We start from the raw sequence: 59,724 nt of genomic DNA on the forward strand, positions 1-59,724 counted from the left end.
CCTCTTTGATGCTCCCCAGGGAACTCTCAGCTGTTTGCTAATGGTGAAAATCAATCCTGGAAGGTTCCAAGGAATGCGGCCCCCAACCTCCCCATGGCCCCTGCGTAACCCCTCCTCCCCCCATCCCCAGATACCACCCCCACGCCAAGTGCCAATATGATGCACGAAGGGGATTAGCTGTGAGGAGCTCAGAAGAGCTAATCTGGGGGCAGCCTCTGAAGCAGAACTCACGCGGCTGCCGAGGGGATTAAACAGGTCTTTCCCCCTTCACTGAACATTGTTTTCAATTGTACCAATTGTAGATTAAACTGGATTAAGAGCGTGCAAAAATGTTCATGCCTATTTGCTGTCTTTCCTGGCATTGCCCTCACGTCAACCCTGACAGGTAGAGATTGCTACCATCCCCATTTTATAGACAAGGAAACTGAGGCATGCGGCAATTAATGAACTGCTCAAGGTCAAGCAGTAGTAAGGGGCATTGCTGGATCTGTCTGTGTTTTTTTTTGTTTTGTTTTTTGTTTTTTGTTTTTTTTAAAGGCACTGTCCTGCAAGGGTCTCTGAAAGGATTAAACATTCAAATTCCTACCACAGTCCCTGCACTGGGGCATGGCGTTCTCTTTTCCCTGTTACTTCTTAAAACATCTTCTACTACATTATTCAAGTTGCAATGTCACACACATCATTGTAACTAGTCAGATACCTCCAACATCAATCACCTCCTGAGGTGAATGATATTAACGGGTTTGTGAGTTATTTTCCCGGGGAGATACAAACTTGCAAAAATGCATATAGGGATTCCCCGCCTCCACTTACAATATTTAAATCAAAAGCGAAAATCAGGGACACCTGCCAGGCTCAGTTGGTTAAGTGTCTGACTTCGGCTCCGGTCGTGATCTCCCAGTTCCTGAGTCCGAGCCCCGCATGGGGCTCTGCACTCATAGTGTGGAGCCTGCTTGGGATTCTCCCTCTCCCCCTCTCTCTGCCCCTGCCCTCCTAGCACTGTCTCAGTCTTTCTCAAAATAAATAAATACACTTAATTTAAAACAATTTTTTTAGTAATCTCTACACCCAACATGGGGCTCGAACTCACAACCCTGAGATCAAAAGTCGCATGCTCTACCCACTGAGCCCAATGGGGCGCCCCACCCCCACCCCTCTGGCACTTCCTTTAAACCCTTCAAGAAAGCCAGTCTGCTTGGGCGGCTGGTATTGGGGGCACGTGCGGGGCACAGATCTCGGAGCAGGCCGTGTCGGACGGCACTGGTCCTGCAGGTGGCTGGCTTTGTGGGAGGTCCTGGCCCAGCTGTAACACAGGTGGTGGGGTCAGGTCGTACGTTGTCTCTGACCACAGAAATGGCTGGGCTCCTTTTCTGGAACAGCCGTGGCGAAGTACCACAACCTTAACAGAAATACGCTACGTTACTATCTGGGGGCCGGAAGTTTGAGGTGAAGGTGTCAGCAGGATGGTTTTTTTCTGAGGGCCGTGAGGGAGCGTCTCGGCCGTGCCTCTTTGGGTGATTTGCTGGCAATCCTGAGAACTCCTTGCCTCATAGACACCGTCGTCTCGTGTGGCGTTCTCCCCGTGTGGGTGTTTGCGTCCAAAATTCCTTCTTTTCATAGGACACCGTCACGCTGGATTAGGAATGAGGAAGCATTTACATCAAACAGAAACTGTGAAATTCCGAGACAGGTCCGGCTGCTGATTTGGTAGCAATTTAGAATTTTCTTCACCTCTTCTTCCTGCGAACTCGTCCTTTAATAGGATTATAAATGTATGTGAGCAGATAGCTTTGTTATCAAATACACTAAAGACTAACCTTAGGCCTTTTCAAGTTGAATCCCTTCCTGAACCACACCAAAGCCCAGACAAGAAGCCCTCGGCCTAAGGCAGGTCCAGCACCCCCCCCCCCCCCCCCCCAAGAAAGGAGTTCGGCCACAGGGCTCCCACCTCTCTGAGCCCTGGTCTGGGGACCGGCTTGAGTAATCTAGCTGAATAACAGTATGGGCAAGTCAGTTTCCATCCTGTTGCCTGAGAACCTAGCCTCCATTTATGGTATTGTTCCCATGGGAAAATGCATTCCAAATTCCAAGCAACTGATTTGCACATGAACTTTCACTCCGGAGGTTAGGGACTGCCAGAATGTGTTCTCTTGTGGCCCTGTCTCCCGACAGCTTCCCATGAGTCCGTTCCCCTGTCCCCCTCCTCGTCTCCCACCTCTCCTGTGTACACATTCAACCCTCATATGGTCGAGCCCTCTTCTGCAAAGTCTCCATCACATCTCTCTCCCTCCCTTGAGTCCCTGGATCTTCGGGCCTGGGCTGCATTGCTTACTGTGCTCTGTCTGAGTCTGAGGAATGTGCAAAAGGGTCCTGGCCTCTTACAGGATCTTCAGATCCTTGAGGATGAAACTGTATTTTCTTCATCTTGTATCTTTCCAAGGAAGAGCACGAGAGCTCTTATGAATGAGCATTTATGAAGCACCTACTGTATGCCAGGCTCCAACACAATGCTTTCTTGCATTCTTTCTTTTACTTATCCCCCAGTGCCTAGCCTAGGACTTGGCACATCACAGATGCTCAGTAGGTAACCCTGAAATGGATTGAAAATCCCCCCCCCAGCCTCCTTTCCCTCAGTCTTCTCCTGGCCACTGCAGCATGCTCCCCCAAGCTCCCTGACTCACGAGGCTCAGGGAACTGGGCAAGTGGCAGGATTAACTCCCTGGGGAACTGTCATCTGGTGTCTCAGGGAAAGCTAACCCCTCCTCTCCACCTCCTACCCCAGCAGATGGGACCCAGTGAATTTTCTGGGAACAGGAACAGATTGGATCCCCAGGACTCACATGTAATAACAGGTGTGCCGGGTAGCAATCTCAGAGAACTCAGGTGCACGTGAGATTGAACTTCGTTTTTCATAAATCAACTATTCGGCCGAATGGGGGGGAAACTGAATTCCGGTTCTTCTTGGGGATGAGTTTCCTACTTCCTAGCCCCCGTGCTGTTGTGCACTCCAGCCCCCAAATCTTAGACTGGGCCAAGACATCTCGTTGGACGAATGTCACATGGTTACTGCTGAGATGCCCATAGTCCCTGCCCTCTGGTCCCTATGTCCCCAAACTCTGAAAATTCCACCTAAACTGGCTCCCCCACCCGGACACACTCTCTTGCCATCCTTCCCTGCGGTTGCACATGAAGCTTCTGAGTCCTGGCAGGGAGCCAGGCCAGGTCTGTGCTGCTCCTGGGACCCGTGACCTCTCCCTCCACCCAGGCCTAGCGTCCGAGGGGAGGGGACACCCAGCTGCCTTCACCTTTCTCCAAGACGTTTTGTCTGCCCCTGGAAACCTTCTCAACCTTGAGGACTTAGATAGACCTATGGAAACAGTCCAGAAAGGGAGCTGGTATTTAGTGGGTGATTTTGTTTTCTGTCCTGCAATAGCCCTGCCCAGAGACAATGAGCTCACTGCCTGTACATTTGGAGGGATGGCAAAAATCACAGTGCAAGGAAGAGGGGAAAAAAAAACTCATCAATAAATATATTGAAATATTTCTCCCAACCTCGTAGATTGCCCCTGACCTCAACTCTTTCACCGAGAGCAAACACGCCTTGATTTAGGGTGCCAGGAATAGCCCAGGCAGGGTGGACTGTCTCCTTCTCAGGGACTCCAGGTCCTACCGCTATTTGTCCACAGCTGTGTCACTCGCTGTTTCCTGGCCACCCTGATGATGTTGGAAAGAGCCCTGACTTGCATCCCAATGGTCAGCACAGACACAAAAGCAGATCATGGCAAGCCCCGGAATGAGAGTGGGAAAACCAACGAGTCTAGGCAAGTTAAGAAGGAAGGGATACATTTCCAGGAGGGGAGCAAGCAGGAAGTCTGCATGGAGGAGGTGGCATTCAGTGTAAGGATTTAGGTGTATGCTGTGGAGGAAATGAGCAATAAAACTAAAAGGCGACCTACGAATGGAAGAAGATATTTGCAAACGATAGATCTGATAAAGGGCTAGTCTCCAAAATATACAAAGAACTGATACAACTCAACACCCCAAAAATGAATAATCCAACCAAAATGGGCAGAAAATATGAATGGACATTTTCCTAAAGAAGACATGCAGATGGGGGCGCCTGGGTGGCTCAGTTGATTAAGCAACCGACTTCAGCTCAGGGCATGATCTTGTGGTTCGTGAGTTCGAGCCCCGCCTTGGGCTCTGTGCTGACAGCTCGGAGCCTGGAGCCTGCTTCGGATTCTGTGTCTCCCTCTCTCTCTGTCCCTCCCCCACTCATGCTCTCTCCTTCTCTATCAAAACAAATAAATACACTTAAAAAAATAATAAAGTAGGTGTGCAGATGAGTTAATACCTGTAAGGGGCTTAGACTGGTACCTGGCACAGTTATGCCTCAGTGTTGTCAACAATGTTGGTGATGATGATGATGATGGGCTCCCCGCCCAATCAAACATCCTAGGGGACCCCTCCTAGCCCCACCCCCAGCTGTGTCTCTGATTCCAGATAGGGGAAGATGCTTGTGCCCTTCCAGGTCTCAGGTCCCTTATGCTGTGACCACCTCACTGCCACCAACCTCTGTCTCTGCTTGTCCGCCCCTTACGGAGGGTCTGGGGGAGGCGAGCCCTGTTGATGGAGGCAGGGTGTCATGCATGGTCAGCGGAGCAGGCCGAGGGCAGAGTCGCTTCCCCAGCGGGCACTGGCCCCTGCCCCGGCTCCACCCCGCATGCCTCAGCGTTCTGCTTGGTGACCTCTTTTCTCCTTAGTGACGTCTACCCAGAAGCCTCTTTTCTCCTTAGCGACATCTACCCAGAAGCCCTGACAGAGGCACGGGCTTGACCCAGATCTCACAGCCAATCAACGGCCGAGGCTGGATTCACACGCAGGTAGCCTGACCTTTAACTTTCTGCACTAGAAGCCACTGCATGAGGCCCAGGTACCAAGGGAGTTCCAGGAGTCTTGAAGTCTTAAGTGGTCCTGCCAGGTCAATGCTGTTGAGCCTAAACAGAATTACCATAAGTATATAATCAATAAATCATAATAAAGCAGAATTCAAGCCCAAACTCAGAAAAGTCAATTCTTTCTGTGCCCTTGCAAACCACTCTAAAACGTTGTTGGCTTAAAATCACAAAATTCCCATTTGCTTACGGCAGGGACAGCTCCTCTCTGCTCCACGTGGCATCATTTGGGGCCGCTCCACGGAGGCCGCAGGATGCAGTCCCAGGAGGCTCACTCACTGGGCTGGAAACCGATGCTGGCTGTCGGCTGGGGGCTCAGCTGGGGCCGTCAGCCCAGGCGCCCTCCTCTGCGGCCTCCCCGTGCAGCTAAGTCAAACGTCTGCAGCCTGACAACTGGGTTCCAAGAGGGAGCACCCCAAGAGGACAAGCCCAGGGTGCAAACACCTTTCATGCCTCTTCTGGCCTCTTCTTGCTAACGCCCCATTGGCCAAAGCTGGTCTCTTGGCCAAGCCCAGAGTCAGGGTAGGGGGACCACACACAGGCATGGACACCGGGAGCCAGCAAAGTGGTAGTCGACCTCCGCTCAGTTTTTCTGAGTTTCACCCCTTGTGCTCTTGACGCGCTCCCCGCCAGCCCCCCCTCCAGCCCCCACCAAATCCTTGCTCCAACCAATTGCCTCTCTCTCCCCTGAGCCATTCTCTCTCTCTTCACTGAATTGTCCCCCCCTTTTTTAAAAAAATATTTTAATGTTTATTTATTTTGGGGAGGGGGGGAGAGGGAGAGAGAGGGAAAGTAGGGGAGGGGTGGAGAGAGAGGGAAAGTAGGGGAGGGGTGGAGAGAGAGGGAGACACAGAATCCGAAGCAGCTTCCAGGCTCAAGCTGTCAGCACAGAGCCGGACGTGGGGCTCGAACCCATGAACCACGAGATCATGACCGGAGCCAAAGTCGGACACTCAACCGACTGAGCCACCCAGGTGCCCCTGAATTGTCACTTTTATCCAATAATCCACTTGCATCACAGCTGTCCCCAACAGCTTCCTCAGCCTTGCTTTCCCCTCAAGCTACTGCCCTTCTTCTCCCTCCATGCCTTCCCTTCCGAAATGCTTCAAAGAGCGACTGATGCTGGAAACAGAAAGGTCAGTTTGTTAAATTTACTGAATAGTCTGATTTGCTCACTTAAAATTTTTCTTTAATTTTTTTAATGTTTATTTATTTTGAGAGAGAGAGAGAGAGAGAGAGAGACAGAAAGAGAATCCCAAGCAGGCTCTGTGCTAACAGCGTGGAGCCCGACACGGGGCTTGATCTCATCAACTGTGAGATCATGACCTGAGCCAAAATCAAGAGTCTGATACCTAACCTACTAAGCTACCCAGGTGCCCCTCTTTAGTATTTTCAATGAATATGAATATACGCTTCTTATGAATGTATTAATAAATGTATCCAATAATACACTCTTCATGAATATAAGTAAAAGAAAAATATATTCTAAGAGGCCTAAACTACCCTGTAACGCTTAATTTTCAGCAAATTGAGGTTTCAGAAAAAATATACTCATGTCTTGTTGAGAAAAACTTTCTTTAAAATTATTTTTTTTTATAAATTTGCCAAAATTAGCACGAATCCCTTAAGTGAAAAATTCTATCCACCCATCCACCCGTCCATCCATCCACCCAACTATCTATCCGACCATCCAACAGATATTTAATATCATTGCATGCCCAACCCTGGGGATAAATGTGGTCAGACACAGACCGGGCCCTCGTAGAGTTTACAGTCTAGTAGCAGAGACAATTGTGACTCAAACGATCGTTTGAAAGAAACAGTGAACCTGCAAATATGACCAATGCTACCAATAGAGGCGCCCGGTGTCCTGACAGCCCGTATTATGGGGTTTGACCCGGCCAGCCGAGGGTCAGGGGCTCTGCTCTCCCTACAAAGGGCTGTGGGAGGCTAGATGCATAAGTAGGGGTTAACTAGGTGAGGAGAAGGAAGTGGAACTTCCAAGCAGAGGAGAAAGGTCTTGAGGGGGAAAGAAGCATGACAAGAACGAGGCTCAAGGTCTTCTTCAGTCTTCAGTAGGATCTCTACCTTCAATATCCCTTAAGAGGGGTCCCTCAGACACTGTTCGCTGGCTAGACCAACAGAGGTTCCCACTTATTTCTTGCCTGCTGTTTCCACTACAGAGGTAGTTGAAGGTGACCACGTGACAGATTTCTGACATATGAGACATATACAGAAATGTCTGCTGAAGGCTCACGGGAAAGCTTCTGCTTTCTTCTTTCTCACCTTGAACATGGTTGTGATATCTGGAGCCACAGCAGCTGTTGTGTGACCATGAAGAAAGAAGCATGAGGGAAAGCCAAGAAGATTATGGAGATCCTTGCTGGCATCCCTGGGAGACTTCAACTAACCCTCCAAACTGTTTATTATGTAAGAAAAGTAAACCCCTGTTTGTTTAAGCCAGTGAAAGGTTTTCTGTTGCCTGCAGCTGAATACATTTGATACATTCAGGCTTCTCTATCCTTGGCCTTTTTGTTATTCAATAGACTCTCACGAGGCATTCTCATGGCTTCACATCCACCTGTACATCCAGACACCCAATTTTTAGACCAAATTTTTAGACCCGTCTCTTGAGCTCTGCATGTGTGTATCCACATCACTTTAGGCTTATGCCACAGGCCATGTCTGGTATTCTGTCTGCATCTTTGCTGCATAACTAATTGGCTGTAGGGCAATTTTGCCATAAAACATCAAGTTACAAAAAATAAAAGAGATATTCATTAAAAAGGACATAATGAAATGTGAAAAATGAACAACAAATGAAACATTAAAAATAAACAAAATCAAAAAGACAATTGGGAAATACAAAATATTTGAATACATTCCAAATGTATAGCGTAGATTCATGGCAATACTATGCAAATAACTGATTTGTGTGTGTGTGTGTGTGTGTGTGTGTGTGTGTGTGTGTGTGTGTATTGCACCTAAGCACTTTTCTTCAAAGTCTCTCCTGCACAGTATTATTTTTTTTCCTTTGGCTTGTTGATTTGTCTTCCTCATTCAGCATCACGCTTTTTCTTTAGTCACTAAAAATATTTCCTTTATTAGAGAGGTATCAGTTTCCAAATACTAGGATGCATCCTTGTAACTGAGCTTTGTGTTATGTTGGGAAAGCCTTCCACACTGTCGTTTGTCCTTGGCATATTGTCAAATGTCCATTGATAGACATTTCAAAGTTCTATGGGAAATGTTGGTTCCATGCTCTGCACCACTGCATAGACCATTATGAGGGCTAAGATTTATATAATATAAAAATGGGGACCAGCTTTTCGTTTGCTTGAGAAAACATTTCTTCAAAATTATTTTTTTAATAAATTTGCCAAAATTAGCACAAATCCCTTAAATGAAAATTTCTATCCATCCATCCATATATCTACCCATCCATCTAACAGATACTTACTGAATGTCATTACGTGCCCAACATTAGGGATAAATGTGGTCAAACACAGACTGGGCCCAGGCCCTCATAGAGTTTACAGTCTAGTAGGCGAGACAATTGTGACTGAAATGATTGTTTGAAATAGTGACACTGTGCAAATTTCAGTCAATGGAGCATTCCACCCTTGATCTCAGGGTTGTGAGTTCAAGCCCCATAATGGGTGGAGAGATTACTTTTATTTTTTTTAATTAAAAAAATGATTTATTTATCCAGAGAGAGAGCGAGCGAGAGCACACACACAAGCATGAGCAGGGGAGGGGTGGGGAGAATCCCTAGCAGGCTCTGCACTGTCAGGGGCTCGAGCAGGGGCTCAAACCCACCAATCGTGAGGGCATGACGTGAGCCAAAACCAAGAATCAGACACTTAGCCAACTGAGCCACCCAGGTGCCTCTAAGAGATTACTTTTAAAAAATGGGAATACTGAGTCAATGGAGAAGTGAAAGCAAACTGTTAACCAATTGATGAAACCAACAGTTATTTCTTTATCTTTTATGGCAAAATTGCCTTATGGCTGATCGTGTTGCAAAAATCTTGCGGCAAAGATAAGCACATTGAAATTACCTAGAACTGTCACAGGCAACTCCAACCCAATATAGCCCAATATGAATTTATATTTTTCTCCCAAACCTCCTTCTTTTTCTGGGTCCCCAACTGAACTGACGATCTCACTTACTATTCACTCCAGTGTCCGAACGACACATCTGAGAGTTGTGCTAAAGCCTTCCCCACTCCTTACCAGCAGCTCGTTTCCTCATAAATTGCTTTTGAACTTAATTCAAAACCATCTTTTTCCTCTCAGTGCCCTGTTCCTTCCACCTCTTTTTCGGTTCTTGGATTTGAAAGGCAGAATCCAGCTGCTGTAACCAAGATCTCCAAGTAACAGGGACTAAAACAAGATAAGAGTTTATTTCCCTGTCACATAACCATAACCATCCGGGAATACAGGCCGGTCTGGAAGCTTCATGGTGGCAGGACCTATCCTCCTTACATCTCATTGTTCTGCCATCACTAAGCTGTCCTCCTCAGCTTGGTCCCAGATGGCTTGCCATCACATGTAGATTACAGCTGGCAGGGAGAATTTACAGGTGGTCCTTTAATGAGACCACCAAGAAATTTAGTACATTACTTCTGCTTCCATCCCATTGACTAGAACTTGATCACATGGCCACGACTTGCTGCAAGGGAGGCTGGGAAATGTAGTCTTTGTTCTGGATAGCCAGCAAACATTTGGAGATGCTATTTCTCTTCAAGAAGGGAAGAACGGATTTTGGAGACAAATGCCAGTCTCTGCCACTTTCCCTATCATCTGAGCTGGGCATTTCTAGTAGCTTCCTCACCACTCTCTCCGGTCTTTCTCTCCTCAGTCTACCCTTCATGCCACAACCAGAGGGATCTCTCTAAAGCTCAGATCTGAGCACTTCTGTACCCGATTTAGAAAATCTTTGGGATGCCTGGCTGGCTCAGTTGGTAGAGTGTGTGACTCTTGATCCCAGGGTTGTGAGTTCAAGCCCCACGTTAGATGTGGAGCTCACTAAAAATAAATAAAAACGATAAAAATTAAAAAAATAAAAATTCACTGGAACTCAGTGCCTACTGGTTAAAATCCACTTAGAATAACATTCAAAAGCATTTAGATATTCACAGGCTCCAACTTGCTTTTCCAAAATTTCCCTATTTATTCTTCCTCCTCCTTCACCACCTCCACACTCACCCTCGTCTTTTTCAGCTCCTACCATGCCCTTTGGCATTTACCCCTTTGATGTTTTGATCATACACCCCCTTTATTTGCAGTGCCCTCCTCCTGCTTTCTCTGCCTCTATGCACCACTTATATTTCAAGACTCCAATTGATAGCCCTTACTCTGAGTTCTAGCCTGGCTCTAATCCCTAGGAAGGATTAATTTCTCCCTTACTTATGCTCTAGCAGCATTTGGTATAAATTTGTAGTAGAGAACACATCAAACCAAAATCTATTATGTGTTTGTATCTTTTCCGTTAGATTGCAAGCTTAACAGGGTCAGGAATTCTGTCTTCAGACCCTTGCTCTTAGTAGGTGTGAAATAAATGTTTGTTTACACAGGGGGCCATCTTTGACACGGAAAAATTCCCCTCGGCACCCATTAGGGGGCAGACATCCCCATGTATTTTTAAATTCTCTCCTGTCCTTTTAAAGACTTAAAGTCTGTCCCACAATATAGATGTTAAAAATAAGCTTGAGGGAAAAACAATACACTAATATATTTGCTTTCCTATGCCCAAGGTATCTCTGGAAATACCCACAAGAATCTATCATATTTCATCAAATCTAAAGTGCCATCAATTGTAAGATGTTTTGCTGTTTCGTATATAACAAAGACATAGAAAAGACTGCCAAATGGAGAGGCAAAGACCCAGAATAGCCCACACGATATGGAAGAGAAGAATAAAGTCGGAGAGCTGACACTTTAAGACTTACTATAAAGCCGTGGTGATGGAGACCATACAGTAGTAGTGGAAGAACGGACAAGTAGATCAGTGGATCAGAACACAGAGCCCAGAAACGGATTCTCATAAATACAGTCAACTTAGCTTCGATAAAGGAGCAAAGGCAATACAATGAAGGAAAGATCATCTTTTCAACAAACGGTTCTGGAGCAACCAGAAAACATGCAAAAAATTGAATCTTGACACAGACAAACTCTTCAGAAAAACTCACTCCAAATGGATCATAGACCTGAGTGTAAAATGCAAACCTATAAAACCCTAGAAAATGCCACAGGAGAAAATCTAGATGACCTTGGGCATGGTGACGATTTTTTAAATATAACTCCGAAAGTACAATACGTTAAAGAAATCATCGATAGCTTCGATTTCATTAGATGTAAACGCTTCTACTCTGTGAAAGACACTGCTGAGGGGAAGAGACGACAAGGCACAGGCTGGAAGAAAATATTTACAGAAGGCAGTTCTGATAAAGGGCCATTATCCAAAATGTACAAAGAACTCTTAAAACTCAACAATCCAAAAACAAACAGCCTGACTTGAAAATGGGCAAAAGATTTGAAAAGACGTCTCCCCAAAGATCTACAGATGGCAAATAAACATATGAAAAGATGCTTCACATCACATGTCATGAGTGAATTGCATTTTAAAACATCAACGAGGGGCACCTGGCTGGTTCATATGGGGGATCGTGTGACTCTGGATTTCGGGGTTGTGAGTTCAAGGCTCATGTTGGGTGTAGAGAGGACTTAAATATATAAAACTTAATATATATGTACATATATATAAATAAATTATATATGTGCATATATAAAAATTATATATGTGTATATATATACATATATATTTTTTATTTTTGAGAGACACAGATACAGTGTGAGAGCAGGGGAGGGACAGAGAGAGAGGGAGACACGGAATGCGAAGCAGGCTCCAGGCTCCGGGCTGTCAGCACAGAGCCCAACATGGGGCTCGAACCCACGAACTGTGAGATCATGACCTGAGCCAAAGTCGGAAGCCCAACAGAGCCACCCAGGCACCCCTTTAAGAAAATATTTTTTAAAAAGCGCCACACAACGAGATACTATTTGAATGGCCCAAATCTGGGACACTGACAGCATCACATGCTGATGAGTATGTGGGGCAACAGAGACTCTGATTCATGGCTGGTGGGAATGCAAAATGGTACAGCCACTCTGGAAGGCAGTTTGGCAGTTTCTCGCAAAACTAAACATACCCTAACCATACGATCCAGTAATTGTGCTTCTTGGTATGTACTCAGATGAACTGACAATTTCTGTCCACCCAAAACGCCGCACAAAGATGTTTATAGTAGCTTTATTCATAATCGCCAAAACTCGGAAGTAATTAAGATGCTCTTCAATAGGTTGGCTTTTTGGAAGGCTGCATCATACACTGATAGTTCATTTTGGGGTAATAATAGTAAATAATAGTAAAACAAACAAACAAATGAAAACAAACCCTCTAAAACTTTTAAGCTTTGGGGTGCCTGGCTGACTCAGTCAGTAGAGCATGGCACTCTTGACCTCAGGGTGTGAGTTGGAGTCCCATCTTGGGCATGGAGCCTGCTAAGGTAGGTAGATAGATAGATAATAAAATTTCTAAACCTTTTTTTACAAGGGCTATGAAATTATTTATGTCCCTTGTTTATAATTTTTTTTTCTTTTTTGGGTGTGGACGAATGGGTGGAGTGAGGGAGGAGATTTACATTTATTCTTGTTGAGTAGGATGCTGTTGGTGTTGGCCCATTGGTCTAAAACTTTGGTTTCAAACTCTCGTGGGCACCAGAGCCACCCGAAGGGCTTATTCAGACACAGATTGCTGGGGTGCCTGGGTGGCTCAGTCAGTTGAGTGTCCCATTCTCGATTTCGGCTCTGGTCGTGATCCCAGGGTTGTGGGGTCAAGCCCCATGTCGGGCTCCATGCTGAGTGTGGAGCCTGCTTAAGATTTTCTCTCTCCCCCACTTGCTCTCTTTCTCTAAAATAAAACAAACACAAAAAAGCGAACAAAAGAAGAAACAAAACCCCCACAGATTTCTGGGCCGCATTCCTAGAATTGCTTCATTAAGTCAGGAATTTGCATTTCTAGCAAGTTCCCAGGTGATACTGATGGTGCTAGTCTGAGGACCACACTTCCGCCATTGGTCTAGCTAGCCTGTGGAGATCCTTGGAAGCATGATGCCATCCCCCAGATCTTAGCTTCCCTCCTAGTGTGATCTGTATCTTCATCTAGGTCACTGACACGAGGTTGAATGGGGTGAGACTGAGGACCCAGCTTTGCAGCAAGAGGCTCCAGGCTGGCCTGGGTCCACTCGTTGGCCCTTGTAGGATAGAATGAATTTCTGTCAACGAGGAAGCCAATAGCCGTTCTTCTCAGCCAATGCATTTACCCTGTTTTCTAATTTTTGCCCTTCTGATGGGAATGTGAGGAATGTGTAGTCTTGTTTTAATTTTCTATGTCTTCAATTACTAATATGTTTGAACATTTCTTTTAATGTTTGCTAATTTCTGAGAAAGATCTATTTACAACTTTTGTTCATTTTTCCTTTCAAGTTCTCAGAGGATTTTTTTTTTTTTTGCCTGATTAGAAGGAATTTTTATATATTTAAGGTTAACCTTTTGGCCTTTGAGATTGGATGTGGTTTACCAGTCTGAGATATGTCTGTTAACTTTCTTCACGATGTCTCTCGTTGAATCAAAATCCTTAATTTCATATGATCAAATCTGTCCATATTTTTGCCTATGGATATGCCTTTAGAGTTTTACAAATTCCCCCCAACCCCTGAATTCCCCTATATTATCATTTTTATGCTTTATTATTTCCATTTCAAATTTAGGTATCAAACCCATTGGATTTCCAGCTTTATATGTAGTGTTAGGGAACAATGCAATCTTATTTTCCTCTATATAGGGAGTCCGTTTTCCCAGCAAAATTCATTAAATACTCTGTTCTTTCTGCATTGATATGTGGTGATTACTTACTATATATTGAGTTCTTATACATATGTGGGTTTATTTTCATTTTTATTTTTTTAAGATTTTATTTTTAAGTAATCTCTATGCCCAATGTGGGGCTCGAACCCACAACCCCGAGATCAAGAGTTGTATCCTTTAATTTTTTAAAAATGTTTTATTTATTTTTGAGAGAGAGAGAGAGAGAGAGAGAGAGAGAGAGAACGAGTGCGGGAGGGGCAGAGAGAGAGGGAGAAGGGTGACACAGAATCTGAAGCAGGCTCCAGGCTCGAACCCGTCAGCTGTCAGCACAGAGCCTGATGCGGGGCTCAAACCCACAAACTGGGAGATCATGACCTGAGCTAAAGTCAGACGCTTACCAGCTGAGCCACCCAGGCACCCCAAGAGTCGTATTCTTAATGTTCTACAAACTGAACCTCCCAGGCGCCCCTGGGCTTATTTTTAAAAGCATATCTATGGTGCCTGCCTGTAGCTGTTTATTTATTTGTATCTTTTCTCTTGATAAGCTCATAGGTCTCTCTTACTAATACATTTGACCCTTGAACAATGTAGGGATTAGGGGATGCCAACCCCCCGAGCAGTGGAAATCCAAGAACAATTTTTGACTTGCCCAAAACTTAACTACAAATAGCCTACTGTTGGCTGGAAGGCTTCCTGATAACCCAAACAGTCGATTAACACATTTTTTTGTATGTTACATGTATTATATACTATATCCTTACAATAAAATAAGCTGGGCAAAAAGAAAATGTTCCTAAGAAAATCATAAGGAAAATACACTTACAGTATTGTATTTACAAAAAAAAATCTGCATTTAAGTGGACCCACACGTTTCAATTCTGTGCTGTTCAAGTGTTAATTGTACATATTTTCAAAGAACCAAATTTTGCTTTCACTGATTCTCTGTATTTCTTTCGTCATCTATTTCATGAAAAGTTTTACGCTTATTTTGGGGCACCTGGCTGACTCAGTCAGTGGAGCGTGCAACTTTTGATCTTGGGGTCCTGTTCAAGCCCCACAGTGGGTACGGAGACTACTTAAAAATACAATCTTGACAAAAATTTTACTTTTATTTCTTGTTTCTTTAGGTCTGCTCAATTGCTGGCTCTCCGACTTCTTGAGCTAAATGTTTACTCATTTATTTTAAAGTCTATTTATTCAGAGAGAGAGAGAGAGAGAGAGAGAGAGAGAGAGAGAGAGATTGATTGATGTGGGAGGACCAGAGAGGGAGAGAGAGAGAGAATCCCAAGCAAGCTCCACACCGTCAGCACAGAGCCCGACTAGGGGCTCTGTCCCATTAACTGTGAGATCATGACCTGAGCTGAAACCATGAGTTGGATGCTTAACTGACTAAGCCACCCAGGCACCCCTGTTTACTCATTTAAATCTTTCTTGTCCTGTGGTAAATGTAAGTAAAGCTATATATTTATGTCTCCAACCACTGTTTCAACAATGCCGTTCAGAGTTTGACATGTAATGCTTTCATTGTCATTTAGTTCTAAATATTATAATTTCATACATACATATATATGTATGTGTGTGTGTGTGTATATATATATATATATATATATATATATATATATATATATATATATATATAACCCAAGAGTGTTAAAATAGTAGGTTATTGTTTCCAAACATATGAGATTTTTAATCATTTTGTGATTTTTTTTTTTTTGTTTTTTTACAAGTTTCTCCCTGGTCTTTGCACATAACCCTGTCTATCTCAGAACCAGCACAGGGCATCAAATCCTTGCTGCCAGGTCTTTGATGCAGCCAGGAAAGGTACTCTGTTTTTTAAAAAAGTATGTATGTATTTATTTCATTCATGGTGGGGGAGGGGCAGAGAGAGAGAGAGGGAGACAAAATCCTGAGCAGGCTCCACACCGTCAGCGCAGAGCCCGACTCAGGGCTCGAACCCACGAACCATGAGATGGTGACCTGAGCCAAAATCAAGAGTTGGACGCTTTACCCACTGAGCCACCCAGGCCCCTTAAGGTACTCTATTTTTAAAGGCATGTTTTGTTTTTATTTTTGTTCTGTAAATAGGTTAGACAAAAGGAGGATTGGAAAGGTGTAGAGGTACCTCACATAGTCAAACTCTAAGAAGGTCAAAGGGGCAGCTGGGACTTAGAATAACTGCAACCAAGGATTTGAAAAACCACCCGAACTCTCACCATCCTTTTCTCTGCTTCTGTCTGATTATGAATTTCATTCTCTTTCACTGCATGTGCACCCTAGAAAGACCAGCTCTGCTTGCTCTGAAATTCAAAAACTCCTGGGAAAGGTGCTGATTGGCTGGCCATCTGGGTCAGTTCCCACCCCAGACCAATCAACTGTGGCCAGAAGGATGGGGTCCATAAAAGTCTGGCACCTTCCATGACATCACATTGTTGGAATGTGATAAAAGAGATGTCTTTCCTTCCTTCCTTCCTTCCTTCCTTCCTTCCTTCCTTCCTTCCTCCTCCCCTCCCGTTCTCTCTCCCTTTCTTTCTTTTTCTTCCTTCCTTCCTTTCCTCTTTCTCTTTCTCCTCTCTCATTCTTTTTTTCCTTCCTTCTTTCCTTCCCTTCTTTCTTTGAATTCAATTTATCTAAAAACAAAACCAAAACAGTTCCCCCATTCCACCCCCCCCCCCCATTATAATTGTTATTGCTCAGAGAACATAGTCTGTGTGAATCTTATTCTCTGGTGTTTATTAAAGTTTCCTTCCTTGGCTTCGTACACAGGAAACATTTTGTAAACATCCCACACGTGCTCGAAAGTGCCTATGTGCCCATATGTGTGTACCCTCTGATTTGGGTTGTAGAGTTCTCTATAATCCAAGCTTTCTAATTTTGCGTTTTCAATCTTCTAGAACTCTGCCTTTTTGTCATAGTTGCTTCTGCGGGTCAGAAATCTAGGAGCAGCTTGGCTGGGTGGTTCTGGCTCATAATCTCTCATCAGGTTGCAGTCAAAGACGTTAGCCAGGGCTACAGTATCTGAAGACCTGACTGGGGGTGAGGGATCTGTTTCCAAGATTGTCCATTCAGTGGCCAATGGCGGGAGGCCTCAGTTTTTTCCTGGCTGCTGTTAAGGAGGGCTGAGTTCCTCACTACATGGACCTTGCCATGGGGCTCCTTGAGTGTCCGCATGACGTGACAGATGCCTTTTCCTAGAACAAGTGGTTCAAGAGTGTGAGAGAAAGGAAGAACCCATGGTGCCTTTATGACCCAGTCCTGAAGTCACACATCATCCCTTCCATTACAGTCTATTTATAAGCAGTGAGTCAGTACATTCAGCCCACGCTCAAGGAAAGAATTAATCACCTTTTCAAAAGAGGCTTATCAAAGAATTTATGTACATATTTTATAACCACCCCATGTACTAAGATTCTCTCCTAATGTTATGAAGATGGTTGCTTTAAATTCTTTTCTTTTTAGGTTTATTTTTGAGAGAGAATGCATGAGCAGGGGAGGGGCAGAGAGAGAGAGAGGGAGACAGAGGATCCAAAGCAGGCTCTGGGCTGACAGTAGTGAGCCCACTGGAGGGCTTGAACTCATAAACCGTGAGATCATGACCTGAGCTGAAATCAGATGCTCAACTGACTGAGCCACCCAGGTGCCCCTGTTATTTTACATTCTTGTTCATTTTGCTTCATGTGATATAAATTTGGTATCATTTTCTGGATGTGTGCGTTCCTTTACAATTTTTTTTTAATGTTTATTTATTTTTTGAGAGAGAGAGAGAGATGGAGCATGAGCAGGGGAGGAGCAGAGAGAGAGAGACACACACACAGAATCTGAAGCAGTCTCCAGGCTCTGAGCACAGAGCCCGACGCGGGGCTCGAACTCACGAACCGTAAGATCATGACCTGAGCCGAAGTCGGATGCTCGACCGACTGAGCCACCCAGGCGCCCCCACTGTGTGTCCCTTTTTATTTTTTTAATTTTTTTTAAACGTTTATTTATTTTTGAGACAGAGAGAGACAGAGCATAAACGGGGGAGGGTCAGAGAGAGGGGGAGACACAGAATCTGAAACAGGCTCCAGGCTCTGAGCCATCAGCACAGAGCCTGACGCGGGGCTTGAACTCACGAACCACGAGATCATGACCTGAGCCGAAGTTGGACGCTTAACCCACTGAGCCACCCAGGCGCCCGTGTGTCCCTTTTTAAATGGAAGATGTACCCCTCCAGTATCTGGTATTTTGGTCCATGCACCCTTGTAACCTTGTTCTCTTGTCTTTGGGGACGTCCGTGCCTTTTGGGGATGTCGCACCTCTCTGTGACTTACGGAGAGAGGCTTGGATAAAGCCAGGCGTAGAGCCCCAGGCACCACACAGTCACCACTGATCCCTGTCCTCTCTTCCCGGTTTGTTGCTGGGCCACCCAGCAAAGCCTCCAGCCAAGGATTCACCCTTGACTCTTAGAAGCAGAGCTGCAGGAGGGAAGGTGCCCGGTGGGACGCTACCCCCCCTGGTGGCCAGAGGAAGAAATGGGGAGAAGTGAGCATCTGAAGGAACCTGGTCAGTGTGCACCTGTTTTCAATATTTCACACCTGTTTTCATTATCGGGGCGCTGCTGGGGTGCCCTGATGTTACCCCACCAACACCCGCAACCCCAACTATTGCTCCCAGCTTCTGTCACACAGAGGCGGTGGGGTGTCAATGACCGTCCCAATCGATGTGGAGAAGAAGCAAGAGAAAGACTTAAAAGGGGCACGTGGGTGACACAGTCGGTTGAGGGAGTGACGTCAGCTCAGGTCATGATCTCGCAGTTCACGGGTTCGAGCCCCGCATCGGGTTCTGTGCTGACAACTCAGACCCTGGAGCCTGCTCCGGATTCCGTGTCTCCCTCTCTCTGCGCCCCTCCCCTGCTTGTGCTCTCTGTCTCAAAAAGAAACATTAAAATAATAATAAAATAAAAATTAAAACATCTCTTTCATTCTATCCTCCCACTGCTGTATCAATCAGGTCGTTTTATCCCCAGGCTGGTCCCAAATCCCCCAAACAACCACCCTACACACCCTAGCTGGTCTTCCTTGGAACTCTCAAGGTTTCGAGGTGTGTTTCTCAAATCCAAGCTGCTCTCTGCTTCTATAGCTTCTCTGGCGTTTACCTGGTGGACAGGGGCCCATGCTAGATTGCCTTTTCCTGGGGAATCAGGGATTCTTCCACCCCCCTTCTTTCCCCCAAGTCTCTATAAAAGAATGTCGGTAGATTAGATCATACCCTCAAATGCCCTCTGGAGTAGATAGACTGGCTGGCTAAGGGTGAGTGAAGCTGGCTAAGGGTGAGGCAATGAGAGAAGGAGACACAGACTCCGAAGCAGGCTTCAGGCTCTGAGCTGTCAGCACAGAGCTCGACACGGGGCTCGAACCCATGAACCGTGAGGTCATGAACTGAGCTGAAGCCGGATGCTTCACCGACTGAGCCACCCGGGCACCCCTGCCACCCCCTGGCTTTTTAAATCCAAAAGGTTCTTTTCAGATTTAACACGCCAGGAGTCCTGGAGTCTAGAGTATTCCCCTAAGTGACCTGCCAGGGTGAGAACTTCCTCAAAAATGGAAACGAGGCTTGTCTGGCATAACCTGTTCTTAACAAGCCCACACTGGAGCCTTGTCCAGTTTGCCAGCCTGCACTTCTTAGAATATGCTTGTTCCTCTTTTGGAAAGTCAGAACAACATTTGCCCAGTCAGGTGGGGCCTCACCCGTTCTTAAAAATTCCTCAAAGATTACAAACACTGGGAGGCCTTGGAACTTAACCAGAGAGGCCCTTGTTGATTTTAGAGGTTTTTTTTGAATTCTATTTTTTAAAAATAAGCCTCACCTCATTGTATAGTTTCTCCCAAACCCTCTTGTTACGGTACTCCATCATCATTTAAACAACGTTTGTTCGGACTCTAACATTCAGACCGGGTGTGGACCTCTTCTTCTCTCATATCCCCTTCCTCAACCCACACCAAATCCACACGAAATCCTACCATAGTTGCGTGATCTTAGGCAAATCACCCAAACTCTCCGCACCTCAGTATTCCCTCCTACAAAATGGGACAGTTGAACTGAGTGGTCACTAGGTTTACTTCTATAGCTCAGACTTTAGGTTAGGGATCTCTTTGGCAATTGGCTAAAAACTGTAGACCCTTGTAACACCTGACTGGTTCAGCCGGTAAGGCATAGAACTCTGGATCTCAGGATTGTGAGTTTGAGACCCACGTTCGGGATAGAGATTATTTAAAAAAAATTTTTTTTAACATTTATTTATTTTTGAGACAGGGAGAAACAGAGCATGAACGGGGGAGGGTCAGAGAGAGAGGGAGACACAGAATCTGAAACAGGCTCCAGGCTCCGAGCCATCAGCACAGAGCCCGACGCGGGGCTCGAACTCACGGATCGCGAGATCATGACCTGAGCCGAAGTCGGCCGCTTAACTGACTGAGCCACCCAGGCGCCCCAAGCTAGAGATTATTTAAAAAACAAAACTGTGGACTCTTATTTCGGAAAAAAAATGATCACATGACTTACACTGGTTTTACCTTGGTGTGTTTCCCAAGACCACCATTCCATTTTCTTTCAGGAGACATTTCTCCCCACTCCAACTATTTGGTTCTAGATGGGCTACCAATAAAATTACCCCCTCCCCCAACTCTGTGCAGAAAAGTGGGCACATGAAGTCCTTTCCTGTTTTTTGTTTCTCTTCTTTCAAATGAAACCAGATAGGAAGAATTCTTTTCCTCTTTGGTAGAAAGTCAAAGGTAAGAGTCCAGATCTGCCTGGGGCCATTTTCCTGCTGGGCAGAGAAAGCCCTTCTCTGTGGGCCATGGAGAGAGAGAGTCTCAGAGGTTGGGGGGATTTGGGAGAAGGGGAGAGAGCGATTTCCTGGCATTTCAGTCCTGGATCGAGTTGTTCCTGAAGCCCATTCCTACCTATTCCATCATTGGGTTCAGTGAGTTTGAGTTGACTCACCAGAATTTACAGCAAAATGAGTCCAGGTTAGTATAGATACAACCTTATCCTCTTTTATACCATTGACCCTTATTTTTTCAATACTGTCCCATTCCTTGTCCTCATTGTCCTGACAAAAGTCTAACTTCTTTAATTTTTTAAACTTTTTTTTTTTTTAAGTTTACTTATTTAATTTTGAGAGAGAGAGTGCAGAGAGGGCAGAGAGATGGTGGGGGCGGGGGGGGGGGAAGAGAGAGAATCCCAAGTAGGCTCCCCACTGTCAGCCCAGAGCCCGACAGGGGGCTGGAACTCGAGAACCATGAGATCATGGCCTGCGCTGAAATCAAGAGTCCCACGCTTCATCGACGGAGCCACCAGGCGCCCCAAGCCTAACTTCTTTTAAAGCACCTTGACAACGCATCGTACAACTCCTCACACAAGTGCTCGACTGGTTTTGCTGGAATTAAACAGAATTTTAGTTATTTTCTTACATGTACTCCTGTTATCACCCTCCTTCCCGTAAGACTATATGTTTTGGAGAACAAGGACCCTGATTTCCATTTTTTTAAAGTTCTGAAAAGCCCTCTGCCCACAGTAGGCACTCACAACACGCTGGAGATTGCGAGGACAGTCGTGGCCCCATCGTGAGAGGAACCCGCTGACCTGACGCACCGGAACGTCCTTCAACTCGCCAGAATGGCTGACAGACTGAGTCACGCAGGCGACCTGGTCACATGGCAACAGAGACCCTTCCGCCCAGAGTCCTAGGGGTCCGGCCTGGAAGCAGCGCGTACACGGGACGCCCCACAGCATCCCCGTTCCCTTGGGAATTTCAGCCAGCCACGGCTGAAGAGGACAGCAGCTTCTGGAACTTTCCCGGTGAAACGGAACACCTGCCTGAAGAGCCTACATCCTGACAGCAGGGGCTGAGGCCACTGTCTGTTCGGTCACACAGGAGTCCCCGACCCGAGGCCCCGGGAAGCTCCCGGGATTACACCAGGGAGCTGAGCACACACAGCACACCCAGACGTACAGCAGGGGCCTCGTCGGAGGGCAAGCAGCATCTTACTGATTTACTCACCCGCTTACCTAAGTGCAATTTTTCAAAAGCACTTCCTCAAGCAATGGCTACTCAAAGCACATGTACTGTCGTGGGTGTATGCGGGGAGCTGGGGACGGATGTGCGAGGGCGGGCTACCACCGGGGAAGCGTTTGGACTCCTGCAAGGAAGGGTCCCTGACGTCCTGGAACCCGGGGAGGGGAGGGGAGGGGAGGGGAGAAAGCAGCGGGGCTGCGTGGCCGCTAGGGGGCGCCGGGGAAGACGGGACGCCTCCACTTCGGGCGACGCGTTTTCCTCGCCGCCTCTCCCTGGGCAGAGGGGGGGGCCACCTCCTCGGGGACCAAGGCGCCGGGCCCGTGGGGACGGAGGCGGAACGGACCCGCACCGCCCAGTCTCGTGCTGTGGGCATTTCCGCCACCAGGAAAGGCCGGGGAGGCTCTGTCCCTGCGGGTGAGCTCCGGCAGCCCCGGGGACGTCTGGGCTTCATTACGATTCTCAGCTGGGCCTCTGTCCTGGCCGGTTCTCCAGTCCCCCGGCCAGCTCTGTGTCCCGGCTCTGGCACCGAGGGGATCGGGTGCGAGTGGGGAAGGAGGGGTGGGGAAGGAGGGGTGGGGAAGGACCCACTTCCCCCTGCAATGAGCGTGTTGTCTCCGCTACAGGCAGCGGGAGACGCGCTTATGGTCAGGAGCCACCTCAGTTTTTCCAGGTGAGTGGGTGTCCAGGAAGTGCCCCCGGAGTCGCCTCCAGCAGAGTGAGTCACTTACTGGGAAAACGGCAAAAGAATCTATTCACCGAGACCGCAGAGACATTTTGCCCAGCACTTGGAAGCATGTCTTTTTCCGACGCCGCCTCGGTGTCGTCCGTCACTGGCAAGGGGACCCACCGCAGGGGCCAAGGAGAGGATTCCTGGCCGTCAAAGAGCCCTTTGGGCAGCAGAGCGTGGCTGGGATGGTGTCCCCCCCCCCCCCAGGGGGACTCCCCTGCACTTAGGCCAGTGGAGACGCAATCCCTCATTAAATCCTCAACTCCACCCCGCCTTCTACATCAGTAGAACCCATCGCCTTCTTTTTTTCCTCTACACCCAACATGGGGCTCGAACTCACAACCCCGAGATCCACAAACGCATGCTTCACCAACAGAACCAGACAGGCACCCACCCCCATTGCTTTTTTTTTTTTTTTTTTTTTTTTTTACTGTTTATTTTTGAGAGAGAAGGAGACGCAGGGTATGATCAGGGAAGAGAGAGAATGGGGGAGATAGAGAGAGAGAGAGAATCCGAAGCAGGCTCCAGCCTCTGAGCTGTCAGCACAGAGCCCAACACAGGGCTGGAATCCATGAACCATGAGATCATGACCTGAGCCGAAGTCGGAAGTTTAACTGACCGAGCCACCCAGGGGCCCATCCCATTACCTCCTCTGCTGGGTACAGAGCCTCTGCTGGGTCACCCCAAAAAGAATCCCTGTACCCAGGAGCAGCACTCTGTTCCCGCCTCCTTTCAGCTCCTGGAAACTATTAATCTATTTTCTGTTTCCATGGGTTTCTGATTCTGGACATTTCATACGAGTGGAACCATACAATATGTGGCCTTTTGGGGCTGGCTTCTTTCATTTATTTTCAAGGCTTGTGCGTGTCGTAGCACATATTATTACTTTATTTCTTTTTGTTGGTGAATAGTATTCCATTGTGTGGATATACTACTTTGTTTATCCATTCATTAGTCAAGGGACATCTGGGTCGTTTCCATTTTTTTGGCTATTAGGAGTAATGCTGTCGTGCACATCAGTATGCACGTTTTTGTATGAACGTATGTTTTCATTTCTCTTGGGTATGACCTTAGGAGTAGGTTTGCTGGGTCATATAATAACTCTATGCTCAAGCTTTTGGGGAACTTCCAGACTGTTTTCCAAAGTGGTTGCACCATTTTATTTGCCCACATCCAATGTCTTGAGAGTTCCAATTTCTTCACATCCTCACTAACACTTTCTATTGTCCGTCTTTTTGGTGATAGCCACCCTAGTTGGTGCAAAGTGGCATCTCACTGCAGTCTTGGTTTGTAGTTCTCCAATGGCTGATGATGTTGAACATCTTTTCGTGTGCCTGTTGGCCATTTGGAGGTCTTCTTTGGAGAAATATCAATTGATTCAAATCCTTTGCCCATATGCCAGTTGGGTTGTCTTTTTGTTGTTGAGTTATGAGCGTTCTTTATATTCTGGGGCATCTGGGTGGCTCAGTCGGTTGAGCATCCCCCCCCCTAATGTTTACTTATTTATTTTTGAGAGAGAGAAAGAGCACAAGTGGGGGAGGGGCAGAGAGAGAGAGGGAGACACAGAATCCCAAGCAGGCTCCAGGCTCTGAGCTGTCAGCACAGAGCCCGACGCTCAAACCCATGAACTGAGAGATCGTGACCTGAGTCAAAGTTGGACGCTTAACCGGCTGAGCCACCCAGGTGCCCCTGAGCCTCCTACTCTGTCTCAGCTCAGGTCTTGATCTCAGGGTTGTGAATTTGAGCCCTGCGTTGGGCTCCATGATGGGCTTGGAGCCTACTTAAAAAAAAAAAAAAAGAAAGAAAGAAAGAAAAAAAAGAGTTCTTTATATTCTGGATATTAGACTGCTATCAGGCATGCGATTTGCAAGTATTTTCTCCCATTCAGTGAGGTTTTTCACTTTAAGAACTATTTTATTTTTAATTAATTACCACACTCAATGTGGGGCTCAAACTCACAACCTCGAGATCAAGAGTCACACGCTCCACCAGCTGAGCCAGCCAGGCGTCACTTTTTTGTTAGTGTCTTTCGAAGTACATAAGTTTCTGGTTTTGATAAAGCCCAATTTCTGTTTTTTCTTTTGTTGCTTGTGCTTTGTCATACATGAGAAACCATCGTTTAATCCAAGTTCACAAAAATTTACTACTGTTTTCTTCTAAAGAGTTTTATCATTTTAGCTCTTAGGTTTAGATTTTGATCCATTTTTAATTTTTTTTAAGTTTATTTATTTTGAGAGAAAGAGCGTGAGCTCAAGCAGGGGAGGGGCAGAGAGAGAGAGGGAGGAAGAATGTCAAGCAGGCTCCATGCTGTCGGTGCAGAGCCTGATGCAGGGCTCGAACTCACAAACTGTGAGATCATGACCTGATCCCAAACCAAGAGTCAGATGCCCAACTGACTGAGCCACCTGGACGCCTCACGGATGTCCTTTTTTTCCCTTATGGCTGAATAATATTCCATTGTGTATACACAACACACCTTTATCCATTCATCCGTTGACAAACGTTTAGGTTGTTTCCACGTCTTGGCTATTGTGAATAATGCTGCAGTGACCGTGGGGGTGTGGGTATCTCTTTGAGATACTGATTTCATTTCCTTTGGGTAAATACTCAGAAATGGAATTGCTGGATCATAGGGTAGCTCTATTTTAAAATTGTCGAGACTCCTCCCCACTGGTTTTCACAGTGGCTGCACAATTTACATTCTCATCAATAGTGCACTGGTGTCTTCTCCTCTCATAAGGGATCAATCCTGTCGAATTAGAGTCCTACCCTTAGAACCTCATTCAACCTAGTTACTTCCTAGAGGCCCCATTTCCAAGCTATACTGAGGGTTGAAGCTTCAACATGGGAATTTTGGGAGACACCAGCATTCAGTCCCTAATATCCCCTCTTTCTTTTTACTTTTGTAATGTGGCCACTGGAACATTTAAAGTTACATACACTGTTCACATTTTATTTCTAATGGCAACACCAGTCCAGATGTTGGCTTTAAAAATCGAAAACCAGGGGTGCCTGGGTGGCTCCGTCGGTTAAGCATTCGACTCCACATTTCGGCTCAGGTCATGATCTCACAGTTTGTGAGTTCGACCCTGTGTTAGGCTCTGTGCTGATGGCATGGAGACTGCTTGGGATGCTGTCTCTTCTTCTCTCTGCGCTTCCCCTGCTTGTCCTCTCTCTCTCTCTCTCTCAAAATAAATAAATAAACTTAAAAAAAAAAATGAGAACCCATTATAGCAGGCTGAATGGTGGCCCTCCCCCCAAATATATTCATGTGTGAAACCTGTAAATGTGACCTTATTTGGAAAAAGGATCTTTAGAGATATAATTAAGCTAAGGATCTTGAGATGAGATCATCCTGGATTTTCTGGACGAGCACTATTTCTAGTGACAGGTGTCCTTATAAGGACCCACAGAGCAGACACAGAGGAGGAGGAGAAAGCAACATGGCCATGGAGACGGAGATTGGAGGCACACAGCCACATGCACTTTGCCTGAATGCGTGGCTTTGACTCTTAGCTCGTCTCTCTTGGCTTTTCCACTGTCTCAGATGAGCAACCTGGTGGCCTCCCAGGTGATGACTTATGCCGAATGATGCCTGAAGGCACCAGAAGCTGGAAGAGGCAAAGAAAGATGGGTCTTTGGAGGAAGCATGGCCTTGCCAACACCTTGATTTCAGATTTCTGGCCTCCAGGACTGGGAGAGAAGAAATTTCTCTTAAGCCACCAAGCTTATGGCAATTTTGTTATAGCAACTCCAGGAAATAAATACCAGAAGTATCATTTATAATTTTAGGACAAAGAATTGTTATCGGATCCCTCAAGAAGTCCATGGACTTCTTTCCACTACACTTGTGTTGCTTGAAAGAGATGTCCTAAGAATCAAGATCAAATGGACTCTTGTTTGTGATGCTCTGTCCAGTTCTCGGTATTAGCTTGTGTTGAATCAGTGGTTGCTTTTGGGTGGAGAGGCTCCACGGGGAGGAGACACGAGGGAATTTCCTCGGGTGATAGAAATGTTTCTCCTCTCGATGGCGGTGTAAGTGAATGACGTTAACTAAGCGTTCACATTTGTCAAAACCAACTAAGTTGCCCTCGTAAGGTCTGAGCATTTTCCTTCACGTACGTTATACCTTAATTTAAAAAGTAAAAAGTCTGGGGCACCTGGATGGCTCAATTGGAGGAGCATGCAGCTCTTGATCTCAGGGTTGTGAGTTCAGGCCCCATGTCGAACATAGATCTTACATACATACATACATAGAGGGGCCCCTGGGTGGCTCAGTTAAGTGTCTGACTCTCGACTTTGGATCAGGTCACGATCTAACGGTTTGTGGAATCGAGCCCCACGTGTTGGGCTCTGTGTTGAGGTCGAGGAGTCTGCTTGGAATTTTCATTCTCTCTTCCCCCCCCTTCCCTCCCTTCCCTCCCCCCAACCCCACTTCCTGTGCATGTGCGCACGTGTGCTCTCTCTCTCTCAAAATAAACTTAAGGAAAAAAGGTAGCTTGCTTCATATGTGGGTCCTGACTTCCTTTTGTTTTTCCTAGAGTTTTTCTTTCATTGGTCCCCCTTTTCTTATTGAGGTGGACAATGAAGATCATACTCTGATTAAAACTCACCGTTGATTTGAATCCACTTTCTCCCTGAAAGCAGTCTTCATGTGACTCTTTGACTTCCTGCTCCAGTTGAACCACTAACTTACAGGTCTCTGGACAGCTGCCACTCTGGGATCCCCGCTCCCCCCCCCCCCCCCCCCATATTGTGTTCCTCCATTGATTTCAGTTTCCTTCTCCTAAATTCCCCTTTCATTTTGCTACAGTATGTCCCTGGATTTTTTTTTTTCCCCAGAAAAATCACGTGTGGAGTCAATGTTGGGTTCTTCTGCATCTGAAAAATTTTTTATTCGATCTTTCGGCTGGGCGTACAATTCCAGGGTCGAAACAACATTTCCTGAGACTTTAGACGGCATTGTTTCAATTATATTCTAGAATCCGATACTGCCGATGAGAAGTTTAAGCCTAGTTGGATATTTATCTTGCAGGTGACCTGATTTTCTCTCTCCAGAAACTTTTAGCATGTTTTTCTCTATCCTTAGAGAGCTATAATATCATCAGGCTGTGTCTAGGGGTTTTACTGGGTTTGGGGTTTGTTTCAGTCTGAAGATTCAGGCCTTTCTTCAGCTTATGGATATTTTCTTCTATTTTTTCCATTCTGTTTCCTTTCTTCTCCTTCCCTGGAACTTCCACATGGGCCGCCTCTCCTGACCCTTATTTTTCCTCTTTCCTGGTACCTCTTAATTTGCTGGTCTTCTCAGTGCCCGGAATGTCCCCAGCAGCCAGCCCCAAGGCCTCCTGTCACTCAAGAGACTTCTTCTCTGGCCGATCACATCCACCCCCACAGCTATACCTCTCCCTCCCTGTCCTGTATTTTGTGTCCACACATACCTTCTGCACAACTCTCCTGAGCTTCAGCCCCAGGTTTCCTTGCACCTGCTCTGTTCACACAGGTGTCTCACGGTTAACTTAAAATCTTTTTTTTATTAAATTTTTTTTTTCAACGTTTTTTATTTATTTTTGGGACAGAGAGAGACAGAGCATGAACGGGGGAGGGGCAGAGAGAGAGGGAGACACAGAATCGGAAACAGGCTCCAGGCTCCGAGCCATCAGCCCAGAGCCTGACGCGGGGCTCGAACTCACGGACCGCGAGATCGTGACCTGGCTGAAGTCGGACGCTTAACCGACTGCGCCACCCAGGCGCCCCTTAAAATCTTTTTTTTAATGTTTTGTATTATTATTATCTTTAAAAAGTTTATTTATTTATTTTGAGAGAAAGAGAGCAGGAGCAAGGCAGAGGCAGGGAGGGAGGGAGGGAGGGAGGGAGGGAGAGGGAGAGGGAGAGGGAGAGGGAGGGAGGGAGGGAGAGAGAGAGAGAGAGAGAGAGAGAGAGAGAGAGAGAATCCCAAGCAGGCTCCACAATGTCAGCACAGAGCCCCATGCAGGGCTGGAACTCACGAACCATGAGATCATGCCCTGAGCCTAAACCAAGAGTTGGATGCTTAACCGACTGAGGCACCCAGGCGCCCCAGACACCTTAAAATCTTAACCACAATCGGGGCACCTGGCTGGCTCAGTCGGTACAGCAGGCGACTTTTGATCTCGAGGTTGGGAGTTTGAGCCCAACTTTGGGCATAGAGATCACTATCAATCGATAAATTAAAAAGGAAAAAAAAGGGGCGCCTGGGTGGCGCAGTCGGTTAAGCGTCCGACTTCAGCCAGGTCACGATCTCGCGGTCCGTGAGTTCGAGCCCCGCGTCAGGCTCTGGGCTGATGGCTCGGAGCCTGGAGCCTGTTTCCGATTCTGTGTCTCCCTCTCTCTCTGCCCCTCCCCCGTTCATGCTATGTCTCTCTCTGTCCCAAAAATAAATGAAAAAACGTTGAAAAAAAAATTAAAAAAAAAAAAAAAAAGGAAAAAAAAATCTTAACTGCAATCACTTTCTCCACCTGTAAGGAAAAAAAACACTCTTGTGTGACTCCTCTGGTGTCACTACTCCACCATTAACTCCAGACACTTTTGGTCACCCGATATGTGTGTGTTGGTGGGGGTGGGGAGACCCCACCCTGAACAATTCTGCGACACCAGCCGGATATCCCACAATTAACTCAGTTCCGACACTGTCTAACCAGAGATGGCATCCGATCCCAAAGGTTAGGGACTCAGTCCCAAGAGACTGGCCGTTCCCCAAACACCAATCGCCGGTCCCAGGTCCAGATTGTTACCCGTGATTCTGACCCTTCGGTTTATTTTTATTTAAAAAAAAATTTTTTTTTTTAACATTTATTTTTTTTATTTTATTTATTTATTTTTTTAACGTTTATTTATTTTTGAGACAGAGAGAGACAGAGCATGAACGGGGGAGGGGCAGAGAGAGAGGGAGACACAGAATCGGAAGCAGGCTCCAGGCTCTGAGCCATCAGCCCAGAGCCCGACGCGGGGCTCGAACCCGCGGGGCTCGAACCCACGGACCGTGAGATCGTGACCTGAGCTGAAGTCGGACGCTTAACCGACCGAGCCACCCAGGCGTCCCCTGACCCTTCGGTTTAAATCGGAGGTTCCCAAGACCTCTTCCTAGTGTGGCTCACAGAACTCAGGGAAACAGCGTATTTGCTGGATCACCGGTTTATCACGAAGGATAAAGGAACAGCCAGCTGCAGAGATACACAGGTGAGGTGTCTGGGTGTCTGTCCCTGTGGAGTTCGGACCTCACCCCCCTCCTGTCTCTTGGATACGTTCTTGTTCCCTAACCCATCCTTTTGGAGGGTCTTTGTGGAGGCTTCGTTACATAGTCCCTCTTGATTAAATCGTTGGCCGTCGGTGACTCAACTCAGTCACCATCCCTTCTCCCTTCCCCAGAGGTGGGCAAGTGGGGCTCAAAGTTTGAACTCTCTCCTTCTTTAGGTTTGAACTTGGCTACCAGCCTTCCGATCCCTAGGGGCTTTCCGTAAGTCACTCATTAACATAAACTTGCGTGATGGAAAGCCTCTTGCCATGAATAACAAAGGGAAACTTGATTGCTCTCATTTCTTAGGAAATCACAAGGGTTTTAGGAGCTAGATGCCATAACCCGTGAGAACCAAACGTGTACTCTTATCAGAAACCACTGTGCCACACGACCCCTTCACCAGCTCTCTTCGTATCCTTTGTCTCCTGTGTCAGTAAATGGCTTCACCAGCCGACCAGGCTCTCAGACACTGCCAGGCCCCGGGTTCTGTCCACTGGGTCTCTGGAGTGTCTCCTACACTTGTGCCTGTCCCTGTCCTTCCAAGCCATGGGGCTGGCTTGGTTCCTGCCTTTGTTCTGTTTTCTTTTCTTTTCTTTTTTTTTTTTTTTTTAACGTTCATTTATTTTTGAGACAGAGAGAGACAGAGTATGAACGGGGGAGGGTCAGAGAGAGAGGGAGACCCAGAATCTGAAACAGGCTCCAGGCTCTGAGCTGTCCGTACAGAGCCCGACGCGGGGCTCAAACTCAGACTGCGAGATCATGACCTGAGCCGAAGTCAGACACTTAACCGACTGAGCTACCCAGGTGCTCCCCTTTTTTTTTTTTTAATGTGTATTCATTTTTGAGAGACAGAGAGAGAGCACGAGTGGGGGAGGGGCAGAGAGCGAGGGAGACACAGACAAACCCCGAGCTCATGACCTGAGCCGAAGTCAGATGCTTAACCGACTGAGCCACCCAGGCGCCCCTTTGCCCTTGCCCTTTATAATTACCTCCCAGGGCACTCAGCTTCTCTGTCCCACTGTGTTGATTGTCCTCACTTTTGTGTGAATGAGAGAAAATGTGAGGAAAGAGTGAGGAAGAGAGGGAATCGGGGGTGGGGCAGGGCGGGAAAGACGGAAAAAAAGAACGGAGACTGCAGGGATAGGTCATCTCCAAAAGGATAAAGGCTGCCGATAAATCTTTGATCAAGAGACTTGCTTTTATGCTGCTGAAGTTACACTGAAGGACAGATTTAAAGGGGAAAAGAAGTCAGCAAAGGATGGCTGGCTTGCTGTGGGGGCAATGCAGGGGTGCGGGGGGGGGGGGGAGGAAAGAGGGGGAGGGGCTCCCAGCTCACTCTGGGCAGAGCTGGTCAGGAGGAGCACCCCCATCTCAAAGACCCCCTCATCTCCCCCAGTGTGAATAGTACCTGCTGAGACCAGGGGCCCCAGTCCCAGAAGCCCCACAGACAGTGAGAACAGGTCACCTCCCAGGATTACAGCAAAACCTGGATTGGTTCTAGAGGGGGAGGAATGGGAAAGAGAGGGAGAGAGATTTATTTTAAGGACCAGGTTGCTAAGTATGAAGGCTGTAGGGCCGGCTGGGAATCTGGGCAGAAAGTGGTGCTGCAGAATTTCCCTTCCCAGAAAACCTCAGTTTTCGCTCTTACGGCGTTCAACTATTTGAGGCTCACGCGCAAGACTCAGGGATCCTATCCTTTACTGGAAGTCAGCGCGTCCACAAAGCACCTTCACGGCCACACCTCGGTTCATGTTTGATTAAATAAGGGGGTACTATGGCCTAGCTAAATGGACACATAAAACTTAAGCACCGTGGACACAATGACGAAACTGAGACCCAAAGAGATGATCAAGGCGGGCAGCCTTTTTAAAAAAAAAAAAAAATTTTTTTAACGTTTATTTATTTTTGAGACAGAGAGAGACAGAGCATGAGCAGGGGAGGGGAAGAGAGAGAGGGAGACACAGAATCTGAAACAGGCTCCAGGCTCTGAGCTGTCAGCACAGAGCCTGACGCGGGGCTCGAACTCACAGACTGCGAGATCATGACCTGAGCTGAAGTCGGACGCTTAACCGACCAAGCCACCCAGGCGCCCAGCCTTTTTTTTTTTTTAATGTTTATTTTTATTTTGAGAGAGACAGAGAGAGAGAGAGAGAGAGAGAGAGCCACTGACAGTGCAGAGCCTGAGTCAGGGCTTGAACTCATGAACTGAGAGATCATGACCTGAGCTGAAACCAAGAGTCGGATGCTTCACCGACTGAGCCACCCAGGTGCCCCCACTCTTTTCTTTTTTTAAAGTAAGGTCAAGGCCCAATATGGGGCTTGAACTCACAACCCCAAGATCAAGAGTTGCATGCTCTGGACAGAGCCAACCAGGTGCTTCCAAGGAAAACAGCTCTTATACTTTCTAGAGAAACAACATCCTGTGAGAAATCGACAGGGTAAAAACAAACAAAGCAACAACTCCAAACCCCTTATGTTTAGAAGCTTCAATTAATAAGGAACTCTAGGGGCGCCTGGGTGGCTTGGTTGGTTAAGCATCTGGCTCTTCATTTTGGCTCAGGCCACGATCTCATGGTTCGTGAGATCGAGCCCTGCATCAGGCTCTGTGCTGACAGCATGGGGCCTAATTGGGATTCTCTCTCTCCCTTTCTCTCTCTTAAAAAACAAAAATGGAATTCTAAACAGAATTTGGCCTGGGATAGTAAATTAGTAAAAGTAAAAAGGTCTGTGTATGTGGACTTCAGCTCTGCATTCCCCTTCTCTGATGGTACAGACGTTTGTCGACCTCCTTGTGGAGCGAAGTACCTTTCACACGGGAGATTGTTTCTTTCATCTGGAGGTGAAGGGGAGTCAGGGTGTTGTTCCCGCACGGACTGTGCCTTAAGTAACTTAAATTCAAAATAACCAATATGCCATTGTGGCTGGTCTGGGGGCGGCCAGCCCAGGGCCACTGCAGTCGGGAAGATGGAAAACAGAACGACCACATTTTGTGTTGTTTATATCCCAAGAGAGCAGAGAATCCCGCGGAGTGGGAAAGAGCGCTGCCTTCACATGACTCACCATTTTGAATCGATGTCTGGCGGTTTCCTGAGGTTTAGCTACTGTTGATATGAACACTGGTTAGAGTTGGTTTCGCACAAGTCCTGATGCTCTCCTATGACCAGTGCTGTTCAACCGGGGGTGAGATAATGATGGAATGGGGACTCAGAGATTTTTCTTGGGGGGAGGGTTAAATTTTTTCTGTTCAAATCCCCTTCTCCTGTTTTACCCATTCCACAGCCCCTCCCCTCTGGCAACCACCAGTTGCCAGAGTCTCTGTATTTATGGGTCTCTCTCCTTTTTTTTTCTTCCTTCCTTCTTTTTCTTCCTTCCTTTCTTTCTCTGTTCTCTTCCCTCCTTCCTTGTTTTGTTTTTTTTTTAGGTTTCTTTCTTTCTTTTTCTTTCTCTTTCTTTCTTTCTTTCTTTCTTCGTTCCCTTCCCTACTTCTTTCCTTCTTATTTGTTTTGTTTTTTAGGTTTCACATATAAGTTAAATCCCATGGTATTTGGCTTTCTCTGACTTATTTCATTGAGCATTATACTCTCTAGGTCTATCCATGTTGTTGCAAATGGCAAGATCTTTTTTATGGCCGAGTAATATTCCATTATGCACATGCCACATCTTCTTTACCCACTCGTCTATCAGCGGACACTTGGGTTGTTTCCATATCTTGGCTATTGTGAATAATGCTGCAGTAAAATAGGCGTGCATATATCCTTTTGAGTTAGTGTTTTCGCATTCTTTGGGCAAATATAGTAGTGTGTCATTACTGGATCGTAGGGGAATTCTATTTTCCACTTTTTGAGGCACCTCCATACTGTTTTCCACAGTGGCTGCACCAGTTTGCATTCCCACCGATAGTACATGAGGGTTCCTGTCTCCACATTCTTGCTAACACTTGTCTTTTTTTTTATTTCTGACAGGTGTGAGGTGACATCGCTGTGGTTTTGACTTGCATTTCCCTGATGTTGAGCATCTTTTCATGTGTCTGTTGGTCATCTCTATGTTTTCTTTGGGAAAATGTCTATTCAGGTCCTCTGCCTGTGGTTTTAGTCAGATTATTTGTGTTTTTGGTGTTGAGCTATAGAAGTTATTTATCTATTTTGGTCATACATATTAATATAAATATAATTATATGTTAATAACATTAACATTGATATATATTAATAACATTAATACCATCAACATACATGTTAACCCTTCATAGGGTATATCATCTGTGAATATCTTCTCCCATTTGGTTGGTTGTGTTTTCATTGTGTTGATAGTTTTCCTTTGCCGCGCAAAAGCTTTTTTATTTTGGTGTCGTCAGCGTTCAGGTTTTAACATGAATAGGCAGGAGAGAAAAATAGGGATGCCATGACGCCATGTGGGGCAACACGGCTGGATCAGTCAGCCTCTGTGAGGTCATGACACAGTAGGAAACGATTCCCAAATCTCAGTGGCGCAGAACAAGCGTGGCCCGTTTCTCAGTCCCATTAAATGTCGGCGGCTGCAGGTGCGACTCCCCAGTCCAGGACCCGGGTTGAAGGAGGAGCCGCTGTCTGGAACCCCATACTCTCAAGGCAGAAGGAAAGGGTAAGACCTCTGGAGGAAATGTGCAATGGCTCTTAAAGCTTCCGCTCAGAGCTGCCTCGGCTATTTCCGCCTTCATGTCGCAGGGCATACTGAATCACATGGCCCGGCGTGCCAAGGGGGTGGGAAAGGGTCTGTCCTCAGGGAGGTGCCACACATCTCACGGCAGGGACCAATTTTCCTCTTATTGGAAGGGACAGTGGATAATGGGGACCATGATTCAACCTACCACCCCTGGTCAGCTTTCTTTCCAGAGTGACGACTGCCCTTAACAGCTTGTTTTTATTTATTTATCTATTTATTTATTTATTTTCATTTTTTTTAAGTTTGAGAGTGCACACACACATGCACAAGTGGGGGAGGGGCAGAGAGAGAGAGAGAGAGAGAGAGAGAGAGAGAGAGAGATTGAGATCTGAAACATGCTCTGCCCTGACAGCACAGAGCCCGATGCGGGGCTCAAACTCACAAACTCTGAGATCACGACCTGAGCTGAAGCTGGATGTGTAACCGACTGAGCCACCCAGGTGCCTCTAAACTCGTTTTTTTTTTTTTTTTTTTTTTAATGTTTATTTCCTTATTTTGAGAGAAAGAGAGAGAGAGAGAGAAAATCCCGAGCAGGCTCTGTGCTGTCAGTGTAGAGCCCGATTTGGGGCTCGATCCCACCAATCGTGAGATCGTGACCTGAGCCGAAACCAAGAGTCGGACACTCAATTGACTGAGCCACCCAGGCATCCCAACTGCATTCTTTTATTAATCCAACTGAGAGTAAAGGAAGTCATTTCCCTGCGAGGAGTCCGTGGGAGCGCGATTGTAGAAACAGGCAGTGGGGTGAAGAGGTCAGGACGTGGGCTCAGAGGGTCTCCTGCCAGTTCGTGGTATTCTATCTGCGGCATCAGCAGAAGGCCCCGCCCTCCTCAGGCCACTGCGATTTCCTCTTGGCACAAGCCCAGGTCACTGCCTTCCCTGAGGTCATGGGTTCAACCTGTCTGGGACCCTGGTAGTAGGGTTTTTTGGTGTTTTCCCCCAATAAACAAAACAGGGGGTCAGATGGGATGAGCTGGCCACACCGTCTGAAAGCTGCAAAAAAACTGTGGTTTCCACCTCTGTACATATCTGGATGCAGGAGCTGGTGTGGGCAGATGCGGGCCGAGAGGTGAACCCCCATCTCCAGAAGCCACAGGCCCCCCAGTTTCTCTCTCCCACTCCCCCTTTGTTTGGGCAAAAGAATCAGATCGTTCGAATAGTAGCACTTCACGTCAAAAATAGAGTTACAGGGGTGCCTGGGTAGCTCAGTCGGTTAAGCGTCCAACTTTGGCTCAGATCGTGACCTCATGGTTTGTAAGTTCCCGCCCCACGTCAGGCTCTGTGCTGACAGCTCGGAGCCTGGAGCCTGTTTCAGGTTTTGTGTCTCCCTCTCTCTGCCCTCCCCCCGTGCATATCTCTCTCTCTCTCAAAAATAAATAAACATTAAAAAAATAGAATTACATAATCACAAAAGGCAATGTTTGCAAGGGACTCTGGATATCATCTGGGTGTACCCTATCCAAAAAAGAAAGCCCAGATGTGGTAAGTGACCAGCTGAGGGTCCCTCCCCCCAGAGAAAAGTGGGCACGCCCTGTCCCCTCATCCTGGGCCTGGCACCCGCGGGATACCTGGGGAGTGCCTGCTCCACGAGGGGAGAAGAATGAAACGGACTCGTCCCCGGATGCTACTCCAGGGTTTCCAGGTGACGGGGCTCTGTGAAGGGTCAGGCAGCATTTTAAAGGTTTCAAGAAATGAGATTCTTTTTGTTCAGCTCTTGGGGGACAGAGAACTCTGTGAAGCCTCTCCCGGTTTGTGACTCCAGCTTTTCAAGGCTGTGTCAACTTAACCTAAAAGCATTTCTGAATGCCCTGTGAAAAATCTGTGACCCACATAAAGAGCAAGAAATCAGAGCATGTAACTCTTAGGCCCGCGGGTCTGATTATTTCTGCTAGGAAAATGGCAGGGGCCTCTGTGGCATGGTCCAGTGGAAGTGAGACTCCTGAGACTTTCCTTCTTTCCTTCTTCCAGACTTTCCCAAAGATTACCCTGAGATTCCACTTCTGAAAGAGGATGCGTATAGGTGTGAATGGAATGTACAAAATGCCCAAATAAGTGAAGTTCGACAGGTTGTGTTAACAGTGCCAAAGCCAACCTTTATGGAGCCCTTACCATGGGCCAAATGCTGTTCCCTATGCAATACTTGCACATGCCTAACAAAACACCCAGGAGATAGGTAATGCTGTTAACATACTGGGGCACAGAGAGGGCCAGCAACTTATCCAAGGTCACACAGCTAGAAACGGAGAGCTGGAATTCAAACACAGGCAGTCTGGCCCCAGAACCCTGTTGGGGAGGAACAGTTTTCTCTGCCCTTCGAGGTCCTTCTAGCTGGACTAAGAATCAAATTGATAGGAGACAGATTAACAGGAGAAAATCAAATTTCATAGTGCACATACGGCAAATCCACAGGGACACGTAAGTTCCAAAGGCAGGCAACATGATGCTTATTTCAGCTAAGGAGAGGGGTGGGGGTCTGGGGGAGGAAGAGCATTAGCAGGAAGGTGAGAGAAGTTGTTTGCTAAACAAAGGTTGCCCTATTACACAGACATGTTTCTTGGGTAAACAGGAATTTCTGTTAATAGCCCTCTTCCTGGTACAAGCAGGCCTTTGTGGGGGAGGTGAAGAGCTTTTCCTGAACCTGGGCGGTTTTGATTGCTTTTGACTCAAAGTAACGTTCCTGCCAAAGTGGCCCATCTTGGGGCGGCCTGCCCCGGCCCACACTCCTAGCCTCTAGCACATGGTCTCTGGCAATGATTATCACTAACGACCCAGCACGTTCCTTGTTGGGGATGTTCAGCTAGTGCCTTAGGGCTACCCTATCTCATTTACTATTTCATTTACGCCTCAAGAACGAGGAGTTATCAAGGTGATTATTCCCAGTTATCATTCCCACTTAATGCGTGAGGGAACAGGCTTAGAAAGATCGAACTTGCCCAGCGTCTCAGCACTAATTGGTGGTCAGACTGGAATTCAGGCCGTGGAATTGGTCCCTGAATCTCTCCCCCTTCATGTTCTTTTTTTTATTTTATTTATTTTGGGGAGAGAAAGAGACAGAGTGCGAGCAAGGGAGGGGCAGAGAGGGAGACACGGAATCCGAAGCAGCTCCAGGCTCTGAGCTGTCAGCACAGAGCCTGACGCGGTGCTCGAACCCACGAACTGTGAGATCATGACCTGAGCTGAAGTCGGACGCTTAACCGACTGAGCCACCCAGGCACCCCCCTTCATGTTCTTAATTATCGATAATTGTTGGAGGTGATCCGAAGGGTTTATTTTACTATTTACTTCCATGTATTTGAAAATTGCCTTTAAAACATCCCCAAAACAGAGGGTGACTGGAGGGGCAAACTAAAACCCCCCAACTACTCCCTTAGTCACTGTGTTGTCCCAACCCCACAGGTTACTGTTTGTTTCCTTGATGGGCAGGGAAGGGAAGGGAAGGGAAAGAGAAGGTTGAATCTGGGTCAGCAGAATTTCCCAAACTTTTCAACCATAGAACTTCTTCTCCTGCCACACTTGAGGAGATGGAATTCTCACTTTCCCGGAGGATGCTTGGCCATCAGGGACTTGCCTCCTGTCCTGGGCTGGATATCAACAGGAAGTTGGAGACGTGGAGGAAATCGGTCCCAGGGAGAGGCCAGTCAGTGAGACATGCTCACAAGGCCCAGGCACTGTCCAAGCTGGCACTGAGGAGACCTCTCTGAGCACTGGCCTGGGACGTACAGACAGACCCCGGGGGGTTGGGGAAAGGGCCCAGGCAGCATTTCCAGGTCGCTGCAGGACACGGAAGGAGAATGTGCCACATCAGGCTGGGACTGGAAATTTCCCAAGTTTATTACCACCATCTAGCTTTCTTACATACCTTCCCTTTTGCAAGGCACTTTCCCACACAGCAGCTCACTTCCTCCTCACCACCCTCAAGTAAGGCGGGCCACGTGGCTATCACTCCCCCCAGTGGCTATCACTCCCCCCATTTTATGGCACCGAGAGAAGAATTTACATGACTGTCAAAGTCACACAAGGGAGAACACCGTGCGAGTCTAAGGCATCGGTGCCCTTGCCACTCTGTTACCCAGAATTGCCAGGGCTTAGAATCATTACTTGGGGGGGGGATCCGTTTGGTCTAGAAAATGCGGGTGCAGCCAAGGTCATGGAGGCATGTGAGGAGGTGGCCACACAAGCCACCGGGTGCCAGGTATGAAACGCCCCTGGTTGAAAGAGATGGGTCCTTTACACAGGCTCTGTTTTAGGATACAAGAGGCTGGAATCATAAGCAAGGGGTGGCTGGATGTGGAGGACGGAGCCACAGTCACGGAGGGAGAGAGAACACCAGATCCAGGAGGGGATTCTGGGGCCTTTGGATTCTGACCGGGCTTATCAGGCGTGTCCCTGGTCTGAGCCCTGCCTCCCCAAGGGGCCGCGGGGCGGAGGGACAGCCAAGCCTCCAGGCTGACTCACTGCCTGGCTGCCCCCGTCTTGGATCCTCTCCCTCCCGCATTCCAGCAGCCACTGCTCCTTTTACTGTTGTTTACCGCTGGCTTTATTTACCTGGTCTCAACCTCCTCATTATTGTCTTGTGTTATCGCCAGGGGCTTTGCCGAGAGGGACGCCTACCTACCTGCTTTGGTTCTTTCCTTCATTACTGTCTTAAAAAAAAAAAAAAAAAAATTTTTTTTTTTTAATGAAAGAAAGAGAAGGAAGTCGTCTGGATGTTTACAAAAAACAAAAACAAGGCAGAGTCCTGTCATCTAGGTTTGGGAGGGTGTGGCCACCCCCCCGCCCTCCTCTTCCAGCTTTGGCAATGAAGTTTAGCCGCACAGGGTACCAGGCGTGTTTATTCCTCTGTTCTCCGCAGGGACGTCCTCTCAGGATTTCCAAGCACTTCCTGTGTCTCAGTGACTATGTTTGGTTGGCCAGCGGACGGATCCCTGCTTTTCAGACATCAACTAAAAATGTCAAGCCAGAGGGGTGCCTGGCTGATGCAGTACAAGGAACGCGTGACTCGATCTCGGGGTCGTGAATTCAAGCCCTCCACTGGGCATAGATTACTCAAAAAAACAAAGGAAGTAACGTCAGTGAGTCATCTTACAACTAGAATGATCATCCTCTGCTTTAGTTTCTAAAATTTGGTTTTTGTAGATTAAGTTTCTTGAAATGGTTACATGTATGAACGAAGAAAAGGAAGAAAGCCAGTTCTTGGTGTTTATTTTTGAGAGAGAGAACAAGCATGAGTAGGGGAAGGGCAGAGAGAGAGGGGGAAAGAGGATCCCAAGCGGGCTCTGTGCTCTCAGCACACAGCCCGATACGGGGCTCAAACTCATGAACCCTGAGATCATGACTTGAGCTGAAGTCGGACTCGTAACCAACTAAGCCACACAGGCCTCCCCTCCCCCCGCAACAAAGAAGCAAACAAGTTCTATTTTCGAATGTTCCAAAGAAGTAGCTACTATATACAAGTCAGGACTTTCTATGTGCCACACACTATTTTCAGTCCTTAAAACACATTACCTTGTTCAATTTTTATAACCACGCCATAGGGTACCACCTTTCTTAGGGATCAACCCAGGTTTTTGAGGCCCGGAAGCTTATAAAATTGGGGGCCCTCTTCTGTAATTACACAGTTGCAAATTACATGTAAATTGCAATGATACAATTCTAAGCATTGTACGAAATGAAGTTGGCAGATGAGGGTTCCGAAAGCTTCGTTAGCTTCATGGCTAATCCACAAATCAAATCTCTGAAAGGCTAAGTCGTTCGTCTAAGGTCACACAGCTCATAATCAGCGGAGGGGGAATTTAAAGCCGGGTCTGCTCAACTCTTCATCACCTTGCTCTCCTTGGAGAATGAGAGTGCACACACAATAGCACTATATACAACACTTTTCTAAGCACTTTGCATATTTTATTTTATTAGAACATTTAAAAAAATTTCATTTACTTTTGAGAGAGACAGAGCACGAGCAGGGGAGGGGCAGAGAGAGAGGGAGACACAGAATCCGAAGCAGGCTCCAGGCTCCCAGCTGTCAGCACAGAGCCCGACGCGGGGCTCAAACTCGTAAACCATGAGATCACGACCTGAGCCGAAGTCAGACGCCTAACCGACTAAGCCACCAAGGTGCCCCTTATTTTTTAAATGTTTATTTATTTTGAGAGAGTGCATGAGTGGGGGACGGGCAGAGAGAGGGCGAGAGAGAGAACATCCCAAGCAGGCTGCATGGAGCCCGACGCGGGCTTGATCTCACAACACCAAGATCACAACTTGAGCCGATATCAAGGGTCAGACGCTCAACCGGCTAAGCCACCCAGGTGCCCTGCACTTTACATATTTTAAATCATCTAATTCTCCCACAATACTGTGACGTGGGTATTATTTTTACTCCCCACTTTTACATATGAGAACACGGGGGCACAGAGAAGTTAAGTACTTGTCCAAAGTCACACAGTGATAAATGGGAACCCTGAGAGACAGTGAGAAGAAGGGGCTTGCTTAGACATACAGTCTGAGTTTGTAGTAAACAGAATCTAGAAGGTGTACCCTCAATCTCCTTCGGGACCAAATGCTCTGGAAAGGAAAATTGAACCTGAACCTCTTGTTTTATGGCTTCTCTAAGATATTAACCTCTGACCCCAGCCAAATCCTTGGCTCTCAGCATGACCTTATGGCAACTTTGTCGAGTAGTCTGGTGTATAGACCCAGGATTTAAAAGGATAAACTGTACCTTAAAGACGTAGGGTGGGGAGTTTATCATAAGTCCTACTGCTAAATGGTGTATATCATGGTCTCAGACACAGTAATTCTTATGGACTTATGTTCTGAGGAAATTGTCTTATAGTTGATGCTTTAAGCATAACAATGTTAACTGCACAGTGAAAACCGGAAGATAATTCAAAGGACCCACAATAGGATGGTTAAACAAATTATGGATGAAGCATTAAGCAACAAGCAAGCATGATGTTTGTAGAGAGATACGATAAAGAAAGAGAATGCTAATGTGGTTATGTCAGCCTTTAAAATTAGTTTATAAAATTATATACATGATTTATTAGTTGCATATTGCTGTATAACACATGATTTCAAGATACAGTGGCTTAAAACAATGCACATTTATTTTATTTTTTTGAAAGTTTTTTTTTAAAGAAGTGTTTTTGTTGAGAGAGTGTGCAAGTGTGCGTGTGCACGCATGGGGGAGGGGCAGAAGGAGAGGGAGAGAAAATCTCCACACCCAGTGTGGATCCTGACATGGGGCTCGATCTCACGACTGAGATCATGACCTGAGCCAAAATCGAGAGTCAGGTGCTCAACTGACTGAGCCACCCAGGGGCCCCAACAATGTACACTTATTATCTCATACTTTGTGTGCTTCAGGAACCTGAACAGTGGAGCTGGTCCACCTGTTCTGAGTTTCTCACAAAGCCGTATAGGGGCTGCGGTCTTAGTTGGAGACTCTACAGTGGCAGGATCTGCTCGCAGGCTCACCCGTGCGGTTGTTGGTAGGATTCAGGACCATAAGGTTGGAGACGCTGTCATTGGTTCATTGCCAAGTGGTCCTTCCTATCAGCACAGCCTGTGAGGAGAGCCGGAGAGAAAGAGTGCCAGGAAGATGGCCTCATCTTGGGGCGTCTGGGCGGCTCAGTCGGTTGAGCGTCCAACTTTGGCTCAGGTCATGATCTCACGGTCCGTGGGTTCAAGCCCCGCGTCGGGCTCTGTGCCGACAGCTCGGAGCCTGGAGCCTGCTTCCGATTCTGTGTCTCCCTCTCTCTGTCCCTCCCCTGCTTGCGCTCTCTCACTCTCAAAAATAAATAAACATAAAAAATTAAGAAAAGATGGACCCTCATCTCAAACTTGACACTATCACTTTTGCCACATTCTCCTCCTTACAAGCAAGTCATTGGGTCGAGCTCACACTCAAAGGGAGGGCCTCACACAAAGGCACGACTTCCAGGAGGTGGGGATCGGTGAGGCCATTCTATTTGAGTTTTAAATGTTTATTTTTGAGAGAGAGAGAGAGAGAGAGAGAGAGAGAGAATGAGAATGAGCAGAGGAGGGGCAGAGACAGAGAGGGGGACAGAGGATCCGAATGGGTTCCACGCTGACAGCAAAGAGCCTGGTGCGGGGCTCAAACTCACGAACCACGAGATCATGACCTGAGCCAAAGTCAGGCACTTAACCGACTGAGCCGCCCAGGCACCCCGAGGCCAATTGAGAAGTCTGTCCCATGTGGCACAAATTCTGACTTTGTCAAGACTGCATGCATAGGAAAAGGTTGGAAGGACGTACATGGCCAAATGATGGCTGAGGTTCTTTCTGGGTTGGAGACGAAGGTGTTGATTCTTTTCTTCTTAAAGTGCTTCTATCGTTTCTAAAGTTCTGATAATGAGCATGCACAGTGTTACCAGGAACAGGGGGTGCTAGGTTCTATCGACTGCCCAAGCAAAGGAGCCTGATCACGGCAGAGCCACACTTGCGGGACGGGGACAGTCATGGTGAGGGCAGTGGGCACAGTGTCAGGTCATCTGTCCGCACTGGCCTTTCCCGGGATCGGGAATGAAGCCAAGGTGTTTTTGAATCCCCCGAGGCATTCTTGGCCCTGGCAGCTGGACCCAGACAGAGGGGGCAAACTGATACCAACGAGGCGAGAGCAGGAACTCTGCCTCTGGCCCAGCCTGGGTGCTGCCAGGGGGCACGGCAGAGGCTGCCTTCACACCCCGGGGCTTCGTCTACAGGACGAGGGGCTAATTTCCCAAAGACAAAGCCTGCTGTCTTGGTTCCTCCAGCTGCACATGCCAGCCTCATTCCCAGCCCCCACTTTGCCATCGCTGAGCCTCTTCCTTGGAACGTCATCTCCTTTTTTCTCTGCTTCAAGGCCCAATGTAAGATCCTCTTGTTCCTGGCGTCTTCTAGACCAGCCTGGTATTCTTTCTGGGAATCCCAATAGTGATAATGCTGTGTAGGCTTAAGTCACTCATCCAACCTCTGGTCCGGTCTTATTTTTTTAATTAAAAAAAATTTTAACTTTATGTATTTAGAGAGAGAGAAAGCATGTGCAGGAAGGGCAGAGAGAGAGGGAGAGAGAGAGAGAATTCGAAATAGGCTTCACACCGTCAGTGCAAGGAGCCAGATGTGGGGCTTGAACTCACAAACTCGTGAGATCTTGACCTGAGCTGCAATCAAGAGTCAGATGCTTAACCGACTGAGCCACCCAGACCCCCCTGGTCCTGTCTGTCTTAAAATGCATCTTTCCAGGGGCGCCTGGGTGGTTCAGCTGGTTAAGCATCTGACTCTCGATTTTCAGCTCAGGTCAGGATCTCACGGTTTCATGGGTTTGAGCCCCACATTGGATTCTGCGATGACAGTGTGGAGCCTGCTTGGGATTCTCTCTCTCTCTCACCCTCTTTCTCTGCCCCTCTGCCACTCATGCTCTCTCTCTCTCTCTCTCAAATACTTAAAAAAAAATTTTTTTTTAATGCATCTTTCCCCTTTCTCTCTTGCGTGACGGCAGTGGCTGATAGAACCACGGGTTGGGCGCTTCCAATGGACAGTTTACACGTCTTCTGTGGATTCTCATTTAACCCTCAGAACGAGCTAGGCAGCTGCTTTTGCAATGCCCATTTTCCAGATGAGGAAGCAGAGGCTGCAGACTGAGAAGTGTGTGACTCGAGGTCACACAGCTAGGGAGTGGCAGAGCCAGGACTTCTGCTCTTAGCTTCCAATGAAGCTAGAAGGTCCAACAGTTTCCTTAGACCTCCTGGTGTCCCAATGGACTTGCTGAAGGCCCTGTATACAGTAGGCATGCCATCTTGGTAGAGGAGGAGGCTGCTGGGTGAGGGCAGGGCAGGGCTGGGGGTATTTTGGAAAGGGATTCCTCTCTAGCCGATGCCACGCCTGTGGCTGGAAAGAGAAACCACAGATAGAAGCATGTGGTCCCTCGACAAATGGGCCTCTTGGGTGGACTGGCTCTCTGCAGGAGACTAGATTTTAGATCTGGCCTCACCGCCTTTAGACCCCAACCCAAAGGTCTGCCCTGCTCAGCCAAGGCTGGGGCTGCTTGCTCTTCTGAAGGCTGACCTTGAAATTCATGCCATCTCTGAAGAGTTTGATTCTCACTGGTGTTGGTATCTCCAGAGATCTTAAATAGTTTTTCTAGTTTCTACAGATGTTCCCAGGAGGAGCCTGGGAACAGGATTCCAGTCCAAGATCCGTGACCCATCACGTCCAGCTGTGTGACCTTGGGCACATCCCTTCTGGACCTCAAGGTCCCACCCGTGTGGCAGGAAGCACTGTGCCTGCTCTTCCTGGCCCAGCCGTGCGGGCTGGCGCACCTGCTTCAGAACCCTGTAGGGCTCTGACACCGCTTCCTGAGGGCCCGTCACGCACCGGGCGTCCTGCTGGCGTTTCATTGCTATTAACTTGCTTCATCCTCCCAGCAATCCAGCGGGACCTCACCGCTACCCTTGTGTTTTGTTTATCTAATTCAAATTATTTTTTTAATTTTTTTAAAATAATTTTTTAATTTACTTTTGAGAGAGAGAGAGAGAGAGAGAGACAGAGGCATGAGCATTGGAGGGGCAGAGGGAGAGAGAGAGGGAGACACAGAATCTGAAGCAGGCTCCAGGCTCCGAGCTGTCAGCACAGAGCCCGACACGGGGCTCGAACCCAAGAGCTGTGAGATCATGACCTGAACCGAAGCCGGGCACTCAACGGACCGAGCCAGCCAGGCCCCCCTCAAGTTATATTTTTCAATATACAGTAATTGAAACCACTCAAAACCTGAAAGTTCCAAAGGTACCCTCTGAAAGGCCTTCCTCCCTCCCATGTTCCTCGGCCGGCCACCCATTTCCCTTCCTGGAGTCAACCCAAAGAGCCCATTTTGTTCGTTTGTTTTGTTTATCCTTCCAGAGACACTCTGGGCACACACGAGCAAGGGTGCATAAACATGATGTCTGCCCTCCCCACCTCGTTGAGCGAAGGCACACTGTGTCGGCACTCTGCTCCTGATCTTTACGTACCCAGATACCGGGTCTTTAGGGTTTTGAACATCTGCCGTTCACAGACGTTAGGCGGCCTGGGTGGCGAATGTGGGTCTCTCGGAATGCAAAGCCCGTGAGGCCGGCTCTGGGAAGGAGCATCAGCGGGCCGGGGTCTCCTTGTCTATGTGTCTATTCAGGGCCTCTCCTCAATGGGCCCTGGGCGGCCCTGATCGCCACACCTCCCCAGAGCTGGGAAGGAACCAATCGACGGCCCAGGCTGGCAGAAGGTCCGAGGACCTGGAGAAAAAGGGTTTTGTTCTCCACCCCTCCAAGACTGGCCGAAGTTGGCCCGCCGGGCCACACTGCCTTTTCTCTTTACTCTAAGAGCAAAAATGTTTTCTCTTCCTGCCAAGGCCTGATGGCCGCCCGGTGGGTCCCATGGTGGCCCCTCCAAGGGACCGGCTCCCACGCCTCACCTCCTTTTCATGGCCTCGCTGGCAATGGGCAGCTGGCACGGTCCCTGCCAAGGCCTTGGGACCCGGCCTCCCTGAGAATGTGCATCTGCTCCCATGGCTGGAGCTCACTGCCGCGCTGGGAAGGAACTCTCCGTGCCCGTGCTCCGTGCCAGCCGGCCTTCTGGGACTGCGTGGGGGTAGGGGGTAGGGGGTAGGGGGTAGGGGGCAGGGAGAGCTGGCGGGGGGGGGGGGCGGGGGGGGGCTGATGAGGAAGTGTCACCGGTGGTTAAGTGTGTGTTGCCGCTGTCCTCTACAAACAGCCCCCTTTGCAGCCTCCCCGTGGCCAGGTCTCTGGCTGGCTCTCTGATCCTCAACAACAGCTGGGTCTGAAAGGTCCCCTGGGAGGCTGCAGGCAGTTTCCGGGCCCCCTGGGCGCCTGCCCCCAGTCCAAGCTCGATGGCTAAGGGAGGGAGGGAGGGAGAGCTGGGAGCCTGGGAGCTGCCCACTGCTCTGGCTCTGAAGGCTTCTCTTCCCAGGAGAGCCAGCCTCCTGAGCCAGGATCCACTCGGCTTGCTCTCAGAGCCTGGGCTTCCGGGCAAGACGCCCAGCTGCTGAGTCCCTGGGCAATCAGCAAGTGAGAGAGGTTTCTCTGTGCTTGGTCTTCCCGACTGTGAAATGGGCACAGTAAGGAGATTTGGTCAAAGAGGGGAGCCCTGATGAAGTAGGGAGAGGGGCAGGCCACAGCCAGAGTCTCTCCTGGGAGAAATTTTGTTGGAAGAGCAGAAATAGAAGGGCCTGCTGAGGGGTGGGGAGAGGAGAGGGCTTTGTGTTGGCCGGGGTCCAGCCTGCCCCCAAGGGGAAGTGAGCCCCTAAACCTGGCACTGGGGAGACATGACCCAGGGGGTCTTTAAAGTTTATTTATTTTTGAGAGAGAGAGAGAGCACGCGAGCATGTGCATGCATGAGCAAGCAGGGGAGGGGCAGAGAGAGGGAGAGAGACAATCCCAAGCAGGAGCTGTGCTCCTGCATAGAGCAGGATGCATAGAGCACATCAGCATAGAGCACGATGTGGGGCTCGAACTCATGAACCTTGAGACCATGACCTGAGCCAAAGCAGTCATTTAACCGACTGAGCCACCCAGGCGCCCCAACCTAGGGCAATTTTAGCAATGGGCAGTCACTTGGGGGATGCTGTAGGGGCCAAAGGGTAGGTTGCCCCAAGATGGGCTACTTTGGCATAAAGAGGATTTTGAATTACAAAACAATCAAAACCCGTCAGATGCCGGAAAAGCTCCTTGCCTATCTCCCTTGTGGTCCAAGAAGAATTCAGATAGAGGAGCTGCTCCAGAAGGACACCTGACGACATTAGAATATGAACTAGGTAGCAGCCACGGAGGAAGTCGGAACTGGCCAGGCCTGTTTGGTCAAAGTCCTCTCTGTCGTTGTTTCCGAGCCTCTCAGCAAACACTTGTTTACCAAACATTTACTCTTTTCATCTTCCTGCATCTCTTCCCCTTGAAGCCCAGACCCCCTACCCCCTTCTCCGTTCAGAATGCCCTAACGTACCTCATTTTGCCTCATCATCTTTGGAATGCCCACGTCTGTGTGGATTCTCCGAACGTACGAAATTAAATTTGATTTTCTCCTGTCAGTTGGTCTCACCTCAATTTGCTCCTTAGTCTGCCTAGAAGGACCTCAAAGGGGACAGGACATTCTCGCTCCGAGCAGTGGCAAGGAGGGGCTTGCGGTGTGTGGAACGCAGGGCCCGATGCCTGAGAACTGGGCCGCACGGGGTGGGTCAGAGCCCGCTCAAGGGGATGGTGCCGGCTGAGATCTCAACAGCAGAGTCAGGGCAACCGGTCAGGGTGCTTGGAGTAAGCAGGAGAGGGGCCCGTGGTTCTCCCCCGGGGGGGAGGCCAGGACAGCAGTGGTGGCCTGACAGTTCTCTGGGAGGTGTGGGGGAAGCCACCGGGGACAGCCGCTCCAAGGGCTCACGAGTCAGGTGCTGGGAGCTAACTCTGAAGGAGAGGGCCTTGGGAGACCCCTCTTCTACGCTCACCAGGGAGGTCCCGCAACGAGCGGGCGTCCGTTTGCTACTTCAAGCAGGAAACGGGTTTACAGCTCTGCAGACACATCTGGCATCCAAAGGCACAAGGGGCGCTGAACGGCTCGGCCGGGTTAAGCATCCAACTCTTGACTTCAGCTCAGGTCGTGATCTCACGGTTCCTAAGTCGGGGGCCTGCATCGGGCTCTCTGCTGTCAGCTTGGAGCAGGATTCTGGTCCTCTGTCTCTCTCCCTCTCTCTCTACTCCTCCCCCCACCCCGTGCTCTCTCTCAAAAATAAACTTTACAAAAAAAGTCATCAGAACTGCAGCAGGAGGCCTTCGAAAGAGAGGAAGGGAGTGTGCCTTCTGCTGTCTGTCCCGTCTCTGAGAGCCACTGTGGTCTTTGCTAGAAGCTGCCACACAGCCCTTACTGCCGTTTGCATTGTTAGTCCTGGAAGAGCCTGCTTCCCCCCTGGGCTTCGAGGTCCTCCTCGTCACCCCTTGGCATTCGGCATCAGGCCTGGCAGATACTAAAGTCTCAGTATGAGGACAGGGAATCCAATGAACCATCTGTAACTTTCCAGGGCCACTTTGCAGGCTCGGGGAAGAGTCTGGACCGACTGTGACCTGTAGTTCCAGGGGACTGATTGGTTTCGTGTGCCTCCACACCTCAGCTCCTCCCTCCCATCCTAGTGGAAAGAGGTCTTACAGTGTAATGATGAAGCAAGGTCCCATCAGGGGAGGGGACAAAAAGGTCTGTCTGCCCTGCTGACTGTCACCGACGTGAATCTGAGAGGCCTGAGGCCCCCGGAGCCCCCATCCACCAGCTTTCCTCCATGGAACCAGGAACAAGATCCCAGGTGTCTGGACCACACAGGGCAGCCGCCAGGGTGAAGCCAGGCTTGCAGGGAGGGTAGAGAGGATCCAAAGAGGACAGGGGGTTTGCGGAGAGAAAAAGGGGTGCCTGGGTCTCTAGCCAAGGCCGGCCCCGATGGGAAAAGCGATGTTTTGTGCCATCCTCTGAAATTCATGATTGACTAATAAGATTTTGTTTTTCCAGGTGAGGGGCAGTATCTGTAACACCTTCTTGAGTGTTGGAACTGGAGGGTAAAGTGCCAAGCAGATGGCGGAGAGTTCACATGTGGAAGAAAACTAGAGAAGTGGACCGTCCAATCCCTGGCGTAGGGGTGGGGATTCAGGAGCCAAGGCCCCAGGGCCCCGTGACCTGAGCAAGGAAATAAGACATTGACGGAAGCAACTGGCAGACCAGTCCTCTTTGAAAGGGAGGTTCTAGGAAGAGCAAGGACTTGAGAACATTTATTGAACACCTGCTGTATGCCAGGCACTGTGGTCACAAAAGCTGGAAAAGATTGTCACTTCCCTCAAGAGATAACAGTCTTGTGGATACAGACAGGATACGGGAACAAACCAAATTTTAGCTCCATCTAGGTACCTGGCCTCGCGCAGGTCACAACTACTTCCTTTGATCGGAGGGAAGGAAAGGAACTTGCCCCAAATTGTCCCAGGGCTGGCTTCCTGGGAGAGTGACCTGTCTCCCAGGGCCCCTTGCTGGGCAGGACCCACACTTGACTTAAAGCTCTGCTGTCGGGGCACCTGGGGGGCTCAGTCAGTGAAGCGTCCGACTCTTGGTTTCGGCTCAGGTCGTGATCTCACGGCTTCATGAGTTCGAGCCCCGCATCGGGCTCTGTGCTGACACTGCAGAGCCTGCTTGGGATTCTCTCTCTCCCTCTCACTCTGTGCTCCTCCCCCATTTGTGCCGTCTCGGTCTCAAAATAAATAAATAAACTTAAAAAAAAATAAACATAGTTCTGTTGTCATCTTGAACTTCTTAATGGTTTTTAAAAAATATTTATTTAATTTCGGGAGAGCACAAGCAGGGCAGAGGCAGAGAGGGGGACAGAGAATCCAAAGCAGGCTCTGTGCCGGGCTGACAGGCTGACAGCAGCCAGCCCGATGTGGGGTTCAGACTCAGGAACCGTGAGATCATGACCTGAGCTGAAGTTGGATGCTTCACCGACTGAGCCACCCACGTGCCCCTTGAAATTCTTAATACATTTTGAACAAAGGGCCTTGTATTTCATTTTGCCCTGGGCCCCGCACGTTATTAGCCGGTTCCAGTTGTCCCACTACAAAAATGGCAGAACTAGCTTCCATCTCAGTTTGGAGGACTGAGAACCCCACGACCTCATGAGCTCCTAATGTTGCCTTATGACTGGTAGGACTCAGAGTCTCTTAGTTCCCACCCGCCCCTTCTTCTGCTCCAAGGATCTGGGGGCATCGGCCAGAGATGAGGGAGGGCATCTTTGCAGAGCCAGGCGGGTGAAAACACATAGGTTGTGCCTTGCCCCTGCGTACTACTAACTCGGTACGGCGCCTAGGAACACTGTCCTGTCCTCCGCGAGGATTAGGTGGTACTGTTTCTGAGGACAGATGTTGCCCTTTGGAAACGTGGGGGCAGCTGCTTCAGCAACGATGAGCTGGACTATGGGGTAAATGAGGCTTTTCTGCAAGCCCCTTGCTGGTGGGACTTTGAAGGCGTCTGCACTCTGCCAAAACTCCTTTCACCAAAAGTCACCGTGCCCGTCTGGCAGGAGCCCCCAGGGCATCAGTCGACATTCTAGATTCTAGAAAGACAAATAGAATCTAGAATCTGATTTCTAGAAAGGCAAATAGCCCACGCCTGTGGTCGTGCTAGGGAAGGAGTAGATTCTGAGCTCAAGGCCAGGCACCTCTGCTGAGGTGACTAGATACTTGGAGAGTAAGGACAGCAGGGGAGTTAAGGCTAGGGACAGGGACAGCCCCAAGGGCCCCGTGAGAAGGGTTTAATGTTTTAGGATCGAGAGGTTGGCAATGCTAGGTGAGGGGTTTAGGGGCTCCAGGCCCTGCTGAGAACTGAAGGGTAAAGGAAGATCCAGTACAAACCAGTACTCCCAGTTGGGGAGGAAAACAAACTTTCCTTCTACCCTTTTAAGTTCAGTCACTGGGGCCTGTGACTTAAACTGACAAAAGACCAATGAACAAATGAAAAAGAATTTATTTACCCACCAGAGTGCTTAATGATGAGTAACTCAAATGAGGGGGTTAGAATTAGGGGCTCGTGTATCTAAATTAGTAGGGGAAAGGAAAGGGGGAGAAAAGGCTCTAATGGGAAGAAATTTCTTTAGGAGAACAAAGGGGGACATAAGAACGTTTGTGATCAGGTTTGTCTGTCAAGGAATGAATGGTTTTTCTGTCTTCTTCAGGGCCATAAAACTCCTCTAGACAGGGGATTTTTAGTAGGTTCACTCTTTCCTGGGAATCGACTTGCCCCAAAGAAGGAATTTATGGCAACCCTCCTTTCTTAGAAGTGTCTGCTTTTAGTCAGATATGGAAGCTCTCAGAAGGCTTTTTCCTTCATCTGTTGAATCTCAAATATCTTCAGCTTTAAAGATGCTTGGGGCACCTGGGTGCCTCACACAGTAGAACGTATGACTCTTAATCTCAGGGTCGTGAGTTCGAGCCCCATGTTGGGCATGGGGTTTACTTAAGAAAAATAAATTAAAATACAAAATTTAAAAATACTCTTTACATCAACTCTCGGGTTCTGAGTGGGTCCTTACACCACACAAACTTGGCATCTGCTCAATAAATATTTTTGAATGAATGAACGAACACAGTCCGGGTTCGGTAGGGAGGCCGTTGGCCGCTGGCCAAGTATGTGGCACAGGAATTGGGGCAGGAAACCAAGTCCGAACTCCCCCTTCCGGGGAGAGGTCGCCCCATACAGCCAAACCGGGCTCTCTTCAGGCACAGTGGCACATCTGAAATTTATCAAAGGCTGGGCTGCCCCACCTGCTCACGTGGCAACTTGTGGCAGTTCATCTGACATCCGCTGGGACTCGGGGGTTGAGTTCTAGGAGGCTTTGAGGCCGGAGCCACAGAGCAGTAGGTGTGGAGCAAGAAGTCAGAGATTTTAAGTCTGCTACTCGGTTCACTGAGAGGGTTGACTTTTTCTTGCAAGAAATGGCAGAAGGAGTGTCTGACAAGCAGGGCTACTGGCCTGAAAGGGGACAGACGGCAGTAAGAGAAGGAGGACAAGCAGTGCCCAACGGGTCCATGATCTTTGCTTAGAAGAGGTTACCACATCCTTAACGAGAGGCCCCCAGGCTGGGGGATGAGATAGAAGGAGACTGGGTGTTGGGTAGTACGGGGGGTGGGGGGTGGGGATTAGCCAGTGATGAGCCCTCCTGGGCTTGCGATGTGCTGACCACCTCTCGATCCTGCCCCATCTGGGGCTCTGGCTCCATCCAGCCTTCTTTGAGTTTGATTTTGTTCAAAAGAAAGCCACAGGCCCAAAATGGAGTCACTTATGTTAAGGCCTCACGTCAGTGAACCGAGACTTAATACCTAACCTAACTGCACTTTCAACCCTCCCAGGAATGTAACCTTTAACCAGGCAATGTGGAATTTCCTGGTCAGCACTTAGGAAATTTACGGATAGACCCTTTCCATTCCCCTTAGGACAACCTTGCCTAAAACAAGGCATTCTTGGCGAATACTTTCCTTCCCACCCCCCCTCCCCCCAGCTCTGCCTTTAAAAATCTTTCCTCTTCTGTAGCTTGAGGGAGCTCCTTTCTACTTGCTAGGTGGGATGTACCCGATTGGCAAATCGTTTAATAAGGCCAATTAGATCTTCAAATTGACTCGGGTTAATTTTGTTTTTCAACAATTTCCAGGGAAGGACTTGATGTTCTTCCGGAAATGGCCTCGCTCTGGTTTCATTCATGCAATGGGTTGTCCAGATGTCCAGCTGGCCCGCTTAGAAAGGCTTTGAGCAGAGCCCTATAAAAATAGATCTTTCTAAGGCATTTCTTCCACATCCTTTCTACTCTGCAGACCAAATAGCCCAACCCAGATGTGAACATGTTCCACAGCAGATGGAGATGCCTAGGACCTCCCTGGGCCCAGGAGGCAACTTTCGCTCGTGTCACTGACCTCCTGGAGAGGAGGAAAGGAGACAGACTGTAAATGAAGAAAGTAACTGTGCCTGAGGAAGCAGCTTGGGAAAGGTCACCACGCAGGTGACACGTGAGGCTGGGGCTTGGAGCCAGGTCCCAGGTCTAAGTCTTTCTGAACAATACGTGGCTGCCGGTCTCAGAGAAGCAGACAATCCCGGCGAGGAGACACCTCAGGGCTCCACTTCGGTATAAACAGATCTTGGCCGGGGCCAGAGGGTCGGGGCTTCGAGTATTCAGAGAAGGGGAACTTTGTCAGGGTGGAGGGAGTCGCCAGAGAAATCAGCGAGGACGGTAGTCAGCTGAAGCCCCAGCCGAAGGACGGAAAGTCACATAAGGGAACCTTAGAATTTGGCCAAGCCCTGTTGGTTTCAGTGAGAAAACACTTTGACGTTTTTCAGCTCAAAGCATATTTATTCGCCAGCACTGGCCCCCGGCCCTTGGTCTCCGGCTTCAAAACAAAAGGGGGTTGTTTGGTCCCTGGGCCGGGATGTTTGCTCACAGATCATGATGTGTATTCGGAGCATCTGGTTTGGGAAAGGGGGTGTGGGCTTGGAGGGTGTGAGCGTGGGGCTGCCAGTCGCTCTGCTCCAGCTCACGTGATGGCTGCATTCCCAGCGGGAGTGGGGAGCAGAGGAGAGGAGCAGAGGAGGGGAACCCACAGAGGAAACCCCTTCCCTCCTCTGAGCTTGGATAGGGCTGGGAAGTGTTGACGGTAATCATAAACCAGCATCCTGGAGGTGGTGTAGACCTCGGAGGTCACCTGTCCTCACTGTCCCTCTCCTACTCTGTCCTAACACATGCCCTTTGCTTCAACCCCTTTGGGCACAGGGAGCCCCCCTCCGTCCCCAACCCCCCCCCCCCACGACAGCAGCCCATCCCCCATTGTGTGCATAGCTACCATCACCGGGAAACATGTCTTTCTCTCTCTCTCCGTATTTTTTTTAGTTATTATTTTTACTTTATTTTTAGGAATAGCAGGGAGAAGTGAATATTATTTTTAAATCTTCACTTTTATTATTTTTTTTTGAAGTGGCTCCATACCCAACATGGGGCTCAATCTCACAACCCCGGGATCAAGAGTTTCATGCTCTACCAACTGAGTCAGCCAGACGCCCCTCTCTCTTTTTTTAAAAAAATATTTTTATTTGAGGGTCACCTGGCTCAGTCGGTTAAGCGTCCGACTCTTGATTTCAGCTCAGGTCATGACCTCATGGTTTGTGAGTTCGAGCACCACATGGTGTGGACAGTGAGGAATCTGCTTGGGATGTGCTCTCTCTGCCCCTCCCCTGCACGTTCTCTCTCTCTCTTTCAAAATAAATAAATTTTCGTAAAAAAATTTTTTGAGAAAGAGAGACAGAGTGCAAATGGGGGAGGGGCAGAGAGAGAGGGAGACACAAAATCCGAAGCAGGCTCCAGGCTCCGGGCTGTCAGCACAGAACCCGACGCGGGGCTCGAACCCACGAGCCGTGAGATCACGACCCGAGCCAAAGTTGGACGCTTAACTGACTGAACCACCCGGGCACCCCAGTAAAATAAACTTAAAAAAATATTTTTATTTTGAGTATATTCGACATACCATGTTATATCAGTTTCAGGGGTACAGCATAGTGATTCAGCTTCTCTGCACGTTACCCTGTGCTCACCCCGAGTGTAGTCCCCGCCCGTCACCACACAACAGCATCACAATATCATCGATCATGTTCCCTATCCTGTGCCTTTTATTCCCGCGACTTAAGCCCTTCCTTCTCTCGTATATGATCTGCTCTGCCGTCACCTCCACACCCTGGTTCCGGGTCTGCCCAGCGGGGAGAGTCATTTCATTCATCCCATAAGTACTTTAGGGGTGCTCCTTTTCTATTGCTGGGCACCGTGCCCAGGCCTGGAGATAAGGAGCCTCCCGGGTGTGGATGAGAGCGATGACTAACAGGCAATTTGTTTCAGTAAAAGTCAGTGCTGTCCACTTAGTCGGTCAGGCTGGAACTTGGGTGTCATCCTTGACCCCTCTCGTGCCTAACCCCACGCGTCCTGTTTACCCACAAGTCTTGTCAGCTCACTTCCAGAATACTTCCAGTATTTATCCTTTCCTTTACGGCTCCCCACCCCCTCCCGTGCTCCCAGCAACCACTGTCTCTCCGCCCCCCACCCTGCACTAGCCTCCTAGATGGTCTCCGGTTCTCTCTCTCATTTCTCTAGAACCCATTCTCCACGCGGCAGCCAGAACCAACCTTTAGAAATAATGGCACTCTTTTTCCTAAAGTCCTTCGGTAGAATCCTCTTTAAACAGTTATCTATTTTGAGAGAGAGAGAGAGAGAAAACATGCTCCCACGTGAATGGGGGAGGGGCAGAGAGGAGCGTGAGAATCCCAAGCAGGCTCCTCGCTGTCAGTGCAGAGCCGGACATGGGGCTTGATCCCACGAACTGTGAGGTCATGACCTGAGCGGAGATCAGGAGTAGAATGCTTCACCGACTGAGCCACCCAGGTGCCTCTAGAATCTTCTTTAATATAAAATTTTCCCAAAGTGCAACCGATATGCAAAACACACACCTTGATGGATTTTCACACAGGAAACACACCCACACAGCTAGCCATTCAGAGCCAGAAACGGAACATTTGCCGCCCCCCAGGAGCCCCTCTTGTGCCTCTATCGGTCCCTAGCCATCCACCAAGGGTTACTGCTATTCTGACTTCCAGGCAGTTGGTTGGTTTTGTCTTTGTATATACACAATTACAGAACACATGCTTTCCCTTTTATATATGTATTTATTTTATTTATTATTTTTTGGCAGGGGACAGAGACAGAAGGAGAGAGAGAATCTTAAGCAGGCTCCGTGCCCAGCATGGAGCCCAACGTGGGACTCGATCTCCTGACTGTGAGATCACAACCTAAGTCAGACACTTAACCAACGGAGCCACCCAGGTGCCCCAGGACATGTTCTCTTTTTTTTTTTTAATTTTTTTTTTAACGTTTATTTATTTTTTTGAGACAGAGAGAGACAGAGCATGAACAGGGGAGGGTCAGAGAGAGGGAGACACAGAATCCGAAACAGGCTCCAGGCTCCGAGCGGTCAGCACAGAGCCCGACGCGGGGCTCGAACTCACGGACCGCGAGATCGTGACCTGAGCTGAAGTCGGACGCTTCACCGACTGAGCCACCCAGGTGCCCCGGACGCGTTCTCTTTTGTGTTTGGTTTCTCTTTCTCACCTTCCCATTTTCTGAGTGACTGATTGGTAAAGTCACTGGTAAAGTGACTGTGGATTTTATTCTCTGCACAAAATTAAATATGTGAAATCTTTCAGAGGGGTACCCCCACTTTGGAACACTGTTGGAAGGTATCCACCACAGCTGACTATGTGCATGCCTTATGCTCTAGCAACTCCTAGGTAAATATCCAACAGTTACGTGTGCAAATGTTCACCTAAAGACATGTACTAAGATGTCCGTATCAGCCTCAAAGTGGAAACCATCAGGAAAGTATTACTACTGCTCCGTTTCACAGATGAGAAAACTGAGGCTCAGGGAGATTGAAGCATGTCTTAGCCCATTCTTGCCACTATAACAAAACATCAGAGATCGGGTAGCTTATAAACAACGGAAATGTACGTACTTCTCACAGTTCTTGAGGCTGGGAAGTCTGAGATTAAGGCACCAGCAGATTCGGTGCCTAGTAAGGGCCTGGTTTCAGGTTCATAGATGGTAGGTGCCTTCTCTCTGAGTCCTTTATGTGCTGGAAGGGGGAAAGGAGCTCTCTGGCCTCTTTTATGAGAGAACCAATCCCATTCATGAGGGTTCCACTCTCATGAGCAAAGCGCCTTCCAAAGCCTCACCTCCTACCGCCCTCATGTTGGGCATTAGGTTTTTTTTTTTTTTTTTTTTGAAAGCAAAGAGTTTGCCCAAGATCACCCACTTGACATAAGGCACAACCAGGATTCGAATGCAGCTGACAGGGCCCTGCCAGGGCTGATCCCGGTCTGACTTTGCAGCCTCTCTGGGCTTCACTCCCCTCACCTCTGCCAGTCCAGTTATGGTGGCTCTCTTGGTCCTGGCTAATCAGCAAGAAGCCTGTGTCTTTCTCAAGCCTTGCCCACCTTGAAAATTGTAGAGTACTTTCATATCTATAGAAACTTTGTAAAGACAGTTCGAGAGTCCCTGCCTACCGATCCTTACCCAGTATCCCCCGTCGTCCGTGTCTTACCTTACCACTAAGAAGCCAACGTTGGCACATCGTTATGAACTAACCTCCATATTTTATTTGGATTTCACTAGTTTTTCCAATAATACCCTCTGTTCCAGGATGGCATCCAGAATGCCGCATCCACTTACCATCTTGTCTTTTCATCTCCTCTGGTCTGGGACCAGGCTTGCCGTGACAGCTCTGCGGTATATTGGTCTAGGGTTTTGTAGAATGTGCTGCAACTTGGTTTGTCTGGTGTTTTTCTAAAGGTTAGGCCAGGGTTCTGGGTTCTTGGGAGAAACACTTCTTATGATATCATTTCGGACAATGCTAGCCATGGGACTCCTCACTGACACTGTTCACCTTGATCGCCTGGGGAAAGGAGAAGGTACCTTTTCTGAAACACTGATCCACTGAAAAATTACTTCTCTTTCCATCCTTCCCGTACTTTACTCTTTGGAAACAAGTCACTGAGCATAGTCTATGCTCAAAGTGAGGGGAGAGCCAGTAAGCCCTACCTGCTGGAGGAGGGACTATGTACCTAAATTATTTGCAATTCTTCTGTAAGAAAGATTTGTTCTCATTCATTCATTCAGTCCTTTCTACTGCTATGGACTCATGGATATCTATCTTATACTTTGGGTTATAATCTAATACCTCATTATTTGGTTGCTTGCCTTTTTCCCAATTTGGTGATTGGGAACTCTTTAGATTTTTTTTATTATTGTTTTCTAATGTTTATTTTTATCTGGAGAGAAAAAGAGCAAGTGGGAGAGAAGCAGAGAGAGGGGGACAGAGGATCCAAATAGGGCTCTGTGTTGACAGCAGAGAGCCCGATGAGGGACTTGAACTCCCAAACCATGATATCATGACCTGAGCCAAAGTCGGACACTTAAGTGGACTGAGCCGCCCAGGTGCCCCTTGGGAACTCTTTTGGCCTAGCTTTTTTATTCTCTTCACATGTCCTCATCCTTTTTTTAATTAAGAAAATTTTTTTAATGTTTATTTATTTTTGAGAGACAAAGCATGAGCAGCAGAGGGAGAGAGAGAGAGAGAGAGAGAGAGAGAGAACGAACGAACTCATAGTAGGCCCCAGGCTCTGGGCTGTCCTGATGCAGGGCTCGGACCCATGAACTGTGAGATCATGACCTGAGCCGAAGTTGGACACTCAACTGGCTGAGCCACCCAGGAGCCCCGTCGTTTAGTTTTTTAAAGCACTTTCTGGAAGCTCCAAGCTTATCTTGTGTTCTCTCTGCCCTAGCCCTAGAATCGGCTATTTCTCCAAAGCCCCTGATTTCTTGCATTAGAAACATGTGATACAGACAAAATTCTGAGCACTAGGCCATCGCAGCTTCTAGTCCCTGTCAGCAGAGCTAGGAAATACGCATATGCATTCAAACCTGTGTATACATACCTATGCGTGTATATGCACTTATCTATAATTATTTCTGTACCTTTCATCTGTATCTAAATTGAGTTAAACATGAATTCATACTGGGGTGCCTGGCTGGCTCAGTTGGTAGAGCATGCGACCCTGATCTCAGGGTCATGAGTTCGAGCCCCATGTTGGGCATGGAGCCTGCTTAATTAAAAAAAAAAAAAAACAAAACCCTTTTTAAAACATGAATTCGTACTGATGTCTCTGACAACCCCAGCACGATGTGCTTTGTCCTCCTTGCTTACCTACGACTTTCTTCTCCAGCAGTGAGAATCCTGAGCCTTCCCAGCCACCCTCCACTTTCTGGTCTGACCCCAGGACACGGGCACGGCAGTTTCAGCATTGTTAACCCGTGTCTCTGGGAGGACTAATTTCGCTGCCTCTAGGCTTCAGTGGTTATGCACAGTTCCTTTTGCCTTAACCTCACGGTTTTTGGCTAAAACTGTCTTCCAAAGTTACTTAGGTCAATTCCTCTCCATTACCCACCCCTCCGCACCATAGCTCCCCAACTACTTACAGTTAAGTTAGGTCATACATTTGCAATGCATTTATATTCTGGAGTCTCCCAGCCTTCTGGGTTTTTTTGTTTTTTTTTTTTTTTTAATGTGCACATGTGAAAGCTCTGTCTTTGTGCTGCAAAGTTCTAGGATTTGGCATCTGCCTAGCATCTTATATCTACCAGCCCGGGATCGTACAGGACAATCCCATCACCTAGAATTCCCCCTGCCTCCCCTCTGCATTTCAGATTTATTCACGTTGTTGTGTGAATCAATAGCTCGGTCCTTTTCTCACAGAACAGTATTCCGTTGTATGGCCGTTCCACACTCAACCCACTTCCCTCCTGAAAGGCAACTTGGTTGCCTCCAGTTTTTGAGGACTACGAACAGATCTGTGGTAAACATTTTTTTTCTTTCCAGCAAATAGGTTTTTGGGTTAACACGGGTTTTAATTCCCTTAGGCAAATAGCCTAGGAGCGTGATTGCTTCGGGGT

At 48.1% G+C, this 59,724-nt stretch overlaps 2 long non-coding RNA genes across 3 annotated transcripts; one reads left to right on the top strand and one right to left on the bottom strand.

The window, feature by feature from the left end:
• Window positions 1–16,598: 16,598 nt before the first annotated feature.
• Window positions 16,599–21,985, bottom strand: LOC132668698 (uncharacterized). The gene is made up of 2 exons (XR_009605704.3): window positions 21,453–21,985; window positions 16,599–17,077 (listed from the first exon to the last, which is right to left on the bottom strand). It is a non-coding gene; the product is annotated as an uncharacterized LOC132668698 (long non-coding RNA).
• A 213-nt stretch (window positions 21,986–22,198) lies between these two features.
• LOC144616735 (uncharacterized) lies at window positions 22,199–27,187 on the top strand. 2 transcript variants are annotated; one of them, XR_013556437.2, is made up of 3 exons: window positions 22,199–22,356; window positions 22,566–22,900; window positions 26,061–27,187. It is a non-coding gene; the product is annotated as an uncharacterized LOC144616735 (long non-coding RNA). The 2 variants fall into 2 exon arrangements; XR_014137771.1 differs by having other exon boundaries at window positions 26,074–27,187.
• The last annotated feature ends 32,537 nt before the right edge of the window (window positions 27,188–59,724 follow it).

Source organism: Panthera onca, chromosome B3, assembly GCF_046562875.1.
Source record: "Panthera onca isolate mPanOnc1 chromosome B3, mPanOnc1 haplotype 2, whole genome shotgun sequence".
NCBI classification, from domain to species: Eukaryota; Metazoa; Chordata; class Mammalia; order Carnivora; family Felidae; genus Panthera; species Panthera onca.